Source organism: Gossypium raimondii, chromosome 10 (genome assembly GCF_025698545.1).
Source record: "Gossypium raimondii isolate GPD5lz chromosome 10, ASM2569854v1, whole genome shotgun sequence".
In the NCBI taxonomy this organism is placed as follows: Eukaryota; Viridiplantae; Streptophyta; class Magnoliopsida; order Malvales; family Malvaceae; genus Gossypium; species Gossypium raimondii.
Window position 1 is genome coordinate 11,774,768 of NC_068574.1, and position 60,948 is coordinate 11,835,715.

The following is a 60,948-nucleotide window of genomic DNA, read 5'->3' on the forward strand; positions in this document are numbered from 1 at the left end:
TACTTCCCACGTTTAGGCCTGCTTGAGATTGGCTAAAGTGGAAGAATCCTAAACCTACGAACTGCTCTAAAGTTGTAATTTCGTATAGTTATTTCTAATTTCGTCTGTTTTTTAACTCCAACATTAGGCGACAACTAATTACATCTCTCTAAAACTAATTGGAAATTCAATTCAATTTATTTGATATATATTTGATATCTGAATGCCATTAAAATGGAAAAGAAAAAAAAACTTTAGTCCAGCTTCTTGGCGTAATGCATATCAAAACAAAAAGGTTTGAACAAGGCTCGGCAGCATACAAAATTTCAAGAAGACCAAATCCAGATCTTAAATAATCTCTCTTCAATTACATCATTTAAAATTAAATAAGTTGTTTTTCCTGAGAAGAGATTTCACTTTTATATCAGTTTGGCCAACCTTGAAAGAATTTATGAAACCTGTTTAGGCTTCAGCCCATCTCTGAAGGTTCACATTAACTTGTAAAATTCATTGTAGTTCATTGGACTTTACGATTTTATCTACAAATGGCGACTATTCTAAATAGTTGTTAATCTGTTATCTTGGAGAATCTCCCCTAAAGCAGCGGCACTTCTTGCGTTTGTTAAATCTATGTTAACAAAGGGGCATAGTGGCTAATGGTTTGGATATTTTTTGTTTGTTCCAAGGCTTTCAGTGTCCAAAACTCACATTGGTCCTGACTAAATTAGAAGCAAATTGGATCGGAGACAATACAAAAAGTTATCTCAACACTTATTTCTCCATTTATAATCTGAGAACTTGTTTAACAAATATCAAGCTCCAAGTGATAAGGCCCAACAAGCATCGGTTATTTGCCTATTGCTTGCCATCCCTTTCGGTATTTGGCCTTCGGCTTTTGCTACTTCACAGATTAGATAATGACCTAACCCCCACCATTAGTGGTTGGGTTACAGTAGATAATGACCCAACCCCCACCATCAGTGGTTGGGTTAAAGTGGTCATGCTGTTATTTGATTAATTCTTCCGTTTTCAAATCAATATAATGAGGGAAGATGATGTCTTTATTGTTGCTTGTTGGAGTATCCTTATTGTTCCATTGGATTAACTAACAAAAAAACAACAATAGAATTACACCTAATCAAAGGTATGGACATGGAGCATTATAAAAGGCATCATCATTCATCAACAGTTAGTATATTACTATGACCAGTAAAGAGGAAATCAAACTGTGAAAGCATGCTTGAATGATGACTTGAAGAGGCTGAAGTCTAAACTCATTCAAGTTGTCTTCTTCATCTTCTAATCTTTTTACTTTTTTACCTCTGAAACTCTCGACTCCAAAGTCTATTTGATCAACTATGACACACTTTTAATACACGTATCATATTCGTATTTAATATTATAAGACATTTAATCATTGACAAGGAAACTTTATTCCAATTCATTGAAATTCAATCTGGTCATTAATGTGTTTTTTTTACTATACATAATAGAGTCTATGTACAATTCTTGATTTGAGCATCTCAGAAATTGTCAAGATTTGCTTACTGAGTTTCCTGTATGAAACTGGGTTTGGAAGTACAGAGGCGCTACAAAGAAGGAAGGAGCCAAAGATTGAAGAGTGTTGAAGCAAAGGACAGGAACCAAGACAAGAAAGCCATGGCTGCAGAAAATTGATATCGACTACATAACTTCGACCAGCAATATGGCGTCCCAACATTCACCAAGAGACTCGTAACGCTAGCAGTTGAGCAGGCTGCGGCAAGTGAGAGAAATGACAAGGCCTGCAATCAGATAAAACATAAATTTTCCCGTCAAGCTGTGGAAAAAAAGATAACATCATGGTGATGATAACAAAGCAAAGGAAACCTTGGTATATACCCAGTCTCCGACAATGACGATCAGCAGTACTCGTGGTTGTCGTGGTAAGCATTTCATAAACACGGAATATGCATCGATTAATGCCAATGACACACTCCATGGCGTTACCAAGGCCATCACCGTCACAAGGTAGCTGAAAAAAGTTGAAAGAAAAGAGGAAAGTAAGTAATCATCCCCAACATTTAGTCTTAGCAGTACCTTCAGGTACCATTCAACAGCGTAACACAAAAGCTTTACATTGTAGTTTCATCCTTACAACAGCGTAATTGGATGTGAGAAGCTTGGAGTACATAAGTTACCGTACAAGTTCATCTTAAAATTGATATATAAAGAGTTCTGAACATTTACAAAAGTTAAGACGGATGAGATGGACAGTGCTGTACTATCTGGTTTTGTTTATATGAACATGAGAAATCAAGAACCAAAAGTCAAGGAAAAAACATTAGAAGATACAGTACAAGATCCATTAAGGTTCATGATAACTAGTTTTAGAATCAACTTAGAGAAATTTCCATTGAAATAGAAGAAATAACATACAATTCACCCCTTTTTTAAACTCAGAAACAATAAACTATATTATAATCCTTACTGAAGTTTGATAGTTAAGCAAGTGAAAGCATTTGATAATTCCAAAGCCCAGAACCCAAAAGATCACATAAAAGAATTGCATACAGCTCATTTGACTGCATTTATCTTTCTTCCTCAATAAAAATGGAAAAGCAAAGAAATTCTGATCAGTCCTCTCATAAAAATTTTAACTCCTAACATAGTACTAGATTCATCAAGATGATGATCGTGACAGTTTTCCCAGAGACTTCCACTTTAACACCAGAAATCAAGTAACAATAAATTGAATTCCAACAAAATAACAGAAATAAGGGCATGGGTATTGACAATTAAAGGGTAAAGAGAAAACCAAAATCAAAATTTGACCCAACAAAATAGAAGAAATGAAGCTTTTGGGAATCACCTGAAAGAAGTATAGTTATAGAATTCAACATCCAAACACATGAAAAGAAGTGAAGCAGAGGAGAAAATGGTTTGTCCCAAACGAAGAGCCAAGCTAGCGCTAGTTCCCAATGCCCCTGGCACTTGCTCCATCATCTTTCAAGTCAGCTTATCTCTCCGTTTCTTCATCTTTAAATTCCCAGACAAGAAAGAAGAAAACAGAGTTCCAAAGAAAGTGAAAGAAGTGGTCTCCGGAATTCCGAAAAATTATGCTTGCAAAAATGGTTCTACCTTTGGGTTTTGTTTCTATGAGGAAGACCTTGGAAGAGAGAAAGAAGAAAGGAAGAAAGTGCTTTTTTTTTTTTTTTAATTCTGAAAATAGGAGATATATTGTTTTGACATAGTTTCATTCATGTCATGTTCCTACTGCTACTATTAGTTTTCTTCTTTTTGACGTAAAAATCAACTATTAAATGCGGTTTTTTGGTACGAACAAGGCTTTTAACACCTCAATGCTGAGGTTGAACCCTCATCTTGCTTAAAATACATATATTTTTCGAATTTTTTGATTCCCATCTTTTAGTTTACTTAATTAAAATATTAAAAATAATATAAATTTTTAATTTTTATAATTGATATAAATTAATGATTTGATATTATGATTTTAGCTTTATTCTTAAAAAGAAGTCATAATATAATTTAAAGATTAAAAGAGAAAAAACTGTATAAATTATGTTATTAAACATAAAATTACATAAAAAGAAAGCTGTATAAAAATATCCTCATTTAAAAAGAAAAAGGAAATATACAAATGGTAACTAAATTACAAGATTAATCTTTCTTAAGAAAGAAATATTTGATATATATTATATATGAAATTCAATTTTCAATAACTAAAAAAGAGTGCATGAATGGATATGTAAAATTTAAATGAACGAACTCCATGTACATATTTATATTTTTAATATTGAATATATTAAGAAAAAAAAAGATTAAATTGTAGCATAGGACTAAAATAATTGAATGTATTTTATTAATTAGTAACAATGATGTGGAAATTCATGTTAAAAGTATTAAGAAAGAAGAAGGTGGTGCCAGTTACAACTTTGATCCTTTTTTAATAGACAACAAATCTTAGCTAAATAAATAACAACCTCAAACCCACTTTTTCTCTCATAGCCCACATTCAACCGCTTGCCGATCACCGCCTTTTATCCATTACCTGTCTCTTCTTTTCCTCTGCATCCTCCTATTTCCGTTACTCAAATTATTAACCATATTGTGTATTTTTTTTTCTAAAAAAAATTAATCTATAAATTAATATTTAAACTATACCCTCTTTTATTTTATTTATATTATTTCTCTCTTTTTGTATTTTTTTTTATTTTTTCCCTTTTATGATGTTTGGCAGTGTCAACAATGCTCGAAATTGACTCTCTCGAAGTCAAAACGCTGGAGATTAATTTTGTTTTCGAACTTCATCGTCTACTTGCTCAACTTGACGGGATCGAAAAAGTTCTTTCATTAATCAAAACAATTATTTTCAAAACTGAATCGACCGATTGGACCAAGAACTAATTGGAGTATCAATACAGAGATTAAGGTTGAATAGATTGACTTGCAAACCCATATAAATCCATTGGACCGAGCTAAAAAAACTCGTTGAATCGATTTTCTCTATTTTTTTAATATTTTTATTTTTATAAATTTTTAATAATTTTTTAATATATAAAGAAAATAATATTTTTTGTCTTGCTTTCTTTTCTCTCTCTTTTTTTTTCTTTTTTTTTGCTATATGGTAATTTTCAATTGGTTATCTCTTTTTTTAATAGACTTAAGGATTTTATTAACAAAAGTACTAACTTGGGGGGGAAAAAGTAGTTTAGGCATCGCTTATGACTGAAAAATATTTAGGTACTAAAATAGAAAAAATGGCAAGGATTTGCAGGTTAAGCCTTCTTTTAAAAAAAATAAACTTAACGATTTGACTAACAAATGTACCAACTGTTGAACCGCAACACCAGCTGATTTGCTTCTTTGTTTAGTTGTTATTGAGTCAAATAATTGCTGAGATATTTTGCTGATTTTTAGTTTTTGAATTGTTCACGTCAGAGTCTGTATTAATCCTATTTTTTAGTTGTTAATTAAGTCTTTGTTAGCTGTAATATATGCTTAAAATATGGCAGTATTATTACTTGTGTTTTTATATAAAACGTATTTGGTTCAACAATAAATAACAATTTCTTCCATTTTTCTATGTTCTCTCTACTTAAAAATATTGTTGTGAATTATGAATTGTGCCATTCATTTCCTGTTCTAGTTTACAATTTGGTATCAAAGCTGGTTTGATTAAAAGGCATGCATATTAATTTTCTGATAGTTGCTCTTGTTGTTGGTGAGATGGCTGATCTACAAGTCATTGGTGGAATAAAAAAAGGTGAGCAATTAAAATTATAATTCACGGTTGATATGCATGATGTTGTATCTGCAAGGCCAAGATCTATGGGAGGTAGTTAATGGGAATGAAAGTACACAACCAGAAGAGAACGAAAATGGTGTTCTAAGGAAATGGAAGATTAAGGCAGGTAAAGCCATGTTTGCCTTAAAGACAACAGTGGAAGAAGATGTATTGGAACACATTCGGAATGCAAAGGCCCTAAAAGAAGCTTGGGATACATTTTTTGATCTATTTTCGAAGAAAAATGAGACAAGACTTCAACTTTTAAAGAGTGAATTACTGTAATAGCCTGATTTTTCAGTGGTGTCAGAAATAGTGGTTTGAGGCCACCAAATCTGGCAAGTAAGTTCGTAAATATTATTATTTAATATTTAGGAGTCAAATATGGTTTTAAAAGGGTTTTTGAATTAGTAATTTGTGTTTTATCATGATTTATTGGGTCAAGTGGTTTTAGAAAGTAAGGTATCGGGACTTCGTTTCTATAGTAATTAAGATGGTATTAAAGTTTTATTGAAAAATTTTAATGTTTCTATAGTCAATTAATGAAAACGAACTAAATTGAAAAGGTATAAAACTTGTTAAATATAATAATTAAGTGATTAAATGGCTTAATTAATAAATAAAGAAGGACCTAAGTAATAATTGTACCTAAATTTAATCGATGAGGTGGCATAAGTGAATAATAATAATAAAATAAAGCCATTCAATGGCAAAAGTGTAATTTTGGTGAAATTAAAATAAAACAAATTTGAAATTGGAAAGTTTTCTAGACATTTTCTTCTTCAATTTTCGGTTCAAAACATGCATAGAAGAGAGCTTAAGCTAGTTATTCAATTTTTGCTTCATGTGAGTTTAATTCTCATCCGTTTCTTGTAATTTTTATATTTTTGAAATTGTTACAATTAGGTCCAACTAAACATTACCTTAGTTTTTTTTATTTTATTAAAATTTTGAATGTTTCCATTGATGAATATATATGATTTTAATTATTAAATGATGAATTTTAGATGTTGGTTGATATTTAAAAGCGTTTTGTTAAGTAATTTTGATGAATTTTTCGATTAGGGACTAATTTGTTAAATTAATAAAAGTACAAGAATTTAATGTGAAATTGTTGCATAAATGGGACGTTTTGAATATCATGAACATTCTGATAGCTTGGGTTTGTATTAAATATGGTTAATTTGCATGTTTTGGGCTTAAGAACTAAATTGAATAAAAGTAAAACTTTAGGGTAATTTTGTAAAATTTTCAAAAATGACCAAATTGCATGTAATGAATTGTTTTATTGTCTAATTTAATATATGGAATGAAATTATTAATTTAGATCAAGGACGAGTAAAAAATCGAAGAAAATAAGAAAATTACCAAAATACCCCTGAATCTTGGTATTTCTGCAATTTAACCAGGTAAGTTTGTATGAAGTGTATTCTGTATAATTTTGATTAAAGTGAATGTTAATTGGTGACTGGTTTTATGTTTATATGTTCTATTGTTGGAATTGAATTATTGTTGGAAATATATTATCGAATTTAATACTTAGTTTGGATTGAATGCGGGATTTGAGTACATTCGTAAATTGGTGTATGGTGGTATTGGAGGGAGACATCGGGATATTACCCAAGTAAACCGAGGTTCAGCATATGTTGCGAACTCTCGTGTTTTACTTTCTGTTTGGAGTGATTTGGGTGGATCAGCTCTCACGAGCTTCTGTTCAGCTCTCACGAGCTTCTATTAAGCTGTTACAAGCTTCTGTTTAGCTCTTATGAGCTTCTATTTAGCTCTTATGAGCTTCTGTTTAGCTCTTATGAGCTTCTGTTGGCATGTTCGGGAAGACCAGCTCTTATGAGCTTCTGTTAACGATATACTTTTATTTGTAAGTCGTTCTTCGATTTGGAAAAATCTTGTTAAAGTGATTTATTTAATGAATTTGAAAGTTATCCAATGATATTCTAAATGATAATACATGATATATTGATATATAATGATATATTGAAATGGATGATATATGTATATAAAGAAACGGTAAAAGAATGATATGTATCATGACATGAACATATACGAATATATTTGATATGTTGATACATGGAAATTATGTAAGTTGAGACGAGTAATAAACTTAAGTGTGACATGTTGAGATAGTAAGATTATCGGTGTTGCATTTGTATGAAATATGTTCAACTATGCTAACAAGTGTTGTTGTTTGGTGCTTAGGGAAATGCCAAGTTGTTGGTTGAATGGTAATATGTTTAATTATAAGTTGTATTGAAATGGTAAGTGTTCAGATGAAAATATGCTCGAGATCATGAAAGAGTGGTAAGGTTTAAAGTTATTTAAAATATTACTATGCTAGGGATGATATGTATAAATTTCATATTTGAAATGAATTGATATGATTAAATTTCATACGAGCTAACTAAGCATTCAATGCTTACGTAGTTGTTTTCCTTTACTTTCACATTATCAGAAGCATGATTGTGTTGGAAGCTTGTCGGAGTTATATCACACTATCCATTAGTTCTATCGATACTTTTGGATGTTTTAATTTTGGTTATAATGGCATGTATAAGAATTTTTTTTAATGTTGGCCCATATGTAATTTGTTGAGATTAGCCACTTATTTTGGCTTGTTCTAGATGCCTAATTATAGCTTGTTGATATGCATAATGTTGATTGTAGGTTGACACCAAATTGGGTGAGATATGTGGGTTGTAAATTGGCCTATTTCTGTCCACACGGGTAGAGAAACTGGCATGTGTCTCAGTCGTGTGTGACACATGACTAGGTGACACGGTCGTGTGTCCCCTGTGTTTTTTAAAGAGTGCAAGTCAGTATATTCACATGGCCTAGCACACGAGTGTGTAACTTGGCCGTGTGGCTTAAGTCAGAGAGTTACACAAGCATAGACATAGGCTGAGACACGGGCTTGACTCAAAGCTACCAAAGCCCATATCGATAACACTATAATTTCTCCGAAGCATAAGGATGATGATGTATTACTTCAAAATGTCTACCATGTTCCAAGTATGAAGAAAAATTTACTTTCGATAGCACAATTAACATCTATGGGTCATTTTGTCTTATTTGGCCCATAAGATATGAAGGTATATCGAGATCTTAAGATTTCAAAAATGTCAATAATGGAGGGGGAGAGATCATAATTAATTTATATGATGTCAACGGAGGCTGCATATGTAGATAAGACTAGGAAGAACAAGATAGCAAATTTGTGGCACATGCAATTGGGTCATGTAAGCTATTCAAAGCTTGATGTGATGATGAAGAAATCAATGTTTAGGGGTCTTCCCCAACTTAAAATTAGAACTGATTCGATTTGCGTTGGCTGTCAATATGGAAAAGCTCATCAATTGCCATATGCAGACTCTAAGTTTCAAGCAAAAGAACCATTAGAGTTGGTGCATTCTGATGTGTTTGGACATGTCAAACAAGCATCAAATGGTGGAATGAAGTATATTGTGACCTTCATTGATGACTTTTCAAGTTATGTGTGGGTTTATTTTGTAAAGGAAAAAATCTGACACGTATTTAAAATTTAAGGAGTTCAAAGAGATGACTAAAGCAGAGGTTGAAAAAAATTCGTTGCTTACGAACAGATAATGGTGGAAAATATAACTCGAATGAATTTTCTCAGTATCTTTGAGATTATCGAATACATCATCAACTTATATATGCCAATACACCATAACAAAATAGCGTGGCTAAGAGAAAGAACAGACACTTGGCTAAAATTTGTTGGAGTATGCTTCACGCAAAGAATGTACATGGTAGATATTGGGCAGAAGCAATGAAGACAGCAGCATTTGTTATCAATTGTCTCCTTCAACAAAGGTCATGTTTTCTATCACCTTTTGAAAAATTATGGAATAGAAAACCTTCGGTTAGTTATTTTCAAGTTTTCAGATGTGTGTGCTATGTGTTCATACTTGACCATTTGCGTAGTAAAATGGACAAGAAAGCTATAAAATGTATTTTTGTAAGATATGACAACCAAAGAAAAGGTTGGAAATGTTGCAATCTTGTAAGTGGAAAATGTCACACATCTCGATATGTGGTATTCAATAAGGCTTCTTCTTGATGGACTTTGGAAAATAATGAACTATTGAATTCAGAAATTGTTAATAATGCACAACCTTCCATGCGAACCCACATCGTGTAGTCTCAAAGACGGGTGTGAACACCTTACATGCGAACTGAAAGTGCGAATCGTGTAGAGTACGGGTCAATACCCAATCAAGTAGTGTGTTGGTAATAGTGAGAATCGTAACAAATATCAAAAATTCAAGTTACCTAAGCAAATATTTAACAAAAGGTTCTCACGTTTTGAATGGCCCTGATTTTGTCCTTTTTTCTAGGTTGTTTTTCCAAGTTATTGCTTCTTTTTATGTTTCTCATTGGAAAGCTAATCGAAGCTATTGCAGTTTACTATATTGATTCGTTATTTATTACCTCAAGTTAGGCAAATTATATAATTTTAAGAAAAAAAAAACTATTATAGGAGCCTTTGAGTTAAGTTATTTTTGTTAAATAAGCTCCTACAGTTTTGTTGAATAAATTAATCTTATACTTCGATTTGAATTTATTTATTATCCAATATTAGAGGTGAGAGATGGAGGTCACACAGTTTGAACCCGTGTCAATTGGATATCTAACCAAAAATTTAATCGTCACTTCATACAAATTAATATGCTTAACCAAGATTTGTATTTAATTTAGTTTTTATTTCAAATGAAATATTGACATATGTTAAGAGTTTTAGGTATAAATCAAAGGTTAAATACTTATTTGAATGGAGTTAATGTAAAAAAATAAATGTCGGCAATGACAATATATCGCAAAGAAAATAGAAATAGAAAAATAAAGAACACAGAGATTTTACATGGAAACCCTTTCAAGAAAAAACCACGAGCAGAGGAGAAGAAAATCCACTATGTCGAATTCGAATTTTTTTACAATAGGAGTAGACTATGTCTATTTATAAGCTTGTAAAACCTTATTCTAATAGGAGTGAAACTCCTTATTCTAATCAATATCAAATAGATGGAGTTGAATAAGATTTAAAAAACCTTATTCTAAAATAAAAAAAAAGAAGTATAATTCTATAGGGATTTTACTTTTATTTTATTTTACCACTGTATTTTATTTAAATAAAGATTCAGGTCACTTAATTCTAACAATCTCCACCTTGACACGAATTCTTAATGAACAAGTTTTTCATCGCGAACTCTCAACGAACAAGTTCTCCACCTTTTCCATAAAACCCCTTAAGGGTTTAACTTCAACAATGAACACCAACCAAGTCTAAGCAATGCTCAAACTTGGTTATAGGAAGTAACTTAGTCATCATATCTGCAAGATTTTCATGAGTACTAATTTTGCTCACAACAACATCACCACGAGCAATAATATCACGAACAAAATGATACCGAACATCAATGTGTTTTGTTCTCTCATGAAACATTTGATCTTTTGTAAGGAAGATAACACTCTGACTGTCTCAAAATACCTTATTAATTTGAAGGTTTTCATTGAGTTCACTAAAGAGTCCCTTCAACCAAATAACTTCTTTACAAGCCTTAGTAATCGCCATGCACTCAGCTTCAGTGGTAGACAAAGAAACTATAGTTTGCAAGTGGCTTTCCAACTGATTGCACAACCTCCGATTGTAAAGACATAATCTGTGAGAGATCTTCTTCTATCAAGGTCTCCAGCAAAATCAGCATCAACATATCCAGTGACTCCATCTCTAGTTCTTCCAAACTGTAAGGAAACATCAGTAGTACCTCGTAAGTATCTTAAAATCCATTGAACTGCTTTCCAATGTTCTTTACCGAGATTCGCCATGTATCTGCTAACTGCACTGACTGCATATGATAAATCTGGACGTGAACAAACTATAGCATACATGAGAGATCCCACTGTACTAGAGTATAGAACATGTGACATGTACTCAATCTCATCATCTGATTGTGGAGATAAAGCCGATGAAAGTCTGAAATGGGCTACTAAAGGAGTACTAACATGCTTATCATTTTGCATATTGAATCTGCATACCAAGTATCTTCTTTGCTGGTCCCAAATCTTTCATCTCAAATTCTTCACTTAGTTGGGCTTTGACATTTCTTATCTCTTATTTATCTTTCGCTGCTATCAACATGTCATCAACATAAAGGAGTAGATACATAAAAGAACCATCACTATTTTTCTTAAAGTGAACACAACTATCAAAGCTACTTCTTTTAAAATCATGAGAAGTCATAAAAGAATCAAACCTTTTGTACCACTGTCTTGGTGACTGTTTCAAACAATAAAGGGACTTTTTCAGCAAGCAAACATAGTCCTCCTTTTCTGAGACTATAAAACCCTCTGGTTGTTGCATGTAAATATCTTCCTCAAGTTCTCCATGCAAAAATGCAGTTTTTACATCTAACTGCTCAAGCTCCAAATCATGTATGGCCAAAAAACCAAGCATAGCTCGAATCGAACTATGCTTCACAACTGGAGAGAACACATCTGTGAAGTCTACTCCTGGAATTTGACTGTAACCCCTTGCAACAAGCCTTGCTTTATATCTGGGTTCTTCAACTCTTGGAGTCCCTTCTTTCTTCTTAAACACCCATTTTCAACGAACAATCTTTTTACATTTAGGAAGTTTCACAAGATCCTATGTTTTATTTTTGTTGAGTGATTCCATCTCTTCTTGCATAGCAAACATCCACTTTTCTGAATCTTCACAACTAATCGCCTCAGAATAATTAGATGGCTCTTGGTTTGCATCTATATCTTCAGCTACATTTAAAGCATAAGCAACTAGATCAGCCTCGGCATACTTCTTTGGAGGTTTAATTTCTCTTCTAGTTCTGTTTTTGGCGATAGAGTATTATGGTGAAGAAGCAACTCTATTTTGAATTTTTGTATTGGCTTCAGTAGTCGACTCTGTTGTAGATTCTATATTAATCTGATGCTCCACCTGCTTTTGATTTTCTTTATTGAGAGAGTCTTTAAGAGATAAGTTAGGTAGCATAGCAGTTTCATCAAAAACAACATCTCTGCTAATCATAACTTTTCTATTTTCAGGACACCATAACTTATACCCTTTTACACCAACTTTATAACCAAGAAAAACACATTTAATGGATCTCGGTCCAATTTTCCATTATCAACATGAGCATACGCAGGACAACCAAAAATCTTTAAATCAGAATAGTCAGCAGGATTACCAGACCATACATCTTGTGAAGTCTTTTTCTCAATGGCAATGGATGGAGATCGGTTGATCAAAAAACATGCAGTAGAGGCTACTTCAGCCCAAAATAACTTCACCGTTTTGCTGTGGAGTATGATGAACTGTCAAGTGTCTTACGATCCCTTCTGACTTGTACAGTTTATTAAATTCATCAGAACAGAACTCTAAGCCATTGACTATGCGGAGGTATTTTATTTGCTTTCCCGTCTATTTTTCAAGCATGGTTTTCCAAGACTTAAATGCAGAAAATACATCGCTTTTCTGCTTCAGGAAGAACGCCCATACTTTTCTGGAAAAATCATCAACAAAAGTTAGCATATAATTAGCTCCACCTTTCGAAGGTACTCTGGATGGCCCCCACAGATCATAATGAATATACTCCAACGTTCCTTTCGTGTTACGGATTCCTCTAGTGAATCGAACTCTGTTTTGCTTCCCAAAAATGCAATGCTTACAGAACTTCAGTTTGCAAATTCATTGCCCATGAAGAAGTCCTTTTTTGCTCAATTTTGTCATGTCATTCTCACTCATATGCCCTAGGCATATATGCCAAAGTTTAGTAATATCATCATCTGACAAGGAAGAGGATGTGACAGTTGCATCACCAGTAACAGTGGAACCCTGCAAAACATATAACTTAGCAGTCTTTCTCTACCCTTTCATCACAATGAGGGAACCTTTAGAAATATTCAAAACACCACTTTCAGCTGTGTATTTGTACCCTTTTGAATCAAGAGTACTCAATGAAATTAAATTTCTCTTCAATTCTATAACATGTCGTACGTCACTAAGTGTTCTGACAACTCCATTAAACATCTTAACTTTAATTGTTCCAACACCTGCAATTCTACATGAAACATTATTTCTCATCAAAACAACACCTTGAGACTCTATTTCGTAAGTTATAAACCAATCCCTATTGGGACTCATGTGGAAGGTGCAGCCCGAGTCAAGTATCCACTCATCGCTCACTTTAAAATTGTTGACAGAAGCGACTAGAAGTTCACCATCGCTGTAGTCTTCTACAACATCAGCCTTACTAGAATTTTCTAGTTGTTTTTCATTTTGATTCGTAGTCTCCTTTTTGATCTTGTTTTGTAGCTTATAGCACTCAGATTTAATGTGTCATTTCTTCTTGCAGAAGTTACAAGTTTTACCTCTGTTTGAAGACTTCGATCTACCTTTAGATTTACCGCAAGGATTCAGTTCATGTGTCCTTCCACGATCATCATCAGCATTTCGATCTTATCTCCCACGAATAATAAGACCCTCTTCTTGAGAGTCAGTTTTAACCACAAGATGCTTCATCTTATCATACGAGGTTAAAGAATCATAAACCTCATCAACTGTGAGAGACTCGCGGCTATATAAAATTGTATCTCTAAAGGTTGAATAAGATGGGTGCAACGAACAAAGTAAAATCAACCCTAGATCTTCCTTATCATACTGAACCTCCATGGCCTCCAAATTTGAGAGAATTTCTTTAAACACTGTCAAATGTTCGTGCATAGGCACACTTTCCTTCAAACGATGAGCATAAAGACATTGCTTCATATGTAGCTTACTAGTCAGAGTTTTTGACATACATATTTGTTCCAACCTCTTTCATAATCCAGCGGCGGTCTTCCCCTTCATCACATCTTGTAAAATTTCGTTAGACAAATGCAGATGTAACTGTGTTAACGCCTTTCGGTCCTTGCGCTTCTTCTCTTCCTCCGTTAATGTTGAAGGCATCTTATCTACCCCTAGCAGGGCTTCCTCTAAGTCCATCTGTTCAAGAACTGCCTGCATCTTTATCTGCCACAACGCGAATCTGGTGTTGCGATCCAACAGCGGAATTTCATACTTCAAAGATGTCATTACCGTGATTGAGATGAACAACCCGGAAGCTCGGATACCAATTTGTAAAAAATAAATGCCGGTAATGACAATATATCGCAAAGAAAAGAGAAATAGAAAAATAAAGAACACAGAGATTTTACATGGAAACCCTTTTGGGGAAAAACCACGGGCAGAGGAAAAGAAAATCCACTATGTCGAATTCGAATTTTTTTACAATAGGAGTAGACTATGTCTATTTATAAGCTTGTAAAACCTTATTCTAATAGGAGTGAAACTCCTTATTCTAATCAATATCAAATAGATGGAGTTTAATAAGATTTTTAAAAAACCTTATTCTAAAATAAAATAAAAGAAGTATAATTCTATAGGGATTTTACTTTTATTTTATTTTACCACTGTATTTTATTTGAATAAGGATTCGGGTCACTTAATTCTAACAGTTAAAGATTAAGTACTTATTCAAATATGGAAAAAAAACAGGGTTTGCCTTCGGTTCCATCATCCATGTATTGTTTGTGAATAAAGAAAATCAATGGTTTAGCAAATTTTGACATGGAATTTTGATCACTTTCACAAGTTGGTTCTTCAACTCTAGTTATTACGTGATAAAAGATGACTATAAGTTTAGTAATTTGGTGAGCAACCCACTTTGCTTTGGTGTATGAAGCAAGGGGATAGAATCTATACTTAGCTATGAAGCACGGACACTTCCGACATAAGGGTAGTATTCAAATATCGAACAAGTCTCCGATAAGGATATGAATATAAAGATGTGTACGTGTTTAATAATTTGGCGAGTAATCCAATTTTGGAATTGGGGCTGCTCAGCTATGGAGCAAGAATACTTGTATTAAGAGAGTGTTAAAGTGTTGGACATATGTTCAATATAGACACGATTTTTACAAGGTAAAAATACTTGTCGGACATGCAAAGGCAGGTCGAACAACATTATTAATACAGAAGATAATGATCTCAGTGTGCTTATCATTGGATTAAAAGAAATTTTAGCAACATGCGGCCTTAAATTACAAAGAATAATCACTCTATGAGTCAAGTTGAGCATACCAGATACCAATGATCTTCACATCCTTAGGAGTTTTGGCATCCAAGTCAATGTTAGATGGCTGAAGGCTCTCAAACACACCGATCACTTCACCAGTCTCAGGTTTGCTTTTTGTAACACTCAATGTGATTTTCCCCGATGAACTGGTGGCACTCTTGTTGTTTTACTTGGCCAATTCTTCCTCATCGCCTCTTCTACCAGCAGGCAAGGCCACTGCATTGTCGTAACCAGTCGAACCACCTTTTCCTTTTGGGTCCAAGAAAGATGAACCATGGTAGGACAGTACTAAAAAGAAAAATGAAACTTTTAAAATATATTTTAAAAGAGTTAATATATTTTAAATTTAAGTTTATTATTTATTTGTACCAAAAAATATTTTTAAATTTAAATTTATTTATTTTAAATTTGTTGAATTATGAATTGTTATATAATTAGTTTTGAAACTCATACCACCAATATTTAAAAAATTTTACCACATTAATCAAAAATCTATTTTTACAAATATTTTATATATTTGCCCTTGTACATATCACATGTTTATGATACACCGAAACTGAACTGAACAGAATACAAATCACATTAATCAAATTAGAGTAGGTAAATTCATCCCAAGAAAAATAAAAATTGGTAATGTTTTATTTGATTTAAACTTAGCTTTAATTAGCTCACATTAATCTTAACTCAAATTTTGGTGAAAGTTGGAGTGGATGAGTATGTTTTGTATAATATATAATATATTTTATTTTAATGTTTGCATCAATATCCTCACATTTTATTATTTATTTGTCCTCATTTCTACTTCTTTCAATTAAAAGAATTTAATCCACAATGTATTTAGGCTATACATCTTTTTATACAGGCAGCCGGTTAAATTTATTTAAATATAAACTATGCTTTTTTTCACATTTTGTACTTCAATAATTTTTAGTCAACCATATTATTTTCTTTACGAGGTTGATATCTTTTATTTAAATTTATTTTTTAAATAATCAAAATCAATTTTAAACTAGTCAACCCACAAATTTCTAATTTAATCGATCAAATAAATTATTAAGAAATTCATAAAAGTAAAAATATGTATTTAAAAATAGAAAACCCTGGTTCAACCATTTATATCAAGTCAACATCCCAATTGGACTATTGCTATTAAATAATATTAAAAAATAAAATTAATCCTTACTATTTGCATTTTGGTCGTGGAGATATATTTATCATCGAGATAAATTAATTGTCGGATTATTGCTAACATGATCAAATTTTTTAGAAAATATATAAAAAAATTCAAACAAAAATAAAAATTTAGAGAGAAATTTAGAAAAATAATAAAATTTGATGTGAAAAAATGGATTGAGAGTTTATACTTTTTCTTTTTTCTGACCGTTGGGACTTCAACGGTCAAATTTTTAAACGATCATTGGAGGTGACCGTTGGGAGAAAACACGATTAAAAGTGCGTCCTCGTCTGCACTTTTTAGTAAAACGTTTCTTCATCAGCGCACTTTTACCAAACACAAAGAAAAAAACGATGACACAAAAACGTTTTTCTAGATTATCCTCTAAAAACACATCCATATTAACACATTTTTAAATTTTCAGTCTATACCTATTATTATTTTTAAAAACTACCTATTTTCGTAAATAATTTCAGAAATAAACTTTTCATTGATACTAAACTCGACAAAAACACTTTTATTAATCAAAACCAAAAACAAGAAAATTTAACTTTTGCTCAACAATATTTTTAATCTAAAACCAAAAGTACATGTTACAAATTACAATTAATTCAAAAACTAACCCAATTAATTTTATTTATCCTCGAAAATGTTAATTTAAACTTATTAAACATTTAATAAGTAAATGAAAAAAATCTCAACTTATTGACTATTTTATCTATAAAAGCCCATTTTTAACTTTATTTACGAAAATAGACTAATTTTTTCATTATTTACCGGATAGGGCCAAAAATGACAAAACACATCCACGTAGGAGTATTTTTAGGTGAAATTTCAGCAAAACACACCCTTGGGGAGCAATTTTGTCATGTCAACACAAAATGCGCTGACATGAAAGCGTTTTACCCCATGTCAGCAAAAACGCGCTAACGTGGGCGCACTTTTACCCGTTTTCAGATTAAATTTTCAAAAAATGTCTGTTTTTAAAATAATTATAAAAATAAACCAATTTTTTTAAAAATTTACGAGAATAAACCTTAATAAAGACTTAAAGTAGCAACACCAATTTTTTTTTTATTTTAAGGTGTCACCAATTTTTATATAGATCCAAATTTTAATTTCCCTATTCTTTAAGTAATGTGAGATATGAGACATGTGCATATATAGATTCATGAAGAAGTTTACAGCTAATTCCTAAACAATATGTGATTCCTTCTTCTTTTAATTAACAAAATAAGATTAAATGTTACATTATATTTTATAATAATATGGGATTCCTTCCTCTTTAAAAAATGATACTGCCACATCAGTACATTTTTACTAACACGGGATAAATCGCTTCCACATTAGCACGATTTGTGTTCACATGAAAAAATTGCTTCTAAAAACATTTTACTAAAATTTCATTCAAAAATTGATCAATTTACATCAATAAACTTGAAAACAGGCCTTTATTGGGAAAGTAGTCCAACTTATTCCTTCAAAAAATTACACACCCCTAAAGTAGATCAAAGGTAAGAGAAAGATTCACAGGTAATCCTCATCAAACCTTTCTGTTTCTTTATAAAAAATCTTTACCCAATATAAAACCGTTGTAGTGGCATTCAGAATGAGTAGGAGGTGATTGATCATCTCAAAAGGTCAGATTTTTTGTTACTTCTTCCTCATTATGCCTCGCACAAAAAAAACAATCATTTTTATTTTTTTGAATTTAAGAAAAAGAATATGGATTTCTCTCAGACAAATGCCTCGATTTGTCGTCACGATTTGAAAGAATGGAAGTCGGACTCGTCATCGTATTCCGTCATCACCGAGAAACCCTTTCTATTCCACCACTTGCAATCTTCCATGGTTAAAAATAATAAAAACAAGAGGAAGGGAGGGGAAGCCTATTTCGTTTCAGATTTGACATGGAAGCGCTTCTGGATTTATTATATAGGAGAGCAGTGAGTAAGGGTTAGGGTTTCCACTTCTTTAAAGTTTTCATAACCATTGGGCTTATTTCTTGCCCTGATGTAGGCTGTGAGGCACTGGCCCAATAGTCAAAGAAAAATATATGTTGTTAGGTATTGTATTTGACAAAATTCGAGATTTATTGCGTCCTCCAACTGTTTTGAGTTAAACGCCATAGTCTGAGCATTAAAATTACAAGTAATTTGGCATGTTGATGTGTTATATAAAAGTACAAAAAATAATTGACCTTTAAAATTTATTTTTACTATAATAAATAATAATATTAATCCAGAATAATTTTTAATTGCTAAATAGAATTCAGCAGCCCTTTCCAGGACGAGTTTAACAATCATCTTTTGTTGTCGAGTGGCACCATTTTAACTTAAATCATTTTAAATATATTTATTATTTGAGTTTAACATTTTTCAATATGAAATTTGTGTTTTTTTTTGTTTAAAGTGGTACATATATTTGGTAAATGTTATGTATTTTAATATTTGCACGCAGTAGTTTTAATTTTTAGTGTTTAATTTAGATTTTAGGTAAATTTGGTGATAGTTTATAACTAATATTATTATATTTGAATTTTTCATGATTTTGTTAATAGATTAAATTTAGTGTTAATTGTAAATTTGTTTAATTTATGAAATACAGTCTCATTGAAGTGTTTTAATTCAAGATTTAGGTTCAATTTGATCAAACTTAATTCCTAATATTAATATTAATGTATTTTAATTTTTCAAAAATTTATTATTAATAAATGTTTGAGTTAACTATTTAATAATAAATTTCAATAATATTTATTATTAACAAATATTTAAACTAATCCACAATTTTCTCACGTTTTGATCTAATCCAAGATTGCATATTAATTCAAGATTGTGAATATGTACAATTTGTAATTTTTCCTCATTACATTGTAGGTGTAAATTCAAGTATATTCATATATTACTTATAGAGGTGCTCATGGGCCGGGCCGGGTCAGGTTTGGGTCGGGCTCAAGTAAAAATCCAAGCCCATTTACTAGGCTCGGGCCCAGCTCGACCCGAAAAATGAGCCTAAAATTTTGCCCAAGCCCAACTCGGATAAAAATGCTAAAACTCGGGCCTACCCGTATTCATTTTTTATATTTTTATATAATTTTTAAATATATATAATACATCAAAAATACTAAAATATTAAAATAAATATTTCTCAACAAATTGAAAATAAATTTTAAAAAATATGTAGACTTAAATAACACTAAGATAAATGTAACTTAACAAGCAAATGTCTCTAAAATAATAACAAAATTAACAAATGTCTTTAAAATAATAACAAAATTAACAATAAAATAAGTTTTATACAATATCCAAACAATAACAACAAAATAGTAGCAACATAATAGTAAAATGATAGCAAAATAGGGAGAAAACAACAAGAAAATAACATTAAAAAAAAAGTAGATTTTTTTGTCCTTTAGTGAGGGCCGGGCTCGGGCCAAAAATGTCTTACCCGAGGCCCGGCCTGTTTTTAAAACAGGCCTTATTTTTTTGTCCAAACCCATTTTTCGGGCTTATATTTTTGCCCAAACCCTCTCACATTTCGGGCCGACCCGGGTAGCCCGACCCATGATCAGGTCTAATTACTTATATGGACTGAAATTATCTTAATAATAAAATTTTAAATTATTGGTTTGATTCATGTATGACATTTTTTTAATAACATTTAGATTTTTCATTTTAACACAGGAATTTTTATATAAGTTTTGCTAGGATGGCATATCATTTATCTTCCTTATGAAAAAATTGGGCAAAGAATTTGTTTAAATATTTAATTTTAGAGTCGATGATGTCAATATGGTTGCTGGAGCAAGATGATATCATATATGAATAGGATTGTTTTTTTTACAAAATTAGTTAATCGTACAAGTTGTCTTCAGCTTTTTGTGCTAGAAACTGTAATTTACTCGTAAGAAAATAAAATGTAGATTTTTATCTACTAATTAAAACAAACACTTACTTTATAATAATGAATCCAAGCTATAGAAACTAAAATACGACAAAACAAGCAACACAACATTTTTCTTTGGAATAAATTTTGGTTGGTTGCATGGTAGTTGATACCATTTTAGTACTGCCCTTATCGGCCAGAACGTTCCATTCCGTTAGTAAATTGGAATAACAAATGTTAAGTTTCATTCCGGTGTAAAATTACACCAAAAGTCACTCAACTTTGGGATAGCTAACAAAACAATCACATTGGTTTCATTTGAGTCACTCAACTTTAGAAAAATGATAAAACAATCCTTTTTACCGTTTTCCGTTACAGACGTAACGGCAAAGTGACATGGTAGATTACGCCTTGCTTGGTGTCATTAATCGTCCAGCTGACCGATTAGCACCAATTTAAGTTTATACTGAAGAAGAAGAAGATGAGGAGGAGGATAAACAGCCCTATTAACACCAATGTAAACCTTTTATTCTTTCTCTCAATCTCTTTAAATTCATTTCCAACCTTAAAATTTTGTAAACACTCTCCACCTCCTCTCTTGCCTCTCTCATTTGCTTATCTTCATAATTTTTTTCCAGATCCCTTTACTTTCCTAGTTCTCTACCATGTCTTCTCACACTTTACTTTCCCAGTTCTCTCCCATGTCTTCTCACACCATAACTAAAACTTTCATTCAAAGCAAATTCAAACTAAGCAAAACTCTCCCTTTCCCTTTGTGGGGGAAAAAATCCCAAAAAATGTTCATAAAGGTTTTAATCAGTTGGAGAAGTCATAGTCTTCTAAGTGTAAAGGATTTAAAACCTAATGAAACACTAAGTCATGGAAGTCTCTTCTCCTCACCTATTTTTGTAAAAATTTCAATAAAGGAAAGATAAATTTTTCTCTTTGTTTTGGGTTTCGAATTAAAATACAAAAAAGCAGAACACCAAAAAAAAGCTTTATTTTGATCTTGAATGTGACAGGTTTTTGTGTTTGTGCACTGTTAAGAGTTTGGATTTCCTTGCTTTTGTTTGGCCTAGGTTTTTTGTTTTAATATGTGTGCTCCCCTTTTTCCTTTCTTGTTTGCAGGATTTGGTTCTGTGTTCTTTTTTTTTTTTTTAATGTTGAAACCTTTTTCTGGTTTTTTCCCTTTCTGTTTCCATCACTCTCGCTCCCCTTTGGCTTTTAGAGATTAAGCAAGAGATTGAATAGTTTCCATTTTCCCTTCTTCTCCATTTCTTTTATTCTTCTTTTTACCCTTAACCAATCATCTTTTTTTTTTGACTGATAGCATGTTAAATTTGCATGTTTTTTGTGTTTAAATCGGTTAATTCTTGAATTGATCCCTGCTGAATTAGTGATTTTATGTTTTAATCTTGTTAAATTTGCATGTAATTTTATGTTTAAATTTGTGTTTAAATCGGTTAATTTTTTGTGTTTACACTTTACACTTGATTTCATTTGGAGTAAATAAGAATTATTTTATTTTCCTTTCCAAATTATTGCATCAACGGCCACTGCAATTCCATTTTCATTTACTTGTTCTTTGCAAAATTTGTTTAATTGCTTTCCAAGTCCTTTTCTTTCCCAATTCCCACCATTTTAATTCAAATCTACTCCATAGCCAACCAAAGTAGGATTAATTTCATACTTCACTAAATAACAACTTAGTTTTAGGCCGATATTCTTTTCAGTTAAGAATCATAAGATATGTCTTCGTACTAAAAATCTTTCCAATCAGTATTCACATTTTTCCTAAGTATCAGGGTTGACAACTCATTCCTTAAAGTTAACTCAATTTCAAGTCAAAAAGTGCGTTGGGTTGGAGTCGTGTTTGCGGATAGTAGGGGAAACGAGTTGGTTGTGTTGTATTCGAATCTTCGAGAACAAATCGAGGAAAAAGTGATCGGGTTTAAACGACCTACGCAGTTGAGGTCGTTAATCCAAGTTGGGTTCTTCAAAACGCAGTGCTACTGGAATCTTGAATCGATAATGCGTGTATCTCGATTAGATAACCGGTAATGGTTGGTTTGCAGGTCGTACCGGACCAGCTACGAGAGGAAGAATTGGCGGTTAGGACGTTCTTAACTGCTATAACCAGCTTATTGTTTGGAGGAGAAAATTAATTTTCGAGGACCGATTCAAAATCCGGAATCCACCGAGTCTAGGGCTAAGGCTTATTATCTCTAATTACAAAATTCGAATTTAATTTCCAATTTAATTCAAATTTCAATTTATTTATGTTATTTCAATTATTTAATATTTAAACATTTCAAAACTCTCCTAATTTATTTGTTTATTTTTCAGCACGTCCGTTTGGAGTCGTGGACACGACTATTGCCACGATTATCGACATGACAGAAATTTTGATCACAAGTCAAACGCGAAAGTTGATTATAATACCAATCCCTGTGGACTCGACCCTACTACCACTCTTTATTACTATTCAGAGTCATTTTACTTGTAGGAATTATATTTTGGTGGTTTTGATGCTCATCATTGACCCTTTGACTACTTGTCCAACGTGGCAAGTTAACTGGCCACATCAGCTAGTTAACTTATCACATCAGCGATTCCGTTAAGAAATAAACAGAAAATGTTAATTAGTGACTGATTTGTCACTTTTTAATAACATTAGTGACCGTTTTGTCATTTTTTTTAAGTTTAGTGACTGAAATGAAATCAAGGTGACTGTTTTGTCAGTTATCTCAAAATTGAGTGACTGTTAGTGTAATTTACCCAAAAATTAATTTTAAAATATATTATAAATTTAAAATTAAACTTTTATTATTTAATTTGAATTTATTGAATTATAAATTGTTAGATACATAGTATGAGATGATCTAATTGTTTAATTTATGTAATAATTTTTTACTTGTTTATTTTGAGTTTGTTTAACGATTGTATTTATGAAGTTTATTGAACAACATTTTATATAATTAATGAACTTTTTCTTTTTGGTATCTTAAATTGTATACTCTATCATTTGTTTGACTTGTTTTAAACATTTTGGATTAAGAAAATATTCATAAATTGGTACTTAAATTTCTTGTTCTTTTTCATCTTGGTGTTTTTTTTTTGAAGTGAAATTTGGATACCAAAATAGGTAAATGGGAAAAAAGAATACAATTTCTATGTTAAGCCCACCATCATATATCTTGGCATTGGTTGATACACACATCCTCTGCATGTTACAAATTTCAATGAATTCAAAAACTAGCCTAATTAATTTTGTTTATCCTTTACAAAAATCAAAGGTAAAACAGGCAATCCTCTTCAACCATAAATCACTCATCAAACCTTTTCTCTTTCTTTAAAAAAATCTTTACCCTAAATAAAATCATTGTATGAATATTTTTTTAGCGGCATTCAGAATGAGTAGGAGGTGATTGATCATCACAATAAGTCAGATTTTTTGTTACTTCTTCCTCATTATGCCTGGCACACAAAAAAAATCATTCTTATTTTTTAGAATTAAAAAAAGAGAGGTAAAAACACAAAGAATATGGATTTCTCTCACACAAATGCCTCGATTTGAAAGAATGGAAATCGGACTCGTCATCGCATTCCATCATCACCGAGAAACCCTTCCTGTTCCACCACTTGCAGTCTTTCATGGTTAAAAATAATAAAAACAAGAGGGAGGGAAGGGAGGGGAAGCCTATTTCGTTTCAGATTTAAAGAGGAAATGAATGAGGCTGGAAGTGATATAGGGTTAGGGTTTCCACTTCCCTAATGTATTTCATAACCATTGGGCTCAATGGCCCAATCCAAGTTCATTAGTGAGAATTTTTTTAAAAAAAGATTGACAAAATTTGAGATTTAGTCCTTATATTTTTAAAACTTAAAACTTAAGTCCTTCAACTGTATTGATTTAAACATCGTAGTCTAATTTGTCAAAATTTATTAATGACGTGACGATTTCGTCCAATTCAATCGGCTACGTGTATACTTTGATGACTTAATTTCAAAGAAAAAAGTTTAATTTCCTCCTTTTAATATTGAAAAGAAAAAAAATAAGAAAAAAAGATTTAAGGGTTTTGTAGCCTAAAACATGAGGATCAGAACACTCCCATTCCCCTCTCTCCCAACTGATGTTTTTAATTGATGACCCATGAATCTGTTTCAACATTTTAGAGTCTGTCAGAGAATCAAAACTCATTATAATCAAAGCAAAAGTAATCACTTTACCAATTGCTATAAACAATTCCTGATTTCAACTTTGCTTGCAAGACGGGAAAAAAGTATCGATAAGAATGATAAGGAGCACTACATATGAGGCCTCATTCTCGCTGAGATGCATTACCCAACAAGTTGTTTGCTGAAGGTGAACTATGATCTTCTTCCCTTTGCTTCACAACCAATCTCTGGCTTCCCATCTTTGTACTTAAACATTTTTCACTCTCATTATCTGACGATGAATAAGAGGAAGTCGATGGTGACATGCTGGGAACCCAAGCGCTAAGCCGGATGTGTTCTAGCTCTTCGGCCACTTCCGACATGCTAGGCCTCATGTCACCATGAAAAGCAAGGCATCTGAATGCTAGCTCAGCCACATTATGGATTGATGACATTGTCCAAGCATCCTTGTGTGGGTCAAGATAGGGATCGATTATCTCATCGATGCAGCCCTTTCCTATCCGATCACTAGCAAGTGCAGCCAGGTTTACCTCGCTATGCTGCCGGGCGAAATCGACCACTTTCAATGCAGTTATTATCTCCACGAGAACAACCCCGAAACTATAAACATCACTTTTATCCGAAAGATGGAAGTACTGATGGTATTGCGGATCGAGATAACCTGGTGTTCCTTGGGGAGCAGTCGAGATGTGGGATGATTCTGTCATCCCCAGCCTTGAAAGACCAAAATCAGCCACCTTTGATCTATAATTATAATCCAATAGTATGTTGCTAGACTTTATATCTCTATGAAAAATTGGGGGATTCACAGAGTGAAGATATGCAATAGCTTTGGCAGTTTCAGCAGCAATGGTAAGTCTTACTGTCCATGGAAGCCTTCACCCCTCTCTCGTTGCAGATGCTGCAATAAAGTTCCATTTGGCATAAATTCATAAACCAGGATCGGTTCGCCTTCCTCAATGCAGCAACCTAAGGGACGAACAAGATTCGGGTGACTGACCGATGAAAGGAGCTTGATCTCATTCATTACTTGATCAATGCTAGCAGGGTCTCTAAACCTGAACCTTTTTATGGCAACCCAATCAACATTTTGGAGTTTCCCTGAATAAACTGCACCATAGGCTCCAATCCCTAGTCTTTGTTTATCAGAGAAACCATTTGTAGCTTTTTCAATTTCTCTATAGGCATAGAAAGGAACACTAGAATTGCCGGCTGCTTCACATATAAGCCGCTTTGCATTCATCCGTTTGTTTATCGAATTAGTTCGCCTTCGAACACAGCAACATAAAAGAGCCACCCCACCCATCAACGAAGCCCCAACCGCGAGCCCTAACAACACAAACACAACAACAGGGTTCATATGTTACTCGAATATGGCGCAAGTATTTGGAAAGCCCTTAAAGGATTTAATCGAAAATCCTTGTCCAGGTATGTATAGGATATAAATGTCATACATAGATGCTTAATAACATTGACAGTAACTATAAGAATGACGATAACAGTACTTATTACTCGATTACCTCCAATAAGAACAACAACTCTTGCAGTTCCCCCGCATTTGCCAGACATGTATTTTGAAGCATTGCATTTAGAAACTGTTAAATTGTAGCATTCGGAAAAAAGGGAGTTACTGAGTTTATCCAATTACAATTATTGAATATAATCAAAGCAAAAGACCATGCGTTTAAGCATTGTTCTCACAGTAATCACATCACATTTATGGTATAAACTATAGGCTAATATATAATTGTCTTGATATGAATATTCAATAATTATTTAATTTTTTTATCTTGATAGTTAATAAACTGATATTCATGAAAAATACGTGTCGGACATTGGACAATGTTGTGAATTACTTGGAATGAGCACATAAAACTTGTCTCGAGACCACAAATTTACATGCCAAAATCTAGTTTAAAGATAATTAGTATAATATGTCCCGACCCCAAAATTAAATTGTAAGTAAAAATGTAATTTTATCATTTCAATAGTTTATATATTTATAATTTTTAAATGATTAAATTAAATTTTTATCATTTTTAAGGGTCAAAGTGTAATTTTACTTTTATTAATTTAAAATTTTAAAAAATCTAAATAAAAAATTTCCTATTTTAGGCCTGCCAGCCCCTAACTACGCTCCTGTGTCATGGGTTGCACAAATCTAAGTCTGTGACACGAAAAGATTTTATAATTTCTTTTTAAAATTTATGAATGATAAATGTTTTGAACCAAAAGTAAATAACATTAATAATAAAATATGAATAAATTTCATTACTTTTTATTACTGGTAAGGCATACACGAATATAATTTTTAGTAAATATTAGTTCACTACTCCGATTCATTTCCATAAGTATATAATCAATTATATTAGTTAAATTAAATTAAAATTAATTTTATTTATAAAAATATCAATAGGACATGTGGTAAAATTTTAATTTTGTTTGTGGAGTTAAAAATTTTCACAGTCTATATCAAATAATTACCCTTGTATTAAACAAAATGACAAATGGTTGTGTTAGGGATAAATTATTTTAGATCAAATTATGATTATGGTATTTCTGTTATGCTTAAATTTAGATTTTTAGTATCGATTCCTTAATTTGATATAATTTGGTTACTCTGTATAATGTCATTAGTTAGTTGAAATAGTTGATACCCTTAATTATTTGATCAAAATGTTGAGGTCAATTTTTTCATAAAATACCCATTCCGTGATTTTAGAAGAAATTCACGTAATTATTTTAATCGATATAGCTAAAGATCTTAATTATTTGGGCTAACTAATGTCTTTAATCAAACTATGCGAATTAAAATATAAATACTAAATCTCAAATGTGAGCATAATAGAGATATAAAATACTACAGTTTGACCATTATTTTATAATGACTAAAAAAGAGTCATATTATTAGTTAGTCCAAATATAACACTCTTAATAATTTTAATAGTTGATACAAATATTTTTAATGACACTTATTCCAATTCATTATGCGAAAATAAATTGTTTTGATAGAACACTATTTTAAAAAAAAGACTAAAAATTAATTAGAATAGCTAAAGATTGATTAGTTCAACAATCTAATATCACCGTAAAAGAGAGAATTAAACTAAAATATAAAGATTAAATTTTAAATGTAAGCATAAACGAGGGACCAGAACTGAAAATTTACCATTATAGTTATAATAGCAAAAAAGAAAATGTAAGTTCCTTCTACGATACCAGATTAAAACAAAGCTTGGATATAGAGGAGGATATTGTAATTTTCTTAATAGCAGTAAAGTTAAATAAGAAGAAAAAAATGATTGACCCGGTCGGGTTGACTTACCTCTCCGGCAGCCACCGCCAGCTCGGAAGCCATCTCCTTCAAACCCGCCTTTGCAAAAGCACTTAAACCCCACCGTCGTATTACCAGTCTTGACAGGCTCATAATTAGCATTTCTATCACAATCAGGCTGCCCTTTCATCCACCATTCCAAGTTAACTCGATCGAGTTCCAAAGAAATCGATGAGTTCCTCGCCGAGTCAACCACAAATGAAGTCGAGGAAAGCACGAAACGGCACTGCGTTCCATTAACTTCCTCGAAACTCAACAACTTCTCACCAGGATTGCCGGCGAAGCAACTTATGTTGCCGCCCTTAGAAACACAAGGGTTGAGATTGAATGGTGGTTCTAAAAACTTGGGCCTTATTTCACATGGAGCTTCTATGGGTTTCGAACAGCTTTGGAGCAGAAGATTGTTGGAAGTTGAAACGGCGTAGTTTTCGCCGAACAAAGCATTGATCGAAGAAACCTGTCGGTCGCATTTGGTGGGCAGGCCGACGATGATGTATGTGGAAGTCACGTTGAGGACATGAAAGCCTCCGATCATAACACCCGGTGAGAATCCGAATGGATACGGCAAGGGCGTTGTGAAATTGTTGGTTACGCAAGAGCCATGGCACTTATTCTTCTCTGAATGAACAGATTTTGCTCGGGAGCTAAGAAAAAGAACTATTACTGTTCTTGAAGACCATAATTTTGCTGGACACAATATCATTTGGTTTCTCCAAGAAGAAAACAGAGCAATCATCAACTACCTGAAGACGAAGAAGAAGATAAGCAAAAGAAACAAGAATTAAAAAAAAAAAAAACAGAGCTTGATTAAAAGAAACAGAGTAGAAAGAAGTAAATATAGGGTAGCTGGAAAAATTTTAAGTAGAATTAAGAAAACAGAGTAATCAAAGGCGTTGGGGAGGCAACGAATCTCAATAAATGCGACATAGAAAGGTCAATGCATTGGTTAATTGGGGAAGGAACATCTTTATTAGAATTTCTTAATGGGCTTGAATTAGGGTGAGTTTGGATATGCGGTACGTATACCTGCGGTTAATGTAAAAACAGCGGTAGCAGTGAGATTAGATACTGTAGGGTGAGACAAAAAGTATACTAAACGTACCGCACCTAATCGCCCACCCAAATCAACCCTTAGTTGAGAATATTTATGAGCTTTACCTCTGAATTCTTTTCCTTGTTCTTGCTGTTCTTCAATGGTTGCAGGCATCCATAGATTCGGCTCTTTTCATGTTTTTATTTTTTATTTTATTATATTTGGGATTGAATAGATAGATTCCCACTCATTTATTTGAATAAAGTTATTAATAAAATATACAATAAATTGAACTTTACAAATTTTAATTGAATAAATGTATCATAAAATTTGATCGTGGAATACAAGTTGTAAGTTTTTTTTATAAATAATTTGAGAATTCATCTATCTATAAATGTGTAGTGTTGTGGTCTGGAACACACGTGGAAGGAGAGATTTTGGTATGTCGTAAAAGAAAATGTAATAAATAAATACGTTAAATATTGTATAATAATCAAATCAACATTTTTATTAATTTATAAAAGGTTAAATTACCTCAACAGTCAACTTTGGGGTAGCTGACAAAACAGTCATTCAGGTTTTAATTCAGTTACTCAATTTTAAAAAAATAATAAAACAATTACTACTAACCATTTTTCGTTATAGACATTGTCGAAACCAATTTTGAAAACAAAAATTTAGTTGTCGACTTTAAAAATAAAAATTGGAGTCGCCACCGATCCTTGATTGGGGTGTGATCGGCTCACCTTAAAAACAATTTTGGTCTGCGAAATTTGAGAAAACAGGTTCGGAGTCGATTCACATACGAGGAAGGGTTAGCACCCTCGAAACGCCCAAAATCGGTACCAAATTGATTATTTAATGTCTTGGTGTCGAAAACTTGAAAAGATTTTAAAAGAAAACTTCTTATCTCGTGAATGAATCAAAATAACAAAACATTCTTATTTCAAAGAAATAAAACACCACACCCAGTGAGTTAGGGCACAATATTTTTAAATCTTCAAAATACCGAATATTGTCTTTTGTTTCAGAAATTCTTATTTCGAGATAATAAAATGTCATGACCAGTAAGTTAGGACCCGACATTTTTGAATTCCCGAGAATAAGCTTTTATTTGACATTTGTGAATTTATTGCGAAATGAATACTTGGTTTTCTAAATTCACCGAAAAATAATTGCAATCCAGTAAGTTAGGACACGATCTTTCTCAAGAATCACAAATGCCAAATATTTTGGAAATTTGTAAAATATGATGATTTTAATGTTTTGACAAAACCAAAATATATTTCTCAAAAGGTATGTTAAAAGTTAATGTATAATATGAAACAAAACTTTAATTTAAAACATATATGAATAAATATTTACAAATATATATATACAAGTACAATATACAAGTAAATTTGCAAATATGTATACGCATACATTTGACACACCTATACAAGAATACGAAAGATGGGATGGAATATATATATCAATCGAAAATAATAAAACATGTATGTATATATTTGAAAATCGTGAAAATAAAAAAATAAAAAATGTATATGTGTATATATTTACAAAATAAAATGTATAAGTATATATATATAATATAAAGTATATAAAATAAGAAAATAAAATAAGGATATAAGGAAAAACGTATGTATTAATATATGCATGTATATATTATATAAAAATGCGTATGTGTATGTATTTTACGAAAAACATTTTTGAAAATGAAATTGCAAAATATATATGTTTTGTAAAAATATGAAAGAAAAATAATAGAAAATTATATATATATAGAATGCGCATGTATAAAAACCAATATATGTATATATATTATATAAAAAACGTGTGTAAATGTATAAGAATAATAGAAAAACTAAAAAAATTAAAATGACTAATAAAGGATTAAATCAAAAATAAAAGAATTTTAAGGGCCGAATTTAGAATTAGAAAACACGCGGATGGACCTAATCAAAGCGCGCGCAACAAATGAAGGACCCAAATAGAAATTAATCCATTCTCTCAAAACGTTGCGCAGCATTACGGGCCAATTTGAAACAGAAGTAAATTATGCAGCAAAATTTAAAAAAATAAAGAAATTAATTTAAAAAAACATTATAAAACAGGAGGACCTATTGCTCAAATGTCCCAATTTAAAGAAAATGCGCGGATCCCTCAGGTCGGGTCGGGTCAATGCGCGGATCCCCCCAAAACGGTGCCGTTTCAATTAAATTATAAAACCAACATTTTAAAAAAAAATTATTTCCTGCTATGCTTTTCAAAAAAAAAAAACTCTTGAAACCCTAGCCTCCTCTGCTAGGGTTCTAACTTTCGGCCACCACCACCGCCTCTGGAGATGGAGCCTCCAACTCCGATGACGACGAAGTGAAGGTCCTCCGATTACTCAACGCCGGTAAGTGTCTCCTCTACTCCCACTCCTTGTTAATTTGTTTTAAAAAAATAGGAGAAAAACGAAACAAAATAAAAGAAAAAAAAGTAGAAAGAAAAGGAAAAAAATGGCACTGATTCGTCACCTTAAAAAATATTTTTGTTTTTTTTCTGATTTTCTTTTTTATTTTCTTTAATTTTGTCGATACAAAATGTCTCCAAAACCCCCCCACTTTTACAGTACTTGAAATCGGCCTTTTATAGCCGAAATGGGAAAAAAACGAACCCAAATCCAAAGAAATCTATCATATTTTTTGTTGGCATATTGTTGTTATGTTCCCTTTTCTTTACTATTCTGTTTTGCGTTTGTTGCTGCAAGTAATGCTGCATACGGAGCGGAGCATGCTGGGGAAGGTCGTGGTGCGAGATTCGCGGCGACGTACGAGGGTGAGTTGCGGCGGTGCTGAAGCAAATTGGCTTCTAGGGTTTCTGGTATTTTGTTTTTGTGTGGGCTAGGTTTAGTAGGTTGGGTCTAGTATTTGGGCCTATTTATTTGCTTGGGCCCGGGCATTATTGGGCTTGTACAGACATGACAGAGCTACCATTTTCCATTACAAACTTAACGGAGCTGCCATTTTCCATCCCCAGTCACTGCTTTCCCATCCTTCTCCCTCTTCCCCACCCTCTCTCCCCCTACTCTGATTCTCTCTCCCTCTCCCCCTCTTCCCTCCTATCCCTCCTTCTACTCTGATTCTTTCCCTCTCCCCCACCGTCCCTTTGCTAACCCTCTTTCCCTACTCTGATTCTTTCTCTTTTTTCCATTTTACAACCTTTCAAATATGTTTGGAGCACACGTTTTTAGTATAATCCTTTTTTATTTCTTGCCCATTCGTTTTGTTGTTCTTGTCATTAGGGATATAAATCTCGGTGATCTCTTATTTGTTCTTCAAATTACTGGTTTTTAAGAAAGGTAATTAATATAACATCCCTACTACTTTTGGTTTAACCTCGTAACAATTGAAGCTCTGTTAAAGATGAACAGGAAGAAGGTAATGCAAAGCTTAGCTTCAGCTATGCTTTTTATAGTTTGTCTATAAACCAAAAGGTGAGCCTAAATTAACTATTGTGCATCAACCAGTTTTTAAGTTGTCTAAACCAATTCATATGTTGCATGATAAGACCAACCCTTGCAGACTGAACTTGTTGTGCATAGAAACATTTAGAGATATATCAAAAGCATCACAAATTAGAAAAGAACAAATGCAACTCAAAAACATTACTTGCATCAATAAAAATCCATACTTGATGATTTAAAACCCTCAAGCAACAACCTTCGAATCAAATCCTTAAAACATACCAACAAAACTCACTTATGTTTATCTATCTCTATATTTGATGATCAAAACAAAAGGATGAGCCAATTTGACCCATTGTAAAACTCTCTTTGTCAAAACCATATCAGTCACCTTTTTTCTTGAAAGAGCATCCCTCAGTGAGTGTAACACACCTAACCCCTCTCCGTCGTTAGATTAGGGTCATGGACATTACCAACAAATCAAAACAAATAATCAATCATAATTAAACATGCAAGCTAACCATTAACATTATAATATACAAGGGCAGGTCATGACAATCTAATACTTTCATACTAGAATCTTATAAAATCGAATAACGAATCATTCTATGCAATGCTAAACTTGGTTTTCCACTGTTTACACTCTTATCACTATTTATCCCTTCTTAAATCCTAAAAGTTGGTTACATAACAAGACTATTCCAATTATTAGCACTACAGTATTGATCTATACTCCGACTATTTTTTTTACCTTCAATGATGTTAGTAGAATGCACTTAATTTAGGTTTGCTAATTCATTCCAATTCAGAGTAAAAGTTACTAAAAATAGTTTAAATGTAGGCACAGACTAATTTGAAACAATTCTAAAAGTTTAGGGCCATTTTTGAAAATTTTTAAAAATAGGGGACACATGGTCGTGTGGCCAAGCCGTGTGGAATGCCCCAGGCCGTGTGGCTTTCAAAGTTGGGACACACAATCGTGTCCCAACCTGTGTTTCTGCCCATGTAACACACTGAACTTGGGTCACACGATCGTGTCCCAGGCCGTGTGTTAGCCTGTGTGGAAACTACATCTATACTATTTTTCAACACGGCTGTGTGTTGCTTGTGTGTGGCACATGACCGTGTGGCAGACTGTGTGCACCAAAATGTACCTTAAAACTTAAGTTTACCATTTCCTACTTGCTTTGCCAATAAGCAACTCAATTACCAATCCTTTAACCTATTAAAACTCAATTAAACATGTTCAAAACAACCATCTTAAGTGTCTAACCAATGTACCCTCATTGGTACCACAATTTATATCATCAAACACACTAGCAAAGCAATCAACCATTCAAGTTTTCCTTCATGCCAAATTTCACCATAATTGGACTAACACTTAGCTACTTAAGCTACTAAACTTTAAACTAACACATACCAAAATATTGAGCTAAGCTATTATACCAACATAGCCTCATTCACTACCATATTTACATATGATCATCATTTCACTAGAAACCAAAATAACATCACATTAACAACCCAACTATCAACCAAAGACTTCCTAGGTGCATGTCATTACAAAATATAACATCATCACACTTGAGCTCGAAATCCGTTGTTGGATGCTAAGTCGGCGATAAGTTGGAAAGTACCTAGCCTGCACACGGAAATAAAATCGAACGCTGAGTATATCTCAGTGGTATTTCTATAATCTGAACAATTTAACTTAATATGAGTAATCAAAATGTGAGAATGCAGCAAGAATATTATGCATTTATGTTTCAAATCAATAATACAAATTTTATCATTCTTTATTACATCTTCTAAAGTCCACATGTTCAAGTATATATATCAAGGCATTTCATATAACATTTGAATAATTCAACTCATGCAATGGCATGTTTCATCTTTTTGATCAATACTTGAATTCATTTCAAGTATCACATTTCATATTATATTTCTCATTTCATATTCAGTTCTCATATTTGCCATTTCAATATTTTATCATCTCATAGTCATTTCTCATCTTTTCCATTTCAATATCAATCACGAAATTTTTTTATTTAATTTCCTTCTATTAACACAACTCGGACTCAGATGAATACACGGATCCAACCAACACACCAGTTTGGTACCCAGTGCCTCATCAAATAAATACGAAGTAAACAATTGTGCACAGTGCTATATAAATTGACACCCGGTGTCTCATTAGTTAAAACGAAGAAAATTGGCACCCAGTGCCTCATCGACTCGAGGTTGAATAAATCCCTGAACTCTTCCTATCCTATGGCATGCCATCTATATCCAAATCAACCCGATACAGTTAATAAGGTTTCATTTCACTTTTCAATACAACCAATGTCTCAATTTCACATATATATATACACATTATCACATAAAAACATACATTCAATTCAATATTCATATATTCAAAAATTCATAATATACCAAATCAATCTATTTCAATCGACTATGAATTCAATTCAATTTCAAAGTACAAAAACACTCACTTCAAATGCTTACCGTATGCAACAATTCAAAATGCAATAATTTATAACTTAGTTCAGATTACAAAAACGCAAACCGTGAATTTCGAGCTATTTAACGTCGGTTTTATCCTTTCCCTTTTTACTTGAGGAGTCCGGTACGACGTTAGCTACGTAATAAAACAATTAAAATACATTAATATTACACAATTCAATTTCACATTAAATTTCAATTTTCAAACTATATTTTGCTTATTCTTCAATTTAGTCCTTAAACCGAGACTAGTTTTTAACCTTCACATTTAATTTTATATTTTTATACTAATTTCACTCTAAACTAAATTTAGCTTCCTCTTCTCCAATTTGACCGCTTAATTTTGAATTTTTCTCAATTTAGTCCCTATTGCTCAAAATCAACAATTTATTTCCATAATTTAGTCCTTTTCCATTTCTAAGGCTATGTTCTTTATTGCTTTTCAGATGAGCTTTTGCATGTAAAAGTGCTTTTCCCTGAAAAGCAATAAAGAACAAACTTCAATGGTGAAAATTTTTTAACTTATTTTAAGTACTTTTTCACAGATGAAAAATCAGAAATTTTTAGCTTTTTCAGTCCAAAAGTGCTTTTGGGCTGGTATTTTACTTTTTTAGCCAAAAAAATGCTGAAATCATCGCTGGTTCTTTGTTCCTCTTCTCCACTGAAGAAGTCTCTGGTTCTTTGTTCCTCTTCTCCACCACTGGTGAGTTTATCTTTTTCTTCTCTTCTTCTGTATATTTTTGTTTGTCTTTCTTATGGGATTGATTTTTATCATTATTTCTTCTGTATATTTTCTCCCCTTCTCCATTCTCAAATGATCAACTTTTTTAGTACCTTGAAACTTAGGGTACACTGTAATGAACTTTGAAAAAGCATCATTGAAGCTTGGAATTAAATCTTGTGAACAAAAAATACGGTCTGCAACAAGAGAAGTAGCATTCAAGAACTCATTTTGAGCACGAAGTCTAGCTAATGATCTTGACCGTCCATTGGAACCATCTTGATTTAATGATTATGGATCAATGTTTTGTGATTTTAAAAGTGACCCATCTTCAGATGCTTCTTCAAGTGCTTCTTTAAGCTTATTTTCTTGTAATTGACGAAGGACTGAAAAACTAGAACCACCACCATTGTTTCTTCTTTTGGTCTTCTTCTTCTTCTTCTTCTCTGCTATTAAAGCTGCATAATGAGATATTGGTTTTCGTGGTAAAAATGCATGAATGGTTGCTTCTTTTTTTTCACAAGAACCAAACTTTTCTTGGGCAGTTTAATTCAAAGAACCAAACATTCAAATGGGGTTTATGTTTTTTTGTTTTCAAGATTAAAGCTTCAACTTTTTTTTAAAGCCCTTTACTTTATTGCCTAAAAACATTCAAAAAAACAAAGATTGTTGAACACTCAGAGCTTTAATAAGATCAAAAGGAATAAAAAGTAAAGATAAGAATTAAACAAATAAAAAAAAAGCTTTAGCTTTCATCAAAAAATTAATCTTTAGAATAAGAACCCTTAACTTTCAATTCAAATTCAACTTAACCCCCCCAAAGATACAAAACCCAGATTTGAAGACATTAAAGGAGAAAACACAATGAAGAAGAATGGGAAGAAAATGGGGTTTTTTCTTTTTTCAATAAAATTTTTTATAAAGGAAAAAGGTGAATCCTTTGAGACCAATCAATTCCTACATTTACTAATGGCAATTAATACAAACATGTCTGCATTGAATGTTGTTTGCTGCTACCTTTCTTCCTTTGCCCACCATTATTATTACCTTCTTGTTTTTTGTGTGTACCATATAGTTTTATCCTTAAATTGTTTCCATGCACTGCCCTGCTTTGTTTCCTTTCTACCAAATGATTTCATGACATAAATGTAATATATAAATTAGTATATATGAGTGAACTCATTTGATTTATTTATTTGGCGTTTTCAATTTTCCATAAATATCAGTAGTTGCATTTGTCTCCAAGTACACTTTAGGTTTTTTCAATTATAAATTCTTTATTCTATGGATGAGAATGAATTTTTGAGTGAATTTATTGATAAAATCAGTAGTTAGTACAATATCTTTTGTAAATGATTGATTTGGTTTAATTTATTTCCTTTGACCTTTTGTGATTCAAGTGCAGTTTTGCTCCTGCGATTCTGTCTTTGGTTCTAAGGTTTCATTTGTGAATGTTATTTGAATCAATTTAATATAGTAGTATGGTATTTTTGTGTTCTGTTGCAGGTTCTTTTCACCTACAATAAACTACTTGACTTCAAAAGGGCACAATCTTTACCTACCCTTGGTTCTTGGACTTGACAAAGTAAATCCCAGATTTGTGAGCTTGTTACGTTTCTTTCATTGCTTCTGTGTTGGATTTTGAATATCATAATATAAAATGCTACATAAACTTAGTACCCACTGCGAAGAAGGGGTCGAGTTTGGATCTTGGAAAGAGATTTATAAAAAACAATATTATTGGTTGTTGGAACCAAGATGGAATGGTTGGTTGGATCAATTAGATTAAGAACAAATGATTAGTATGTCAATCCGATCAAAGAGTTGAACTGGTTTTGAATTGACTTTTGAGGGAATCACTCAGAATTGATTAAATTGAGTTAAAAATTTGATTGAGACAGTGATTGAATTGATTTTTTTTTAATTTTTGTGAAATTTTATGAACTTATTTAATTAAAATTGGACTAATAGATAGAATCGGTGTAACCGAGAATAATATTGTAATAAAAACTTTTAATACTAAAAGTTATCAAAAGATTAGGAACAAACCAACATTCTTTTGTAAAAAACTTTTCAAAAAATAATTTAAAAATTAGTGAAACACATTCAATAAAGCCTTTCCAAGCAAAAATTATGACGAAAATTAAATATCAACGAAAATTCATTGGAATTAATTATCATTTGATATTAAAGTCAAAATTAAATAATAAAAATACCCTTGTAATATAGTAATGTTATTGCCTAATAATTTTATTATTTATTATCTAATTCTAATTTTAGTCCCTTATGGTTTTCTTTTAAGAATTTAAATTATGATCATATTGATGAACATATAGAATCATTACGGTAAAATTAAACACTACAAAACACAAATCGGACATAATTTGCCTAAATTAGAATACTTGAATGAGACCCATGTATATCGAGATTTAATGTGGCAAGATTGAAATCAGAATAAATTTAAACAATATCTACACATAATTTACATAAGGTGACACTCGAACTTGAACACTAAAAATTGAAATCTTAATTTTTGTTTCTCGTAACAAGGCATCATTAACTTTATTCTCCTTTCGTTAAAATTTTAGAATTCCACATTGATTAATCTACTTCCATAATATATTTTAAATAGTTAATTGATACAAAAATAGATGTTTCCTTTAGAATAATAACATACATATCTTTTACTGTTATTTGTTCATGTACATTGTTAGAATTATGTTGAGTTTACATATTATCTTGAGGTGGTTATGGTTGGGTTGGGGTCTAAACATGATATTAACATACTTTATATTTGTTTAAGTTCAGCTTGACTCGAAATATGGATTTAAAATTTTGATACACATGTATACAAATATACTTATGTGACATTTGATTTTCTTTATTGCTTTACTGGCTGAAACGAATCTGTTTGTATACACAATAGATGAGTACTTTGGCGGTTGAAGTTAGTGGTGAAAAAGTGAAAGCAATGTGGGATAAGAGATTGACAGAAATATTTTGTGATATTTGTATTAAAGAGATATTGAAAGGCAATAGGCCGGTACTCATTTCACAAAAGATGGATGGTTGAAAATAATGACCAACTTTGAGAAAGAAACGGGCAAGGGTTTTTCACAAAGACAACTTAAAAATAGGTGGGATGCCCTAAAAAAAGAATGGAAAGCTTGAAAGAAACTTAAAGGCAAAGATACTGGTCTAGGGTGAAATCTTATAAAAAGAACCGTCGATACACCGGATGATTGGTGGGAGAGTAGGCTACATGTACATTCATAGTTCTGAATACTTTTTGTTTTTTTTTTCTTATTTATGAGGTTATTGATAATTACTGTTATTAAACTATCATTTTATATGTAGGTTGTGCCTGAAGCTCAAAAATTTAGAACATCGGGCATTGATCCTGAATTCGAAGAGAAGTTGGACCAAATATTCATGGGGATAGTTGCAATAGGTGATAAAGCATGGGCACCTTCTTCTGGTATACTCCGTAGTGATTTTTTTGAGGATGTTAACAACGAAATACCTGAAGAGAATGAAGAAGATATGGGAAATGATGTTCACATTTTAAATGATGTTCACATTTCAAATGATGTTCAAATTGATGGAAACAATCAAAAAAGAAAAAACCCTGAGATATCAAGTTCACATTTTAAAACTGGAAGTAAGAAATCCTTAAAGCAAGATTGTCCAGTCAAATAGACAAATTATGCAATGCATATGACAATATGAGTCAAGCCACATCTAGTTTGACTCCTGTTATGGATCCATATGGTATTCCACAAGCAGTCAAAGTGCTTGACAGCATGTTGGAAGAAGTTCCAAAAGCTAGTCTGCTATACTTTTTCGCACTTAAATTATTGTTGAATAAGGACAAACGAATTATGTTTCTATCGATTAATCCCAATATTAGATCTTTGTGTCTTAAGGCAGAAATGGAGGATAGTTGAAAATTTTCTGATCTTCTAGGGTTCAAAGATATCTATTATGTGACTAAACAGCAATGCTAAACTAGTTTTATCAATAGTTATTTATGTTTGGTTTTTGGATATTGAATTTATGTTCTACTTATTTATGTGTAATCTAGTTTTATCAATGGTTGTTTATGTTTGGTTTTTGGATATTGAATTTATGTTCTACTTATTTATGTGTAATCTAGTTTTATTAATAGTTGTTTATGTTTGGTCTTTGGATATTGAATTTATGTTCTACTTATTTATACTAAATTAGTTTTATCAATAGTTGTTTATATATGATTTTGGATATAAAATTTATTCATAGGTGATGAGTATAGTTGAGGATTACAGCAGTGATGAAAGGGAAAAGAAAGAGATTTTACAACGCATGGAATGTTTTAATCGATTATTTGTTGTTGCATCTTCTTCCGTGCAATTATATTACGAGAAGTATATATTGAGGCAACCATGCATAGATTCTAAACAGTCAGGTGAGACATGGATCCAAGAGATTCTTAACGGTTAGGAATCACGTTGTATGATTAATTTTAAGATGTCTAAAATGGTATTCACAAGTTTGTTGAGAATTTTGGAGATAAGATACAACTTGCAAACTTCAAGAAACATATCTTCTAGTGACATGTTTGGAATTTTTTTATACATCTTGGGTACCGGTGCAAAAGTTTCCCAATGTCGAGAAATATTTCAAAGGTCTAGATCAACAATAAGTCGACACTTTGCAATTGTGCTTGAGAAAGTTTCAAGGATGGCCACTGATTTAATTGCACCCGAAGATCCTTTTTTTTAGCTCAATACCCGAACAAATACGTGATGATTCTAGATATATGCAGCATTTTAAGGTTAAAATATAATTTTATATTATTATATTTTAATATATTTGGTCAACTAAAAATATGCACGAGAGTAATATGATTATTTGTTCAGGATTGCATAGGTGCAATTGATGGTACTCACATTGCCGCTATTCTTCCACCAAATGAAAAAATTCCCTAGATTGGAAGAAAAGGTATCCCGACTCAAAATGTTATGGCAGTATGTGATTTTAATATGTGTTTCACCTTTGTCATGGCTGGATGAGAAGGATCGACACATGACACTAGAATATTTCTTGATGCAATTCGAGATCCAAAATACAAATTTCCGCACCCACCAAATGGTTAGATATTTTATTTATATGTGATTTTTTAAATAATAAAGTATAAGTTCTTTAATTGATAATTTTTATAAAAAAAATTCTTGAATTAATTGTTTGTTATATTATGACTTGTAAGAAAATATTAACTTGTTGATTCTGGATATCCTCAAATGAAAGGTTATCTTAGACTATATAGAGGTCAGCGATATCATTTACCTGACTTTCGTAGAGGTAGACCGGTATCTAGTAAAGAAGAGATATTCAATCATTCACATTCATCATTACGTAGTGTGATTGAACGAACTTTTGGTATTTTTAAAAAAAATGGGTCATTTTAAGGGATATGCCAAGTTATAGTTTTGAAAAGCAAACGATGATCGTTGTTGCTACAATGACGATACACAATTTTATCCGAAAACATGTCGGTCGAAATGATGCAGATTTTATGGAATACGAAGATATTAACTAGGCATATGAGAATATTATTGATTCAGAAAATGCACATGGTCGAGAAAGTGATGATGACGACGACGATGATGATGGTGATGATGACGGTGAATCAAACAATTCAAGTGGTTTTGAAATGGAATTAACAAGAGATGCTATAGCTTCTAGTTTAATGAATTCACTTTAAATTATAAATGCTATTGTAAAATTTTTAGTATTTATATTTAGTATATAAATATTATCTCTTTTTAAAACTTTAATCCAAATATATGTAATATTTTAATTTGTTAGGTTTATATTTTCTATGTTATATATGTTAATATCTAATATGAGTTATATATTCAAATACATTTTAAAATAAAATAATACAAATGTGTTAAAAGCATTAGTTAAAAATAAAAATAATTTTTATAATAGTACAATTGTGTCAATATCTAATTACAAATATTTAAATATAGTTTATATATTCTAATTAAATTTAATAAATAATAATATTAATTACTTAGAAATATTTAAAATTAATATTATATATTAAAATATTAACAATAAGTTATAATAAATTATTTTTATATTTTTGTTAAAATATCATAATATTAACTAATTTGAACATTATTTAAATACATATTTGTTACTTTATAATATCATGTCTAAAATAGACATTTTATTATTTAAAAGCAATTTTGACAAAGAATGCTAAACACTCAAAATTTTTAAAAGCATTTCTCAAAAGTACTTTTTCACAAAGACTTTTCAAAATTAATGAAGAACGGCCTTAACTTAAAAATCTATATATTTAATCCCTAATACTTAAACTATTCAACAATGTCAACATTTAAAATCTTGAACAATATTAAAATTACAACATGAGTCGAATAGCTCTAAATATCGAATTCTAAAATATAAAATTATAAAAAAGATTAAATTAACTAACCAATTGAAATTTGAAATTTAGAAACCGGAGACGTCGGCCTCTTTTTTTATTTCTCTCTTTTCTTTTCTTTCAATTTGCATGCATTTGTTTCATCTTTTTCCACATTCTTTATTGTTTCTTTTTATTATGTTTTCATTTTATTTATTATTATTATTAACTTTATAATATAACATATATTAAATATATATACATGCATTACACTTAATCATAACCGGCCATCTATACACAACCATTTATTAAATGGTTTAATTTCTACTTTAGCCCCTTTAGTTTAGTTCAATCTATAATTAAACTTTTAATTCATATGTAATTTAGTCCTTATACCTTAACAACTCTTAATTTCACGAAATTTACTAATCCAAAAATTAATTCACTACTAAACTAGTCTTGTAAACATCTAATAAAAATATTTATGAGTCCAATTTACGGGTACGGAGTCCCGAGAATACACTTTCCGACACCCCTAACTATCGGGTCATTACAGTGAGTCTAGCTTTACTTCCTATAGGTTGGCAAAGAATAGTTTGGCAATTGCCACACACCACTACAATTTGAGAGTGGCTAAACACAATTGTTTTGTCCCCAAACCGCAAACACAAGTATGTCAAAATCATCAAATGGATACCATACATAGCTCAATAGATAAAACGTAAATTTAGAGACCCAAAGACAACTTACATGTTGAAGCAGCCTTAACATTTCACATCCTTCACCAAACAAAAGCCAACGCCCGAGGAAAAAAAAAGTTAATCCCAACACATACATATATCTAAATATGTATAGAGAAATTGGGGTTTTTTTTTTTTTTTTTGAAAATTACCATGAAGAAGGAATTGGGAGTCTGAACTAGATGCTTAAATTTGTGCTTCTTCTTCTCAAGTTCTGCTGGAGGATTGAGCAAATCGATGTCGTTTTGGAAAGCCTAATAATTTCCAAGTTATTAACAAAACTCAAATATATTAGGTTCAATAATGAAAAAAAAGACATAAAAAGAAAACAATAACAAAACAGAACAAAGAGCAACTTCAACGCACCATTTTCGGTTTGGCGGCTTGGGTATTTGAACAGTAACTTATAAACCCTCAAAATCTTGAAAGGCGACAGAGGGTTAGCAAAGGGACGGTGGGGGAGAGGGAAAGAATCGGAGTAGGAGGGATGGTGGGAAGAGGGAGAGAAAATCAGAGTAGGGGAAGGGATGGGAGAGCAATGATAGGGGGATAGAAAATGGTAGCTTCGTTAAGTTTGTAATGGAAAATGGTAGCTCTGTTACGTCTGTAACGAAAAATGGTTAGTGGTGACTGTTTTGTTATATTTTGAAAGTTGAGTGACTGAATTGAAACCTGAGTGATTGTTTTTTCAGCTGCCCCCAAATTGAGTGACTGTTGGTATAATTTACCCTTTATAAAAAGATAAAAATACGGGGTAATTTACTAATAAAAGCCGTTTTTTTTCAAAATTTACCGAAATGAGCCGATTTTTTGATTATTTACCGGAATGGGCCATTTTCCGCGAAATCGTGTCCACGTCAGCGTGATGTCAGGGTATGTGTCAGGACATCGCGTCCACGTCAGCGCGATTTGCTTACGTGGAAACAAATCGCGCCTATGGGGATGCGATTTGCTGACGTGGATGAACAGTTTATGTTTTTAAGCTTGGAAAACTTTGAAAGGCCATAACTTTTAGCTCGGTTGTCCGATTGAGACAATTTTTTTTTGATTTCGAATAAATTTTCAAGATCTACGCGTTGACAAATAGCCGAAGGTGGTTTGCCGCAGTTTTCATCGAAAAAGATCCTTTTTTGCCCCTAAATTTTGATTTTTTCGGTTTAAAATTGAATTTTGAAACATTCAAATCATTATTTTCCTTATTTATTTGAAGTAAACACCGGATCTTTTTTTACAGAATTGTCTTATATCATCCTGTTATAGGTATAAGTCAGCTCATTCCACTTTTGAGAAGTTCCCTAAAATTTTCCATTTTATTCAATTTAGTCCCTAAAACCTAAATAGTCATATTTTCAAATCTAAGCTTCGTTTTGCAATTCAAATTCAATTTCATCCTTCCATAACATTCAAATATTCTTAAATACAAAAATTTCATGCTAATTTTGAAATAATTACACTTTAGTCCCTATACTGTAACTAAGAGATTATACTTTACAAATTAGTCCCTATTCATCTCTAAGCGCTTTTTCAGCGTAGATCTCGAAAAGTTATTCAAATAAAAACCGTCTCAATCGGACAACCGAGCCAATGATTATGGCCTTTCAAAGTTTTTCAAGCTAAAAACATAAACCGTTCATGCCACGTCAACAAATCGCGTCCTCTGGGGCGATTTCGTCACGCCAAGAAGTCGCTAACGTGGACGCGATTTCTGGCGATACCACGACATCGGTGACGTGGACGGGATTTCGTGGAAAATGGACCATTCCGGTAAATAATTAAATAGTTGGCCCATTTCGGTAAATTTTGAAAAAAAAGGGCTTTTATTGGTAAATTACCCAAAAGTACGTTGGTGAAAGAACAAAATTACTATTAATACATTCATTGCATTTAAAATCAAATTATACAGGAAAAAAATGATAAATTGATAAGAATTTAAAGTAGAATAAATTTGAAGAAAATGGACATATTATACCAAAACAAAATTTAAATTGAGAATTCCCATATACATAAATATTAACATATTATGGAGACAATGGAGGAAGCCGGCACAGGTTTCATTTGCAAACTTTTTTACTTTTTGCATTACATTAATCCCAAAAAAAGGTTGTTAAGCTTTCAAAAGAATCTTTTTCTTTTTTAAAAGTAATGCTGACATGGAAATTCATAAATTCTTTTATTATTCACGTTTATTTTGTAAATTTTATTTCTTGAATATTAAAATGAAAGTGACAACAATAAATAATTGACTGAGTATGATCTTTGGTGTCTGCACTTTTTTCCTTGTTCAACAGTTGACTTCAATGCTAATTTTTATAACTTAAGTTTACGGAAAATTATTGTTGAAGTCCTCGTTTTATAGAAAATTATAAAACATAAACCAAATTTGACAAAATATGCCTATCGCCTCACCTTTTTCCTTTATTTTAAACATTAACTTTGAAAGTAGGTGTGAATTTTTTATGGTTAAAAATCAATTAATTATTTAAATAGGTATGTCCAAAAGTTTTCTAAAATATGTTTCTTTTACCAAAGTTACTATTTTCAACAATAATAATAACTTAACAGTAACTTCAAAAATATTTAAGAATTTACTATCAGTCAAGAGTGAATCTAGAATTTTTTTAATAGGACTGGAATTTAATTATAATAAATTCTTTTAGTAAGGTCAGAATTTAATTATAATTTTTTCATAGATCAAAATATAAGTTTTTATGAATTAATTTATAGTTTCATTATTTTTAAGGGACTAAATAGAAAGAATTTCATTTTATGGGGCTAAAGTGTAATCTTTCTTTATTTATAAGAGTCTTGAATTGAATTTTATTTTATTTTGGGGCTAAAGTACAGTTTCTCTATATATTAAATTATAATTTCTCTTTTATTTATAATCTCACTATATGAATCTCAAAATGCCTAAAATTTTACATCAATAGGAGTTGAGTCTCTGTTCCATTACGTCGAATCCTTATTTGTAATAATAAAGTAAAAATTTTTGAAGAAAATATTTAAAAGTACACTTATAGATGTCGAGTTCAGTGGCGAATTTAAAAGGGGTTGGCATGGGCCCGACCACCCCTAAAATGTAAAATTGCTATTTAAACCTTAAATTTTTTTAAAAAAATTTAAATTAGTAAAGGTAAAATTACACTTTGGCCCCCTTAAAAATATAAGAATTCAATTTTGATAAAGAAATAGACTATAAAAAGTTAAAAGATTGTTCTGGCTTCGCCCCTGGTCGAGTCCATGATAAATTTTTTTCATCATTAGTAAATGATTTGACATTAAATTTTGCATATATTATTCAAGACTTACATCAAACTCCATAACTATGGGTGTGGAGATAATTCTCCTCAAAACTACAGATTCTGAAAAATAATTAAAATTGTAACGATATGCAAATGTATTAATGAAATCATATTGTGTTGTATTTATATGTTTTAGTATTACATCAACAAGGTTAAATTAAGCTTAGCTACCCATATGAAGTATCCTAATTTTGACATTGAATATTCTTTTTCGTTATGGACTTCGATATTTAATATATATACATTAATTAACTTTTTCTTAAAATATTCAATATTCTTCAAAAACTCAGTCTTTCTTCTTTATTGCGTGCTCGGGTTCCAAAATTCTTGAAGACTTACGTAAGAGTGAAACCGTTTGAATTCCTATTAATTTCTGTTTTAAATTTTTATTAGGTATAAATTAAGTTAAATTTTAATTTTTATATACCTTTTAAAATATGAAATTTTAGTCCTGACTTAAATTATGGGTAAAGTTTTATTAATAATTCTATTAACTAAAATGACGTGTCTTTTTTGTATTATATGAAAATAATAGGTTGACGTGATATTATACATGTGATAATACGTTTGTCATATAAAATTTTGAAAATAACAGAATTTAATGGCTTGTGTTCGGTTATGAACCAAATTTTAGAATCCGAAAAGTAAAAGTAACAAAATTACCAAATTAAGATATAAATACTAGATCCATAACTTGCACATAATATAAAAATTAATAAACGAGTTTGACTTCTTATTTGTAACTTTGAGTTATACCTAAAAGCGATTTAAATTTAAATAACAAAATAAATAAAATTAAATGGATTTATATTTAAAAAAAAAGTATTCTACATTAACTAACTCAATCATTCAATTTTGGGATTGCAATATCAAATTCTAACCTAGTGATAACATGAGGAAAATAAGAGTCAAATTTTAAGCTTGTGGTATATGGTGAGTTGGAGAATGGCCTAAGGAAAACGCCAAAGGTTGTGAAATATTCCAACACATAATTTGGTGTTTAGGAATAATCCAAATGGATGAAATTAAACCTGGAGACAGTATGGTGACTGCCTTTATTCTTTCTTTTGCCATCATCTCTTTTGGGTCTTGGCTCATTTTGCATTACCTGATGAGTTTAATTTAATAATCTCCACTCCAGGAATTTACCCCTCTTGAGTTCCTCCCCCCAAAAAACAATATAGCACATTCATTTTACTTGTAAAATTAAAAAAGCCATAAAAAAGTGTGTAGCCCGGATCAAATTAGTCCGTCTATTATTAAATGGATCAATTTAGTCACTATATTGTTAAAATCTTCAAATTTATTCTTTTCAATTGCTGTTAAATTTCAAACTTTAAAAATATTAACCCCGTTAGATACAAAATGTTAACTCTATTCCAATTTAGTTTTATTACATTCTGTTTAATAAAATATAGACTAAATGGATTCATGTAATAATAATAAAACTAATTTAATTTAATCCCATAGTGATAAACCTAAAACACTAGCATACTAGTCCATTCTTACCTAAACATTTAACTCAATGATATAAAAGCTAAGTGGTTTTTGTATATGCATTAATAGGATTTTCTAAAATTCGTTTAAATTGTGTTACTCTCATCGCATTCAAATTGAATATATATTACTAAAAAGTATATCCTACGCCCCACCCATTTCACACACACAAAGGGAAGGAGAAGCATGAGCCACAGATGAAAAGAGCAGCAATGTTTGACCAGTACGGTGGCTTTTAAGGTCTTTGATTTACATGTATCATACTCAAAATCTTTCATGACGGGAGTCATGCATATATAAATATATTTCCAGATGGTTTTTGTGTATATATATTGCTCTTTTCTTATAAAATTCAAAGACTTCCTTTTCGGTTATCTACTTTTGTTAACTTTTCAAAGACGACCATCTTTAGAGTTTTGGCAAATTAAAGTAGATTTACTATGCTTTTTCACACCAATTTTTCAAACTTTTCCACCATCTTTTTCCAGAACCAAGCATATGCAACAGCGGAAAAGATGTATGGAAATTAACCTAACTGCATGACTAAAATATATACATATATGTGTACTTGAAATCTGTAATTCTAAAACCGTAACATATTCATTTTAATTGCAAGGAAATAGATCCCTAATTTTTTAATTTTTAGGCTTTTCATAGTATTAGGTAAGGCTAAAGTTCTAAAACTTTGAGCATTTAAGTTCGACTTGCACCATGTGCAAATATCATACATAGTTGTTCTTTGCATTATTATGTGTTTAATTCCCACAATGTGTGAACCTTATTCACATTAATTTTCACTAATTTTCACTCCTTTATTTTTTGTCTTGAATTTACTCTAATTTTAGTTTATCAAACATATACCACATATAAAAAATAACATTATTAAATATTAAGAAAGACTTAATACTACAGAAACTAACAAGACAATATTTCTGAAAAGATTATTTCTTCATTGATATTTCAGAACGCAAACCCTACTATTTATAATACAAGTATTAACTACTGTAACAACCCCCTTAACAACCACGTTAACTACTAACCGTCATAACTATCTGCACACCTTAATATGCCACCAACTTCCTCAGCTTTTGCTAAGAACATCTTCTAAGCAGAATGTTTTTGAACTATCTTAAGATGGGACCTGAACTTAGTAAACAGAGATGCTGACAAAGGTTTAGTACATATATCAGCAACTTGTTCGTGTGCTGGAATGTGCCCTACAACCAGTTTACCATCTAAGACTTTCTCTCGAACAAAGAAAAGGTCCAATTCCACATGTTTAAATTTTGAGTGTAGAACGGGATTTGCAGACACAGCAACAGCCCCTGAGCTATCACACCATATAGTGGGTTTTCGCAAGAGTACAACATGCAGTTCTGATAGAAGCGATTCTAGCCAAACAACTTCTGTAACCGTGTGAGCCAGCCCCCGATATTCTGCCTCCGCTGTAGACCTGGAGACAGTTGACTGCTTCTTTGACCCCCAAGCAACCGGATTACCACCAAGAAAGACACAAAAGCCTGTAGTAGACCTCCGATCATCAACATCAGACCCCCAATTCGCGTCTGAGTAGCCAACCACATCTAAAGCATGAGTCTTTTTGAATTTAAGACCATAGTCAATAGTACCTTGAAGATACCGAAGAATACGTTTGACTGCTTGAAAATGTTGATCCAGAGGGCGATGCATAAATTGACACACTTTGTTTACGGCAAAAGTAATATCTGGCCTGGTTATCACCACATATTGAAGTGCTCCTACAATACTTCGGTAATCAGCTGCATTCTCAATAGCACAACCGCTGGATTGAGACAACTTTGAAGTGGAAACCATTGGAGTGGGAGAACTGTTTGCTTGATCCATCTTAACTTTCTTCAGTAAGTCAATAATATACTTTGACTGCCATAAAAATAAACCATCAGGAGTAGAAGTTACCTCAACACCAAGGAAGTAACCAAGAGACCCCAGATCTTTTAAAGCAAATTGAGCGTTTAACGTTTCCACAAAGCTATCGATACTTTGTTGATGGTTCCCAGTAATTATTATATCATCGACATACACGATCACATATACTAGCACTCTGTCCATCTTCTTTACAAAAAGGGAAGCATCAGACTTAGTAGGGACAAATTGTGAGGCAAGTAAAAACTCACGTAGCTTAGAAAACCATGCTCTTGGAGCCTGCTTAAGGCCGTATAGAGCTGTCTTTAACTTGCATACTAATACTGCACCATCACTACGGATCTGCTCAAAACCAGGTGGTTGTGTCATATAAATCTCTTCAGCCAAATCCCCATTGAGAAAGGCGTTGTTGACATCAACTTGTCGAAGTTGCCATCCACATGCAACAGCCAATGTCAACACAACCCGAATAGTAGTCGGCTTAACAACAGGACTAAAGGTATCTTAGAAAATCAATTCCTGCATCTTGAAGGTATCCTTTGACAACTAGACGACCTTTGTAACGGGCGATGGTCCCATCTGATTTTCTTTTCAGTTTGAAGATCCACTTGCAACCTACAGCCTTTCTGTCGACAGGTAAATTAACTAAATCCCACGTGTTATTTTTCAACAATGCATCATATTCCTGTTGAGCTGCAAGAGTCCATTCTTTGCTAGTAAAAGCTTGTTCTATTGTAGCAGGTTCTATTTCTGTTAACTCTGCTGAAAAGACTTTGGGTCTAAAAATCCCGCTCTTAGATCGCGTCTGCATAGGATGAGAGTTCACTATAGGAGCTCGAGTAGGCTCATCAGGCAGAAATCGAGTATGGTCATGACCAGAAGAAGAACTGTTTGAACCCTCTTGCATGGGAGAACAACTCACACTTGGGATGACTTGTAAACCATTACATCTTGGCATACTAGAAGAAATTCTCTGAGTGGATAAAACCTCACCTGAAGACGAGCATCTTGCTGGTCCTGAGAAGGGTGCATGACAGGAACCACAGATTGTTGATGTTGAAAAGTATTGGAGTTATGGACAGTCAACGAAACTCCTGCAAAGTCAGAATCAGTTTTAAAAGGAAAACATCCTTCATCAAAAACCACATGTCTGGAAACAAATACTCTCTGATTTTTATCAAGGCACTTGTAGCCTTTATGAGCCATACTGTAGCCAAGAAAAACACAGGGCTGAGACCGGAATTGTAGCTTGTGAGCATGAAACGGCCTGAGATAAGGATAGCATCGACATCCAAAAACCTTTAGATACTGGTAACTAGGAACGGTTTTATGCAAAACTTCATACTGTGATCGTCCGTTGAGAACTGGTGTGGGGAGTCTATTTTTGAGGTGTACTGCACTAACAAAAGCATGAGACCAAAAAGATATTGGCATATTCGCTTGAGCCAGTAACGACAAGCCAGTGTCAACAACATGACGATGTTTCCTCTCCACCAACCCATTCTGTTCTGAAGTATGCGGACAAGAAAGCCTGTGTTGAATCCCAAGCTGACGTAACATCTTCTGGAACGGACGATACTCTCCTCCCCAATCAGTTTGGAGAGCTCGTATCTTGCCACCAAATTGTACCTCAACAAGTTTTTGAAACTGAAGAAATCTGTTCAAAGCTTCAGACTTATTCCTGATCAAATACAACCAGGTGTACTGAGAGTGAGCATCAATAAAGGAGATGTAATAGAGACTGCCGTCAGAGATCGCAGGAGCAGGTCCCCAGAGATCCGAAACAACAAGTTGAAAAGGAGCTGAATACACCGTGTTTGAGGGAGAAAAAGGAAATTTATGTAACTTTCCAAGTTGACAAACAGAACAAACTGAGCTCAGTTTACATTTCTTTGAGTCAATATTACAAGTTTGAAGAACTTTAGCAACTATCCTATGACCAGGATGCCCAAGGCGCCTATGCCATAGCTCAAACATTTCATCACCAGAGAAAGAGACTTCCGACTATGCTGTGTATGCTGCAGCCATGTTACCAACAGTATCGACATTCTTTAATGTGCCAGGATGTTGAGTGTCTGAAAGGTTAAATTGATATAACCCATTATGTATGTGCCCCACCAGTAATATTGCCCCTGTCTTGATGTCCTTCACAAAACAATGACGAGGATGAAATTCAAAATACACAGAATTGTCAGTAGCAAATTGAGCAACAGACATTAAATTCTTGCATATTTGAGGGACATGAAGAATATTTTTCAAGTGAAACACTCGGTTGGAACTAACAAAAGAGGAGGACCCAGTGTTAGCAACTGGAACAGATAAACCGTTTCCCATAAACAATTTTTGTTTACCTGTATATGGTGCTACTTCATATAAACCATCCGGATCATTAGTTATGTGATTTGTGGCCCCTGAATCGGGAAACCAAACATTGTTGTTGGATACCAACTTCCCAGTGGTGGAAGCCATATTAGTCTGCAGGCCACCAGGAGTTACTGTAGAGCCCTTATGATTACAACAATGACAAGTCGTATTGGACAGATCAGAAGACTCCTGGAGCTGATGACAATGAACTTGCATAGACTGTTGAGACACGCCCCCAAAGGTTTCATCAAACTGATAGTAGCACTTGGGCACAGTGTGTCCAATCCGGCCACAGAGTTGACACTGAGGCTTAGTATGTGTAAATCTCCTTCCTCGACCTCTGCCTCGAAACTCTCTAGAGCCACCTCCTCTAGAAGAGGACCGAGAATTGTTGTCAAATTGTTTAACACGACTACCACCAGATTCAGTATGCTGAGCAACATTAGACTGTAAAGACATATTAGAGACAAGATCTTGCTGTCTAGCCTCACAGTCAGTCAACATTTCAGTGAGATAATCAAGGAAAAAATTCATTGCTGAAGCAACGACACGGATGGAGTCATATTCGACTGGCAAACCAGCAAGAATGACAGTAATCTGTTCTTGCTCAGATATACTACTACCAGCAGCAAGCAGAATATCACACTGACTTTGAACCTTTGCAAGATATTCCTGAATAGTCAACTGTCCCTTCTTTTGAGAGTATAAAGTATGCCGTAAACTTGAAACTGTCAAAGAAGATATAGAAGCAAACCTCTTGATGACTGCACTCCATATATCAAAGCTTGTGCCTGCACCAGTAAGACGAACCAAAATAGTATGAGAAATGGTAGACAAGAGCCAAGAAGCCAATAACTTGTCTTGTTGCTTATGAAAAACAAACTCAGGATTAGTAACCGGAACACCATTACTATTGTAGAGGAACCTGAATCGTTCCAAGAACAAACTCATGCAGTCCATAACCTTCAAGAATTAGCAAGATTTGATGCTTCCATAACAGAAAATTATGAGCATTGAGTTTCACCGTGTCATGTTTAGGAAAGTGATGAATTTTGCGCGAAGAAGCATAACCAAGATCAGGATCAGGAGGAGAAGGAGCTACTGGTATTGCCGTGTGAACTGACGGATGACCACCATCGTTACCGGAAACTGCATCTGCATCCATAGGTAAAAAAAAATTATGGCTGTGATACCATATTAAGAAAGACTTAATTCTACAGAAACTAACAAGACAATATTTCTGAAAAGATTATTTCTTCATTGATACGCAAACCCTACTATTTATAATACAAGTATTACCTACTGTAACAACCCCCTTAACAACCACATTAACTACTAACCGTCATAACTATCTGCACACCTTAATATTAAAGTAATAGTTAATAAATGTAGTTAAATATTGTGGTAAGAGAGGGGTATTTTCCACCGCAACAATCTTCCATCATGCTATTAAGAATCCATTTAAGGTATTTGAAACACAAAACGGCACCTTCCGGGACCTAAATAAATAGTATCTGGATGAGTAATGACCCAATAATTAAATATAACCAAACACATAGTTTGTTAAATTTGCAATAAGCTTTGGAGAATCAAACTAAAAAGATGGCATGGAATGCAGGGATTGGCATATGCCAATAGATGGCTAGATAAAATGAAAATGAATATATTCATTTTATATTAGTCCCCACACGTAATAGAAACCATTTGTACATGTTTCGCCTGCAATTCCTTGGGGCAAAGGACAACTCCCCAAAACGTGCAACTTGCGGTGTACTAAGGTTTTTATTTGACTGACAGAGTCATGCATGTGGAAAGACAAAGTTTGAAACGTGGGCTTGAGAAGTTTTTTATTTTAATTGGGTTGGGGTTGACTGGAATTTCCAAAAACTGCACTTTACTCTTTAAAAGAAATTGAATGAGGTATTCTAAATTCACAAAAACCCAAAGCTTATATAATTATTTGTATCTCCTTTTAATATTAATTAATTATAATTTTAATGTGTTATTTCATGAGGTGCAATATAAAAAGGAATTTTGAATTTTTTAAAATAAATGTTAAAAGATTAAAATCTTACATGTATGTCAAGCTTTGGTTAAAGTAATAGTCAAAAGCTTCGATAATAAATGAAGTTTAATTTTGGTTCAATTATACACATTTTAAAAAATAAATTCATTTATTTTATGTTTAATAAATATAATTATTTATGTATATAATATGTAAACTAAGATGGTGTTATATTAATAACGGTGTTAGTAGTTTCGAAAATTAAATCAAATAAAGATATTATGTATACAATTGTACAAAATCAAAGTTCATATATTACTTTACATATTAAACCAAATTTTATATATAGTTTTGGTATTTATATATCATATTTATTATAGGATTAATTCATTTTTTGGATCCTGAACTTGGTAAAAATTCCCACATTAGGGTCTGAACTTTTTTTTGTCAAACTATTAGGGGACAAAAGAAATTCAGGTCATAATGTGGAAATAATTGCAAGATTTAAGGATTAGTTTGAAAAAAAAAATCATACCCGAGAATAAATGTGAAGTTCCGAAATAGTTTATTAACCCTTCATTGTGTAATTAAACTTAGATTTCCTCTTCAGGCAACATGTTTAATAATGTTGGAACAAAAAAGCCCAATTTGTCTTTGTAATATTATAGAAACGTGGGTCTATATATTATTGTCTCTTTTGGTTCAATTTTCTTCGAAGTAGATGGCATTTAGATTAATTAACATCGTTTCAACTGTAGGTAGTTCAAATCCATCCTTATCAAATTTATAATGATAATAGTAAAAGGAACGTACATGGATAAAAAAAAAATAGTAAAATACCATATTCAACGTTGGGTCTTTTCTTTCTCTTTTCTATATATTCATCACTATTCCTAAAACTATAGAACCAATTTTCGAGTTTTAAAGAGAGAACTGGAAATCTTAATGAACAAGGCAAGGTTGATGACACAGCCGGTTTTGTAGTAATATGATGATGATGCTAAAGTTAAGTCCTATAGCGAAAGCTAAATATTTGTCTGCTTTCTAATACTGAGAATGAGACAAAGGAGTATATGTGTGGCAGTTGTTCCTATGTCAGGGAGTTGTGGGGGATTATTTTGCATACTAGTGCCAAGAAAAGTTTATTAAGACCTCAAAAGAGGTAAGATGAGTAGCCACTAGCCACCCAATACACCAGAAAACATTACAAAAACCTCCCATATAAAACTCATAGGACAAACACCCATATCACGAAGATAATTTAAGAAGATACAAAACTCCCCAATAACCCCCCAAAGAAAAATAACACCTAAAGAAAGCCCATATAAAAATAATTAATATAAAGTACAATTGGGCAACAAAACTCCAAAGCTTCTTCAATCACTAACTGCTCTCAATAATCAACGAGACCATAACTTTCTCCTATAATCCCCCCTTGCAAAGGCAATCTATTCCTGAATCTCTTCAACAACAACATCACCGTTAACTACTTCATCTCTCTTGAAAAGGCTTTGATCCTACTAAGTAGTTGGCAAAAACATCTCCCTTGCAACATTATCTTAATTGCACAACTTCCATTTTCCCATCAGCCCGTCTTTCATTTCACTATTCAAACCCCCCAAGTCCACTTCTTAATACTCACAACTTCATTAACCCCTTAAACCCTATTTTGCATACTAGAGGTTCGAACTTGGACAGCTGACGGTAGGATATTATGAGAGAATAAATTTATATGGTAAAGGAAAAAGCCTTCTTTCAACCATCATCAACTTGCTTGGAACACTTCCATTTATGAAATTTAGCATGGCAGTAGCCCACGGTTGATCTAAGTGATCTTTAATCATGTTAAATGGATTGTAGAAGCTAGATTAAGTAATAGTAAAGGTGTTGTTAATCATTCTGTGGAATTGTTAAGGGATGGGGCTTAGCTACTGAAATTTCTTCTCTCTTTTATTTTTTATAGAAATAAAATGCCTACTTATCCAGTATATATATTTGTGGTTACTGACAAGTATTTTAATGGTGAAGTATGGGAATTGAGATTGGCCAATTTTGAGTTACCCACCTGTGCTTTATGATTTTACCAGCCTCCCCATTTTTAACCATGTAACCCGTAACTCTTCAATTTGGAAAATTTTGTAAAGTACTTTGTACTTGATACTCTATTCTACACGTATTGAAAGAACATTGAATTTATTAGGAATTTGTCTTTTCTTCGTCACCAGATAAATAAAGCTATCCATTCCATTGTACCACCCAACAGCATTCATTGCTACTTATATATACGTATATCTTGGGATGCGTACCATCTGTATGAATATCGGATTTAAAATATGTATTACATTAAGAGTATATGGCAAACATGAATACACTCGAAGCATAGTCATTTTTTTATTCCCATATATGAGAAGGTATAAGAAAAGGTCAAAACTGCAATAATGATACACAGTGCTTCTCTTGGAGTCAAAAAGACAATAATATACACTATCAAGTTCCCATTGGACCATAGACGATAAGCCTCTTCAACGAGAGAACTTGAAGCACTCTTCTTCATTGTGAAGCATGGTGATTAGGTTTGAGTTCAGGGGCAGGTGAAAGCATCACCCATTTCCATCCACTTTTCTTGAGCTTGTCCGGAGCTGCCAACCAAAGCCTGTAAAACACTTTGGACTTTGCTTTTGCATTTGTGATAACGAATACGCCTAAGAACAGCTTGCTTGTCCAGGCCTTCAGGGGAAGATCCAGCGATCTGAAGCTGGCTGCTCACTACTCCATTACCATTAGTCATTGTTTGAGTATCGTTTCCTTCTGGGCTATTCACATATCGCTGAGCTTTGGAAACCATGAAATCCATTTTCCTGTAAGAAGAAAAAGCTTTAAAAAAAGTGATATATGAAGATAACAGGTTACAGATGGAGGCTGTAGTATTTATAGACATTAACAATTCGGTGATGTTTGGTCATTTAGTGGTTTTGTTTTCTTATATTATCATGGACTTTTTACGAGGTGGTGTTCCAAACCAGTGGCGAATGGAGAGAGCTACTGAATATGAGATTGGCCGACTGAAAGCAACCATGATATATACCGTGGCTGGAGGCATGGGTGGGGTTGTGAAACCGGGTGCTATGACGGCTGACTGCTGTTGAGGATAAAGTTGGCCAGGCAATGTTGATTGGTTGACACCTGAAAAGTTTAGTGTGGTGTTTTTAGTGGCGTTTAGAAGGAAAATGCCATAAATATTATACATTAGTGGCGTTAACGAAAAACGCCGGTATAGGTGAAAAAATGCCACAAAAGGTCAAGTAGTAACGGCGTTTATTAGGACTGATATCTTAATTAATTCTCAATCCGATAGGCTGATCTAGTCCAATTCTAACCGGAGAAGTTAGAGAAAATAAAAATCAATACAATGTTAATACAAAATACTAACATGTATAACAGGATATAAGTTTGAATGTGAATTAAGTTAAAAAAAAACATTATCAAAATAATTACAAATAAACAAATTGAAAGAAGGAAATATATATTCATCTTTTTATGTATAATTTTTGGTTAATTGAATATAAAACACTTCGAATTCCAAGTTTTAAAAATAACTTTTATTTATTATCCAGATTTTTTACCCTTTCCACACATGCCATAAATGTATGTTTTATATTCATTTCATTTGGTTGCAGTAATTTTGAGCGGTTGTTTTAGTTTCTCCTCTGAACGCTTAGATAATAATATAGCCTAAACTTATTTAGATTTCTGAAAGTGGACAACCTAATTATGAAATAATTTAAGTCCTCCTTTTGGCAGAAGTAAACATGCTCTGTTCAGAACTGGATTTATCTCAGTTGATTTCAACGCCTACAACCTTTGGTTTTCATCTTTAAACCGCGATCGACAGATTGTTTCCACATAAAAAATAGATGTTGATTACAATTTTAATCATCAGATTTGGAAATGCATACGTTTAGCAAGCCATGGTTCAGTGCATCTAGCTCATACACACATATATCTCCTTCTCTCAGAAAGTTTTCCCTTGCAAATTCGATCCAACCGTTGGTAAATCTAGCTTGCCGATTCTGCGGGTTGCTTGCTATCTTTACAGGCCACGATCTGTCTTCAACCTTGAGTATCACCGTCTCCATATCTGGCTTTAAATATTGCTCCACAAATCCGACTGGTATACTCTGCACAAAATCACTTCCCATAATATTGTTCCTATTGTTAAAGCCATTTAAATTGGAGTGAAACGAATGCCTACCGCACGTTTTTCCTTTAGGTGCAATGGCAGCACAACACTTCTGAATAATGGAGGCGTTGAGGTCATTTCAGTAGCAGCTTTAAGGGACTGTGAAGTCAAGCCTAAAGGTTTCTGACTAACTCCTGCACCGAAACCATTTCCATCTCATATCAGTTAATTGGATACCTTTGCACCCGAGGTGGAATCAATTAGCTTTAACACACCTTCTAAAGGGTGGGAGTTTGCATCTGCAATAGCCTTGAAAATGATTACTTTGAAGGAGATTTTAGTGTCATGATTTGTCATCTCTAAGACACAAACATCACCAGGTTGTAAATTATTGTCATTCACAAATGCCTTCCAACCATGACAGATTTTACCATTTGGATTGCCAATGCTTCGTTGATGATACTTAGCCGGCCATGATTTCCCATTTGAAAGACAAAGGTTTACATCAACGCTGGTGAGGGCACTCTCAAAATGTTTCCTGGCAAAATGGTTTGATATACACTGGTACACAACACAAATGCATAGCGATTCTTAATTCAATTACCAGGTTAGATACATACAATCAATTTTGGGGTTGAAAAACTAACCAATGCATGCGTTCGGATATATGATGGTCGTAACACAACAACAAGAAAAGGATTTTCAGAAGTGAATGCCAGTGCTTTTTCAAGAGCTGTTTCACGGGCCTTCAATGGCTGAGTATACGAGGTTCCCCTTTCCCTTTTTGCAGAAAAGTAACCATCAGTGGAAGGTGGTGATCCATGGAAACCTGACTTCTTACCTTCAAAAATGGAAACTTTGAATGAGATTTGTTTGCAATTGATTAACTCAAAGGCGCAAACATCGCCGACTTGTAAGTTTTTATCTCGTACGAAAGCACCCCATCCATTGCAGAGTCTCACATATGGTCGTTGGTTACTTCCGAGAGATGTTGCGTACTTAGCCGCCCAACTTTTCCCATTAGAATCACACAGAACTACATTCCCATTTTGTTTCAAAAATAACCTGGAAAACTCTCTTGGTATTCCCTGCACGAAATAATAATCTAGCTAACACATAACGAACATCACACACCCGAGTTCAAGCAATGTAGAAATCTAACGTAGTTTCTCATCTTACCAGGATACAGCTATGTTTGGGATTATGAGATACATAGGTTGGTTGCATTAGAACCAAAAAGAATGGATTTGTGGACTGGAAAGCACTGGCAACTCTTTGTAAAACCATGAATTTTTCGTCAGATGTCACCTTGGAAGCAGTCGTTAATTCCATTTCTCCTCTTCCAGTTCCAGCAGAAAATCCTGAAAGCATAGTCTCGGACTTCATCGTCTTATGAGGCCGAGGACATTGCAATCCTGGTTTCTGTCTTAATCCATGAGAGATTTCATTCATAATGCTTATGGGTTCATCGTCTTCAGATTCTTGTTTAATTTTCACCTCTTGTTTCTGAGTTTCCTCATTGTCATTAACGTCAGGATATTCAATCTCTGTTGCAGTTCGATCAAATATGATGACATGGAAATGGCAATGCCCTTCATATCTGAAAACCAAGAAATGTCCAGACTCCACTGAGTAATGCTCCGCAAAGTTTTGCCAGCCATCTTGCAGCCACATTTTGCCACCAGATTTTGTGAATTCTAATTCCCAGATTTCCCCATTTGGGACCTTAATGAACACCGGGTTTGACAGACGATTCCCATAATCTCTTGCAAATTTGCGAGGAATTTCCTGTTCATGGTACCAAATGTAATTGAAAGTTGTCAATTTACTCTCATTTATTACATTTGGTTAATGAAATCAATAGCAAGTCAAAGGAATTTTGTTCATTGAACTAAGAGAAAAATATAGACTTACAAGTTTGCCACTCCGAATAGTATCTTCAAGAACTACCTTAAAGAAATGGCGACAAGCCATTGTTGAACTTGAAGAAATTCGCAGTAAATAGAGGTTTGAAAAACGAAAGCAAAACAACTAAAAGACGTAAAGGGTTGATAATAATAACACATTCATAATTTTACTCTCAGAATGGCCATCTATAATTGAAGAGCCAATATGAACTGTCCTTGACATTTGACAATGGTGAATACAAAAGAACAGTTCCTTGTCATTTATTCCCACTGCAACACTCAAAGAAAACTTTTCACTAGAGGTAGATATCTATCTCTCTTCTTCCTCTGCCTGGTAAATAACTAAACACATTAAATGACAAATATTCAAGGCCATTTTGACTCTCAAAGACCCAAGTTCCAAGTTATTGTCGTCTTCAAAGCGCTCCAACAATCAATGATTTTTTGCTTTAGGGCTTAGTTCCACCAAACGTCTCCCATTTTTCATGCAAATTGATTACATCTTCAACCCTCTTTGTCAGTAGTCCCTCGGCGTGTTCAATGGTATAGTCTGCATAGAAAATACAATTTCAGAATAAAGATTGAATTTTGATGAATGCCAGTTGTTTATTATTATTATTATTTACCTTTTTCACGAGAAAATTTTTATTTAACGGATAAGGATCCTATATTGCAGCTGGATAGCTACTCTCAAGTCCATTTAAATTCAAGTTAGCATGTAATTTTAAAATTTAAATTCAAAACTATCTCATGTAATATTGAGAAGGAATTACACGTCATCTTTATCCCTTTCTAATAAGAAAATGATAAATCAGATCTTTTCTTCTAATAAAAATGATAAGAATAACATGATCGTAATCTTTGTATACAAATCAGCTCCTATCTTATTGTAACCAAGCAATGTCTATACTAGTCACTAAAATAC

General features: G+C 32.6%; 2 protein-coding genes, 1 long non-coding RNA gene, 4 other non-coding genes and 3 pseudogenes across 7 annotated transcripts; 1 reads left to right on the forward strand and 9 right to left on the reverse strand.

Annotated features, from left to right (window-relative positions):
- Positions 1-1,396: 1,396 nt before the first annotated feature.
- Positions 1,397-3,226, reverse strand: LOC105778626 (CASP-like protein ARALYDRAFT_485429). The gene is made up of 3 exons (XM_012602351.2): positions 2,831-3,226; positions 1,861-1,993; positions 1,397-1,763 (listed from the first exon to the last, which is right to left on the reverse strand). The coding sequence occupies exons 1-3, from the start codon at positions 2,962-2,964 to the stop codon at positions 1,569-1,571; spliced, it is 462 nt and encodes a 153-aa protein (XP_012457805.1). The 5' UTR covers positions 2,965-3,226; the 3' UTR covers positions 1,397-1,568.
- A 12,189-nt stretch (positions 3,227-15,415) lies between these two features.
- On the reverse strand, positions 15,416-24,147 carry LOC128033880 (oxygen-evolving enhancer protein 1, chloroplastic-like; annotated as a pseudogene).
- On the reverse strand, positions 18,211-18,282 carry LOC128034375 (small nucleolar RNA Z105). The gene has a single exon (XR_008190500.1). It is a non-coding gene; the product is annotated as a small nucleolar RNA Z105 (small nucleolar RNA).
- On the reverse strand, positions 18,338-18,422 carry LOC128034410 (small nucleolar RNA SNOR75). The gene has a single exon (XR_008190534.1). It is a non-coding gene; the product is annotated as a small nucleolar RNA SNOR75 (small nucleolar RNA).
- LOC128034374 (small nucleolar RNA Z105) lies at positions 23,900-23,971 on the reverse strand. Its single transcript, XR_008190499.1, has one exon. It is a non-coding gene; the product is annotated as a small nucleolar RNA Z105 (small nucleolar RNA).
- On the reverse strand, positions 24,042-24,113 carry LOC128034411 (small nucleolar RNA SNOR75). The gene has a single exon (XR_008190535.1). It is a non-coding gene; the product is annotated as a small nucleolar RNA SNOR75 (small nucleolar RNA).
- A 421-nt stretch (positions 24,148-24,568) lies between the features above and the next one.
- LOC105777655 (wall-associated receptor kinase-like 14) lies at positions 24,569-28,923 on the reverse strand (annotated as a pseudogene).
- Positions 28,924-32,868: 3,945 nt separating this feature from the next.
- On the reverse strand, positions 32,869-48,711 carry LOC105777657 (40S ribosomal protein S27-2-like; annotated as a pseudogene).
- LOC105777656 (uncharacterized) lies at positions 35,574-39,886 on the forward strand. The gene is made up of 3 exons (XR_008189843.1): positions 35,574-35,693; positions 37,218-37,296; positions 39,069-39,886. It is a non-coding gene; the product is annotated as an uncharacterized LOC105777656 (long non-coding RNA).
- Positions 48,712-57,727: 9,016 nt separating the features above from the next.
- Positions 57,728-60,559, reverse strand: LOC105775884 (B3 domain-containing protein LOC_Os12g40080). Its single transcript, XM_012598377.2, has 6 exons — positions 60,031-60,559; positions 59,296-59,904; positions 58,764-59,204; positions 58,392-58,677; positions 58,189-58,310; positions 57,728-58,114 (listed from the first exon to the last, which is right to left on the reverse strand). Exons 1-6 carry the CDS (start codon positions 60,088-60,090, stop codon positions 57,866-57,868), a joined length of 1,767 nt encoding a protein of 588 aa, XP_012453831.1. The 5' UTR covers positions 60,091-60,559; the 3' UTR covers positions 57,728-57,865.
- Positions 60,560-60,948: the final 389 nt, after the last annotated feature.

What these genes read in the sequence shown, in the direction of transcription:
- LOC105778626 (XM_012602351.2), bottom strand. Translation starts at nt 2,964, where the DNA reads ATGATGGAGCAAGTGCCAGGGGCATTGGGAACTAGCGCTAGCTTGGCT. An exon ending in TATAACTATACTTCTTTCAG is followed by an intron (nt 1,994 to 2,830) that starts GTGATTCCCAAA and finishes AACTTTTTTCAG; the next exon opens with CTACCTTGTGACGGTGATGG. An exon ending in TCGTCATTGTCGGAGACTGG is followed by an intron (nt 1,764 to 1,860) that starts GTATATACCAAG and finishes ATCTGATTGCAG; the next exon opens with GCCTTGTCATTTCTCTCACT.
- LOC105775884 (XM_012598377.2), bottom strand. Translation starts at nt 60,090, where the DNA reads ATGGCTTGTCGCCATTTCTTTAAGGTAGTTCTTGAAGATACTATTCGG. An exon ending in CCAAACATAGCTGTATCCTG is followed by an intron (nt 59,205 to 59,295) that starts GTAAGATGAGAA and finishes TATTTCGTGCAG; the next exon opens with GGAATACCAAGAGAGTTTTC. An exon ending in ATATCCGAACGCATGCATTG is followed by an intron (nt 58,678 to 58,763) that starts GTTAGTTTTTCA and finishes GTTGTGTACCAG; the next exon opens with TGTATATCAAACCATTTTGC.